General features: G+C 34.1%; 3 protein-coding genes and 1 pseudogene across 6 annotated transcripts; all 4 read right to left on the bottom strand.

Moving 5' to 3' along the window:
- Nucleotides 1-6,902: 6,902 nt before the first annotated feature.
- On the bottom strand, nucleotides 6,903-15,810 carry LOC138349030 (uncharacterized; annotated as a pseudogene).
- A 20,476-nt stretch (nucleotides 15,811-36,286) lies between these two features.
- On the bottom strand, nucleotides 36,287-38,082 carry LOC104647830 (uncharacterized). The gene is made up of 4 exons (XM_010323658.4): nucleotides 37,839-38,082; nucleotides 37,045-37,748; nucleotides 36,847-36,965; nucleotides 36,287-36,766 (listed from the first exon to the last, which is right to left on the bottom strand). The coding sequence occupies exons 2-4, from the start codon at nucleotides 37,103-37,105 to the stop codon at nucleotides 36,287-36,289; spliced, it is 660 nt and encodes a 219-aa protein (XP_010321960.1). The 5' UTR covers nucleotides 37,106-37,748; nucleotides 37,839-38,082.
- Nucleotides 37,283-38,367, bottom strand: LOC138349241 (uncharacterized). The gene is made up of 2 exons (XM_069299558.1): nucleotides 37,839-38,367; nucleotides 37,283-37,458 (listed from the first exon to the last, which is right to left on the bottom strand). The coding sequence occupies exons 1-2, from the start codon at nucleotides 38,365-38,367 to the stop codon at nucleotides 37,283-37,285; spliced, it is 705 nt and encodes a 234-aa protein (XP_069155659.1).
- A 13,395-nt stretch (nucleotides 38,368-51,762) lies between these two features.
- Nucleotides 51,763-65,712, bottom strand: LOC101265135 (uncharacterized). 4 transcript variants are annotated; one of them, XR_011221680.1, is made up of 4 exons: nucleotides 64,402-65,712; nucleotides 60,596-63,402; nucleotides 52,242-52,283; nucleotides 51,763-52,143 (listed from the first exon to the last, which is right to left on the bottom strand). XR_011221680.1 is itself a non-coding variant. In XM_004240629.5 (4 exons), the coding sequence occupies exons 1-4, from the start codon at nucleotides 65,533-65,535 to the stop codon at nucleotides 52,076-52,078; spliced, it is 1,329 nt and encodes a 442-aa protein (XP_004240677.2). In that variant the 5' UTR covers nucleotides 65,536-65,712; the 3' UTR covers nucleotides 51,763-52,075. The 4 variants fall into 4 exon arrangements, 3 of the variants coding, with proteins under 3 accessions (XP_004240677.2, XP_010321946.2, XP_025887205.2); XM_004240629.5 differs by having other exon boundaries at nucleotides 60,596-60,680; XM_010323644.4 differs by lacking the exon at nucleotides 60,596-63,402.
- Nucleotides 65,713-72,089: the final 6,377 nt, after the last annotated feature.

Here is a 72,089-nt window from a genome sequence, read left to right on the forward strand (position 1 = left end):
TGGCTACTTGATTGAAAGAATAGTCAAAGATTAAACAACATACCTATATTGAAGATAATCTATGAAATTTATGAAGAATCAAAGGAGGCATCAAGATCCTAGCTTCAATGGATTCTAGAGAGTTCTATTTTTTATTATGGGTTTTGATTTTGAATAATGAATTCTAATCTACATTTTAGGCTTATAAAGTAACTTCAAATACCTAAAAACACCTATATTAACTTCCCACGAATGAATTTGGAAGCTAGTTTAATTTCCCAAAATTCCCTCAACTTAGCCGAGGGACTTGCAGAAGATTGCAAGTGTAAATCGACGTTCCACTCGATGAACCGTCAACTGACCAACAGACTGTCTTGCTGGTCCATGGTTTTGGACAGAGACTGGTATTTAGGGGTTTAAGCTCCCACACCTATGTATGTATCAATGCCCCCCATCGATGGGGCATACTTAGTACGATAGGGTGTCATTTAGGCTCATGGTTACGGAGTGACTTTTGGCAGTTTCATGCAAAAGTTTCGATCTTCATCAAGGAACCTTAGTGGTCCTTGGGGAGTCGTGTGTAACACCCTAAAATGAAATAAGGTAAACAAGAGATTCATGATTTTTTATTGAGTTAATTTTGTAATAAAATAAGTTATATTAGTGTCCTTAGGTAGTGTGTGATGTTTAGTTAAGTTTGGAATTCAAACGTCCAAGAACGTCCATTACGTTCGGAAGATATGCCTTAGATAGTACTTGTGTGTCTTGATGTGTTTGAGTGAGTTCTACATGTTCATATTGCTTGAAATTGGTGTGAGACAATACTAATACCTAGACGACTATGTTTAGGGGTTAAACATCCGGATATGACCCCACCTAAGATCCACAAGGGCCCCTAGAGAAAGACCAAAAACTGCCTTGGCGGAGTCCACCATCGAGGCAAACAACTGCCTGTCGACTTGCCCCGTTGATTGGAACTGAAAGTTATACAATCCAAGACTCAAATGAATCTAAGTTTCCACCATCTAAACCCCACCAACGGACCATTGATGGACAGATAGTTTGTCGATAGATCCGTCGTTTGAAGCCTGCGAAAAAGTTGTTCTCTCCTGTAATTACTTGGGGCATTTGGTAAATTCACCCCAAGTCTTTTATGAAACTAGGAAGAGTCATTTTTAGGTTTATTTAGGTATATTAATGTGTTTTAAACCTTTATACCTAATTTTAGACCTCAATTCCTAAAACCCAAAACCCCTCCCTCTTAAAAGACTCTCTCAAATATCCTTGGAAGCTAGAACTCAAGAAAGGGTTGTTGGTGGTCAAGTTCTTCATAAAAATCAGTGGTTTTTATTCAATGTGAGTTATGGTATCCATCCTTGAACTCTCTTTGATTCAAGGATTCCCTTCTAATGAATTTTTAAAAAAGGTTTTCGACCCTAACTTCTTCTATCTTTAACTCTAAATGTCTTGCATGAAAACGTTTTGAATGATTTACAAATGACTTTTATAAGGTAATTTGATGGTTTTAATACTAAAAAATCAATCAAATCATGTTAAATATTTTTATCAAATTGTGGCTTAAGAAATGGGTTAAAGGAGCATCAACTATTAGTCTGTGAGATTTGGTTTCTTATAGTTGATATTGTTGTTTAGCTACTGTCCTAAGGTCTATATTATTATAAAATGTTAAGGAAAATTTTATGGGTGATGGAAGCTTGGAGTAAAGGGTAAATTGGTTATGTTGTTTAGTTTTAATTATGAAATGCTCTTGAGTGGTATGGTCCACCTTCTTGGTGGCGGTGTTTACTTGAATTGTATGAATATGTAGTTACTTGCGTATTGTGAATGAATTCATGAAGACATATTGTGTGAAGAAAGATGGAAATGAAGATATTCTTGTTAATGTGTTTTATGAAGCTTGTTATGAAAAGTATGATAAGGATTATGTCTAAATGACTTACATAATGATGTGAAGCATGTTACATTGCGTGTTGTGATGAAAGAAAGTCTAAGCATGTATAGAATGAAATTTAAATGAAATGATGATTATTTGCAAGGTGTGTTCATATGCACAGACACACTCACACTTTGATTGAATGAATAAATGAAGTTAAGGAATGTGAATGAAAAGGGAAGTTTTTGGGGTGACACTCATTGTGACTTGAGATGAAGTATTTAGTAGAAACCTCACTACCTCTCAAAAGATTTTTAATATAGGTTGGAGGATAGATATCCTTCGTCAGTTTATATGTGGTGTCCAAAAAATATCCTTGACCTTTAGTAGTGAATGTTGAGAATCTGTTAGGAGTTATTCCTAGCACCGAGAGGATATGAAGAAGAGGTGGTTAAACTTCGTGATTTGAGTTGTTGTATTCCAATGTACCTCTTGAGATGAGTACTCCTTGTTAGTAGAGAATGATTTACTTGTAGCAATCTCCTTATCCATTAACTATTCGCCCGCATAGGTGTAGCCATTCTAAACGCCATGAAAACCTAAAAACAAAAGTAAGACCTCACCTTAGGCAAGTGAGGGGACCCTTCTCCGATAAGGGAAGTATCATGATTCCATATTTAGCTCTCATGGTCTATGTCGATTAAGCTAACACCCACAAAAGTAATGAAAATTCTAAGTCTTCTAAAAGAGTGTACTACTTAGGGTAGGTAGTGGAATGGACGCTATTTATCCATTGCACTAGGTAGGCATTCCGAAAGGTGAGTCTTTGTGAAACTTATATGAATTGAATAAATTGTCTCCTATAAGAACGTACTACTTATGGGTAGGTTGTGGAATGGGACGCTATCTATTCCTTCACTAAGTAGACCTTCCAAAATGGAGTCTTGGTGCTAAGCCTACTAAAAGAGTGTACTACTTTGGGTAGGTGGTTGTGTGGGATGCTATATACTCATTACACTAAGTAGGCGTTCCGAAAGGGAAGTCCTTATGTGTTGCTTGAGTGTTTTTTTAATGTCTTGTCGTTGAGTGGGGGCTCGATCTTCCGAGGTGAGTAAGCCAAAAAGGGGTAGTCTTGAGGATCACTTTTGTGTGTACTGAAGGAGGTATATGTGCACCTCCTTCATGTCTTACCTTGGTGAGTTTTAGGATAACCTTATTTAGGGAAACTCCTACGGAAATGAGTTCACTTCCTCTTTTCTTGGCCTTTGGAGTTCACTCTTTTAGAATAGGGTAGTGCCTTGTAAAAGTAAAAAAAAATGAATTCACTGCAATTTGAAAAGCATACTGTAAATATCTTCTTTGTGGTAAAATTATGAAAATTCTTCTCTTAGTGCTAAATAATGATTCTTATGCTATTTGCTTCTAAATTTATGAATGTTTTACTTATTTGGCATGAAAGATTATTTTACTAAAATGTCCCATTTTATATGTTTTTGCATATGTAATACTTAGTATATTATTTGAACGAACCCCTTTCTATTCTATACTCTATAAGTATAGGTTTTGGAAGCAAGGTTGAAGTCTAGAATGCAAAGCTTGGGAAAGTTCCTCTCAAGACAAAGTATGTCCTCATATATCCGAGGGCATAATTCCTATCTTCTTAGTTTTTTATGTTAAGACTTATTATATATTTCTTCCAAATGTAAACGGTCGTGTCCCAAAGATTTTTAGTGTTGTATCTTTATGTTTGGCTTGTGACGATGAGTTTTTCTTAGTTTTTATGAAAGACTTTATTTTTATATTACATGTCGTGAAAAGTTTTAATTCCACACCACTTTTCATGTCTTATGTAATAAACGATAATTAAAGGGCTTGTACAAGACCCCAAAGGGTCACGTACGCCCAGTCATGACCCAAGGGTTCTCCCTAACTTCCAGGGGGTTGTTGTGGGTCGTGACAAACTTTGTAACAGAGCATAAGGTTATGGGAAATAGTTTATGGTCTAAAATTCTCAAAAGTCATATCTAGTAGAGTCTATCCATGGACAAGAGGCTAGATGACGATAGAGTTTCACTTTCTACATTAATCTTAAATCGTGCCATAGAACTTAACTCTATAAGGTCTCTCTCTCTCTCTCTCTCTCTTATGTTCCCTTGTCCGGTGGTCTTCTAGGTATGATTGTTTGGAAAGGGAGATGTGTCTAATTTTGAGGGAGATAAAGGTGAGTTTTGATGTTAGGTTAGTTTTGTGGCTAGAGGAGTAGATATGAAGGTTAGTTTTGAGAATTGTGATGTGATGTCGTTTATGTCTAGGTGCGATTTATGAGATTGGAAGTGTTATGATGAGAAACTTTATGGTGATGTAGTTATAAGCATGGTAAGAGTTAAAATGATTGAATGAAGTGCCTCTGAGAGGAAATGAGTTACCTTGTGATTATGTTCAATGGTGGTAGAAAGCTTTAAGGTGTAAATTTGAGTATTGAGATAATGTGAAGATTTTGTAGAAGTAGAGGGCAACCCTCTTGTGTGGTTAATTTTTACTAGTTGTTCTTATGATTTGGTTGAGATTCTTGTGTAGGTTTACTCTAAGGAGGAAATTTGGTATGAATACCTAGTATAGGAGTTTTGTCCCATGAGATTGATTTAAGTGGTGCCTAAGAGTTGAATAAGGTGATGTTTCAGAATGTTTGTCTTGGCTTGATTACTGAGATGAAAGTGTTATGCTTAACTTGTAAAGTTGATGTTTAAGGGTATATGAGTTCCTATGTTGTAATAGGTGTAATGGTACTTTGAGGTATAAGACCTTGAAGATGGATTTACCCTAAGTGGGGGAAAATGAGTTTAGTAGAAAGGTAGTAGTTAACTTCATCTTTCCTATTTGTTCTTATTCAAGCTTGAGACCAAATCCTTAGTAGTTTGAAATTGATTAAAGTCTTGCATATTAGTATGAATTTTCTTTTGTTGTATATGAAGTTAGATGACTTAAGGTCTAATGTAAAAGAAGCAAGCTAAAGCTAAGTTTTGCATAATGGATGTTAAGTAGAATGGCATGTAGTGTACTTAGTCCAAGAGAATCCTCAAGGGTCACTAAGTGGGAGTGGTAGTATGGTATACTACTCTCACATTGCACTTAGTGTAACTTACCAAGTTTCTTTGGAGTAAGTTAGTATGGTCTTGTCTTTCATATTGTCATGCCTTCTTGTTAAAGTTGCTTGAAAGGTGCATTATTGAAATTTTTAAGCATGTGACAAAGTGAAGTTTTGAGTTCACTATAAGAAAGTCTAAATTTTGAGAAAATTTCAATTTTCATGAACCATGGTTTCAATGTGTGTAGAAATGATGTTTATAAGCATGTTTAATGTTGGAGAAGGAAGTTCCTCCATAAGTAAAAAAATGAAAGTGAGATTGAATTTGTGAAGTTTTGCAAATTTGCTTATGCTATAGTGATGCTCAGTGTGAAAATCTTCATTTTTTTTAAAAAAAATTCTTTCTCTTGAATTTTAGTGAAAATGTGTGTAAAAGTGTTGTATATGAGCATGTTTAATGTTGGAGAAGGTATTTCCTCCATAAGTGAAGGATAAGAGAAGATTTTGAAATGCGAAAGTTTTCCTAAAGTGCTTCTGTTGCAAATTGTTTGAAAGTGTGAAATTGTTCTCCTTGTTAGGTGGTTACTTGAAATTGATGTTTGAGCCTTGATTTTAATGTGTTATGTGATGCTAAGTGATTCCTTGATGTTCTTAAAGTGTTTAGTGTCATTCGATGACGAACGTTGTTCCAAGTGGGGTAGAATGTAACACCCTTAAACGAAATAAGGTGAACTAGAGATTTGTGATTGTTTCTAGAGTTAATGTTGTTATAAAATGAGCTATATTAGTTTATTTAGGTAGTGTGTGAAGTTTTGTTAATTTTGTAGATCAAACGTCCAAGAACATCCATGACGTTCGGAAGATATGCTTTAGATAGTGCTTGTGTGTCTTGATGTGTTTGAGTCGTGTTTGTTTTGCTTGCAATTGGTGTGAGATGTTCCTAATATATAGAAGAATATTTTTAGGGTTTTAACGTCCGGGTAATACTCCACCTAGGACCCACAAGGAGCCCTAGAGAAAGGCCCAAGAGAAGGACCCATAACTGCCTTGGCAGTGTCCACCAACGAGGGCAAATGATGGCCAGTGGTTCAACCAAGGGCCTGTCAAATTGCCCCATTGATTGGACCTGAAAGGTAGGCAATCCAGGACCCAAATGAAGCTAAGTGTCCACCAATGAAGCCCCACCAACGGACCGTTGATGGACAGATGGTCTGTTGGTTGATCCGTCGTTTGAAGCCTGCCATAAAGTTGTCCTTTCCTGTAATGACTTGGGGTGTGTGGTAAGTTCACCCCAAGTCTTTAATGAACCTACAAAGTAATTTTTAGGGTCATTTATGTATATTAAACTGTTTTAAACCGTAGTACCTAATTCTAGACCTCATTAACTAAAACCCAAAAACCCTTCCCTCTTAAAAGACTCTCTCAAGTCTCCTTGGAAGATAGAACTCAAGAAGGGGCTTTTGGTAGCCAATTTATTCATCAAAGTCAGTGATGTTTCTTCAATGTGAGGTATGGTATCCATACTTGAACCCTCTTCCATTCAAGGAGTCCCTTCTAACGAATTTTCAAAAAGGGTTTTCAACCCTAACTTCTTTTATCTTTAACTCTAAATATAGTTCTTTTATAAAAATGTTTTGAATGACTTAAAATGATTTTCTAAGGTTAATTGATGATTTAAATGCTGAAACTTCAATAAAATCATGTTAAACATTTTTATCAAACTTTTTCTTAAGAAATGGGTTAAAAGAGCATTCATTGTTAGTATTTGAAGTTTGGTTTCTTATGAATTATATTGTTCTTTAGATACTTCCCTAAGGCTGTATTATAATAAAATGTTGAGGAAAATTTTATAGGTGATGGAATCTTGGAATAAAGGGTAAGTTGGTTATGTTGTTTAGTTTTAATTATGAAATGCTCTTGAGTGGTATGATCCACCTTCTTGGATGCAGTGTTTACCTGAATTGTATGAATGTGTAGTTACTTGTGTATTGTGAATGAGTCCATGAAGACATATTGTGTGAATAAAGATGGAAATCAAGATATTTTTGTCAATGTATTTTATAAAGCTTGTTATGAAAGGTATGCTAAGGATTATGTCTAAATAACTTATATGATTATGTGAAGAATATCAAAGTGCATCATGTGATGAAAGAAAGTCTAAGCATGTATAGAATGAAACGTAAATGAAATGAGGATTATTTGCCAGGTGTGTTCATATGCACACACACACTCACACTTTGATTGAATGAATGAATGAAGTTAACGAATGTGAATGAAAAGGGGAGTTTTGGGGTGACACTTATTGTGACTTGATATGAAGTGTTTAGTAGCAACCTCACTACCTCCCGAGAGCTTCTTGATGTAGGTTGGAGGATGGATACCCTTCGTCAGTTGAGATGTGGTGTCCAAAAGTTATCCTTGACCTGTAGTAGTGAATGTTGAGAATCCGCTGGGAGTTATGCCTAGCACATACACTTGGCCTTTTTACATTTGGCCGACGCTAAAAAAAAACTTAGTGGCCTATCTTTATTATTGGCCGACACACTTACTATTTACTTTACGACTTTTATAATTGGCTTTTTACAGCCGACACAACACGACAAAAATAAAAGACTATTACTTTGTACATATTGCTGATAACCAGCCGACACAAAAAACAAGATACACTTTTTTTTATTCTAAAAGTACCTCACGGATTATGTCATCCCCTTGGTTACATTTTGAACAAATATGGTCTGGGTATTTGTGCCCAACTAGCTTGCAATATCTTGTCATCAGTTCTTTGGATATGAATCCTTGCTTTATTGCTCTAGTTGTTGGCGTAGCTTCTGGTTTTAACAGGAACAAAATCCATTTTCGGACTTCTTCCATATCTGCTTGTCTTATTTCTCGCGAATTGGCATATATCATTAAGTGATCTCTCGAATAGTAGCTCCATATGGCGTTGCCTTGTAGATAGTTATTTGCTAGCTCTTGTATAATAGTTGATAATCCAATTATCCTTTTATTGGCATAGAAACTGGGTATCTCAACTCTTGTTATCTCTGGCTGTTGGCCTATATCTTCTGGGATTATCATTTCCCGCGTTAAGCCAATTTGACTATCTGGATCATTGTCTTTATTTCATCATAGAGTATCTCCGCTGGTGCTGTGTAGAATCTTATGAAAAATAAATTTCCTTTTGTTATCTTTTTATATATTAAAAATGCTTTGTGGACCTCTGGGATTCCACTTATTTCTTCACCTATATATGTATAGACTGTATTTAATAATCCATAGTTATAACAAGTTTTTACTAGGTTTGGATTAGTTTTTGGTTGTGCAATTAACTTGTTATAACCTTGTAATTTTTGGGTTAGGTAGTCTTGGGTTTTTTCTAATGTCGTGGTAGATTTGGGTTTTTGATTCAAAAAGTTTTGTATCTTGTATAGGTTTTCAATATATGTTCGGGATATATAGTTATATGTTTTCTTCTCTTTATGCAGACTAGCTGCATACGTAGATGTTTGTGGTGCTGAAGTATCTATTATCTGTACCTTTGGATTAAATGATTTGGTAAATACGCTATTTAAGTTTGTGTTTTTTGGTGTAGGTTTCTCCATAGCTCCTTTGCTTGTACCTGCAACATCAGTAATGTCATGGGTTTTAAGGAGTTTCCCAACGTCTCCTTTTAGTTCTGGCTGTTTTTCGTCTGCCGAACAACGTAGTTCCGCATTTTTAGAGTCATGCTGCTGACTATTAGCTTTCAGATTTTGTACATCTATCTCTATTTTTTCTATTTTCTGGCATAGGTTAGTCATCATTGCCAATAGATCTTTAATTGTATTTTTTTCTTGAGAGGTAGTCTGCAATAAGATTTTCATCAGTTTTAGTAATCTCAATTGTAAATGTAAAATTCAATATGTTTAATATCAATCTTCTTATTTCTTTTGTTGTAACTGAATCATCTATCTTTTTTGTTATCCACCACTTTACCTGTGTGTTATCTGTTCTTACAATAAATTTATTGTTAACTATATATGGTTCAAATGCTAACAAACATTTATATAATGCAAATAATTCTTTTCTATTTATTTCCCATTTTGCTTGTGCTTCAGTATATGATCCTGAGCAATACCTGCAATGGTGTTCTATTTTTTCTTTGTTATATTTATATTTTAGTACTCCTCCATAACTGTGGTCACTTGAATCTGTTTCAATTATATATGTAAATGTTTTACTTTCATCGGAAAAATATAGTTTTGGTAATTTTTTGCATAATTTTTTGATATTTTTTATGTGTTCTTTGTCTTTGTTGTCAAAATGATATTCAACATCTTTTTTGAGTTTTTTGTCTAGTGGTTTTAAATGCTCTGCCAGTTTTGGTATATATTCTCTTACTTGGTTTACTAATCCTAGAAATGATTGTAATTTCTTTTTTGTATCTATATTTTCATCAATAGTAATTATTTTTTGTACTATATGAGTTTGCATTTTTATCCCATTTTTATCTATTTGTATTCCTAGAAATTCTATCTGTGGTTTCATAATTTCTGCTTTACTTTTACTTAAACTTATACCTGAATGTTTAATTATATGTACATATTTTTCTAATAATCTTATATGTTAATCTTGTGTTTTAGAATATAGTAATATATCATCTATATATACAACACAATTTTCTAACTGGTTAAAACAGTTATCCATAAAATGTTGGTATTTACTTGGTGCATTTTTATATCCAAATGGTAATACATTCCATTCATAGAATCCTTGCGGTACTGTGAATGCTGTTAATTGTTTAGATTTTTCTTCTAATTTTATGTGGTAAAATCCTGATTTACAGTCAAATTTACTAAAATAATTATATCCTTGTATTTGCCTTATTTTTAGTATTTTGTTTGGTATTGGATAATTGTATGTTTTAGTTTTAGCATTTAGATTACAATAATCTATGACCATTCTACTTTTACCTCTTTTTTGTTCACTATGTTTTATAACTATAAATGCTGGACTTGTATGTTTACTATTGCTTTCTTGTATGTAATTATTTTTTAATAATTCATCTATATGCATTTTAAATTCTTTTAAATCATCAAAGTTATATTTTAATGGTTTCTGTGTTATTATACTATTTTCATCTATTAATTCAATTTTTACTTTTGTCTTATGTTTTTCCCATCCTTGTAATGGATTTTCACTGTATAATTGTTCTAGTTGTTCATTAATTATTTTAACTTTGTCTATTGTAAATATAATTATTTCTAATTGTGATATTTGTTTCTTATTTATATTTTCCATTTCTTGGTTTATTTTTTCACTTCCTTTTATCCATTCCATAGGTTTTCGTTGTTTATTATTTACTCTTTTTGCTCCTATTTTATTTTCGCATGGTGTGGTAAACCACCAATGTGTCTTTGTTATTATATGTGGATAAAATTTATCTAAAAATGGCATTCCTAACAACATATCTTTTGTGGTAAATTCAAAATTATACATTTCTTCTATTGTTAGTATTTTATCCCATATTTGTATTTTTATATTTTTTGCTTTATATTTAATCATACTTCCTTCGTTATTAAATCATGTTACTACCATAGGTGTTTTTAATTTTTCCCATTTATCTTCTGGTAAGCAATTATACTTACATATATTCGCTTCTGCTCCTTTATCTATCATAGGAGTATAATATCTGTTGTGATATCCTTCTACAATAATTTTTGCAAGTATAAATATTTTCATTAATCATTTTGTTCTTTTTATAATTATTTTCTTATTTTGACAAGTTATTGTTAATTGTTCATTTTCTATGTTGTACGGTTTAACTTTTTCTAGCCATTTTATTCCTAATGTAATATTATGGTTTCCTTGGTATATTTTAAATGGTATTACTAAGGGTATTCCTCCTATAATTATTTGTTTTTCCGTTGTTTCTTCATTTGTGTTTACTATCTCACTAGGTAATCCAGTGCATATGTGTCCTGTTTTTGTAATTTCTTCTTCTAATACTAACTCTCTTGTTATGTAATTTTCTTCTTGTCCTGTATTTATTAAGATTTTATATTTTCTTTGGTCTATTATTCCTGTTATGTAATAATGATATGGTGTTATTTCTTCCTTATCTAATAAGTTTTGTGGGATTTCATAATTCCTTTTAGATGTACTCATTCTTGATGAGGTAGCTCTTGTTAACGTATTTGGTACGCTTGAAGTGCTTAATCTTTCTTTTTTTGGCTTCTCTAAAACAAGCTTTTATTAATATTTCTGTTCCTCCTAAATGTACATATTTTATTGATGTTTTAGCTTTTATATCTTGTATTTCTTTGTTTATTGTTCGTTTATTTAGTATAGGTATATATGCTTTTCCTCTTGTATATTTGCAATCTATGATATGTTCTTTCTGACTAACTACATAGTATTCTTCTTTTTGTCTTTTAAACCAATTTCATAAAGTAGGTATTTCAAGTACTTTTTCAACACTTAATTCTAATTCTTTTTCTTTTATTTGTTCAAATATTGTATTATCAAATATAATTTTTTGTTCTGATAATTCTTCATTTTGATAATCTTCCTTGGATATTATTTTTATTTCATCTTCAATCATTATATTTCTTCATCTATTTCGTTATTATCTATATTATTATTTTCTTTTTCATTGTCAGTTTATATATCTGATACCTCATATATACTATCGTTTTCACTTAATTCATAGTCTATGTATTCTATTTGCATATATTCGTCATCATCTATAACTATTTCTGCAATTTGTTTTCTTTTTGGATTTTTAGGTAATTTACTCTCTCTAGCTATGTGTCCTATCTTTCCGCAATTATAACATGTACATTGGGATATTTTTCTTTTAGGTCTATATGGTCTTTTCATTTTATAGTTTTTTACATAATATCTTCGTCTTGGTTGTTTATATTTATACTTAGTTTTATTTTTTCTATAATTTTTATATCTTTTGAATTTTTGTTTTTTTATTTGTACACCCAAACTGTGGTGCCATTTTATTTTTACAACATGATAAATTTTTATTTAGTACTTTTACCATTTTTAATTTTTCTTTTTGGTTCTCACATAATTGTGTAAACCATTGAGATAGAAATTTTATTCTAGCTCCTAAAGTATCTACCATTCCTTTATTATTTTTGTACTAAATGGTTCTGGTAATTTTTTTAAAATATTGTCTTCTTATTTCTTTTGCTTCGTCTAAATTGTATTTAGCTTTGTAATAATATTCTTTGAATGCACAAGTATATTCTTCTATATAACACATTTTATATATAGCTAATTTTGTCATAAGTTGTCTATTTATTATTTTTTCCGTATTTTGTTCGCTTATATCCGTGGTCATACCTCCAAATTCACTTCTTATTGCTGATTCATATTTGTCTAGTATATCTATATTTGTTGCTGATGAGGATCCATCCATTTTCTTATCATTTCTAAGTACTTCTAAACTTTCTGAGGGTAGATTTTCTATCCATAATTTTGTTGTTCCTACGAATGTTCTTTTTATGTATCTTGGTGTTTTTGTTGTTTCTATTTTGTTATCTATTAACTGTTTAGATATATTTCCTGTCCATAGTAATATTGCTTTATTTATGTCAAAAAAAAAGTATCTTGTTTTTTGTGTCGGCTGGATATCAGCCATATGTACAAAGTAATAGTCTTTTATTTTTGTCGTGTTGTGTCGGCTATAAAAAGCCAATTATAAAAGTCGTAAAGTAAATAGTAAGTGTGTCGGCCAATAATAAAGATAGAATTTATTGTAAGAACAGATAACACACAGGTAAAGTGGTGGATAACCAAAAATATAGATGATTCAGTTACAACAAAAGAAATAAGAAGATTGATATAAAACCTATTGAATTTTACATTTAAAATTGAGATTACTAGAACTGATGAAAATCTTATTGCAGAAAAAATAAAACTAAGTATAAATATAAACAACCAAGACGAAGGTATTATGTAAAAAATAATAAAATGAAAAGACCATATAGACCTAAAAGAAAAATATCCCAATGTACATGTTATAATTGCGGAAAGATAGGACACATAGCTAGAGACTGTAAATTACCTAAAAATCACAAACTTAAATAGCGTATTTACCAAACCATTTACTCCAAAGGTACAGATAATAGATAATTCAACACCACAAACATCTACGTATGCAGCTAGCCTGCATAAAGAGAAGAAAATATATAACCATCTATCCCGAACATATATTGAAAACCTATACAAGATACAAAACTTTTTGAATCAAAAACCTAAATCTACCACGACATTAGAAAAAACCCAAGACTACCTAACCCAAAAACTACAAGGTTATAACAAGTTAATTGCACAACCAAAAACTAATCCAAACCTAGTAAAAACTTGTTATAACTATGGATTATTAAATACAGTCTATACATATACAGGTGAAGAAATAAGTGGAATCCCAGAGGTCCACAAAGCATTTTTAATATATAAAAAGATAACAAAAGGAAATTTATTTTTCATATGATTCTACACAGCACCAGCGGAGATACTCTATGATGAAATAAAGCCAATGATCCAGATAGTCAAAATTGGGCTAACGCAGGAAATGATAATCCCAGAAGATATAGGTCAACAGTCTTCCATCATCTTCTCCTCTCTGTAATATTTTTTCTTTCTTTACAAATCCGCTTCCACCCCCAAAATTGGTATCAGAACTAGCTAACTAATTATGTTATTAACTATGGAAAAAACTGGAGCTACGAATCTACAAAATCAGGTATACACTCTCAAATTTATGAGTAGCTAAATAAATTTATTCCTGAAAATCTCTTGTTGATTATAATTATTTATCATGACTTAATAATGTTATAATAAGCATCTTTAGAAGGTTTACTATAGAAATAAATCCCACTTATGCGTATTTTTATTTCAAGTTCAGCTTAGACCTTATATTTGCGCTATGTTTATATTGGTGCACCCAAAGCCTTCAAAAGTTTAGCTTAAACATTATATTTGAGTTATGTTTATATTGGTTCACCTTAAGCCTTCAAATCATGGGTTCACCTCTGGATAATATGATACTAATCTATTTAGCAAATTTATTGTAATAAACTAATATTTTATACAGTACCTAGTATGCCCTTGAATATCTTTTAAAAGTATATTTTATATATATATATATCCAATGTGACACTAGACAAAACTCGATTATGGAAGAATATAATAATTCATGAGATTAAATTTCAAAAATATTGGGAAAATTTGTAAGAGTGATAACTGTCAAACCCCTTTATTTTTAATTTTTCGATTAACATGCAAAATTGGACAAAGTAAATGTGTCATTAAACTACTTTACCTAAAATTTATAAAACAAAACTTGTGTTATATTACATCAATATAAAAATTTAAAAATATATAGTGATTAATAGTTGTGATTGCTAGGTATAGTGCTAGTGGATTTAAATTAAGGAAGATGCATTAAATTATTCTTATGTTGTGGATAGTAGCAACTGGTGGTGGTGGTGGTAGAAGTTGGTGGTAGTAGTTTGGTTGTGATTGATAGTTGGACAATATATAGTCATAACTAATAGTTGTGGTGCTTGATGATGTTGGTTGACAATATTTAGTTATGACTTAGGATTGTGACTATGAATATTGTAAGATGATTCTTTTTATAATAATGATTTACATATGCAAATAATAATTTTTGAATTGTGGGTGGTGGTGGTTTGTTGAATTACTGTCACAAAAATGGTAATTGTGGGTAGTTTATTTTGGTAGTTAATTTTGATTGATAATGATGAAAGTAATTGACAATAAAGAGAAATTGTGATAGCAGTGAATAAATATAATTTGTGAATTGCTTTCTTTTAAGAAATCTTTGCACATACTTGTAAATGGTATTAGTCTTTGATAAAGATATTAATCATCATTGCTATTCCATAACCATTTAATAATTGTATTGTCAAGAATGTACATTATGGTGAAGCAAAAAAATACATTCTTATTTGTTCAGAGTTGATTCATTAATGTTAAATCTTAATTAAGTGTGAATATATGATGCCTACTTTCCTATCTTCACTAGTATATATCACCTATATTAATTTTTTTTATTATGTATGATATCTTTAGTTAAGTTTGAATTTATGCTACAGAATAGCATGTCCTTTGAGTAATCTTTCTTCCATACAATACTTAACACCTTCACTTTGCATGACTTTACATGGTTAAACTAATAGATCTATAAAATAACAAAACGACATGAACAAATTATATTAAATGATCTTCTCTTATATCAGTTATACTAATATTAACAAGATTGAATTTTTCACATACTAGTGCAATGAACAGCATGGTGATTTCAATGTTTTAAAACTTATTACAAGTACTGGTCAGATGGATTTAAGATTTTCATGATTTTTTTTCTTCTCTTTATCTAATCATTTGCTTTTATTCTTCTATTTGAAAGAGGAGATCAATCATCTCACGTTTTGCCAATTTATTTATTTTTTTTTAATTTTTGTTAAGGTAAATATTAATTTAATTAGTGATAGACCTGAACATTGGGCCTTATTTCAATAGCTTCTTAGATAAAGAAGCTTTTAAAATTTGTCCTCCCAAAAAGTATTACTTGTTTAGAAAGACATTTATGCTTAGGAAAAACTTTATATCATACATACAATAGATTTAATGTAATTAAGAGATGCATGACCACAATCATCACTGATATTTGTTAAAGGAATGAAAATGATTGATGGATATTCATCTTCTTCTTTTTAAAAAAACATATTCTAGATTAAAAACATTTGTCATACAGATAAAAATAAGTTAAATATATACTCCTTCCTTTTCAATTTGTGTCATTTTTTTACTAGATAATGTTTAATTAAACATAGATATTTTTCTTGGGACTGATTAAAAACAAAAGTGTTTCCTATAAACTAGAACATAGTACTTTTAAAAGTTACCTAATATGTCTAAATTCAATTCTTCAATTGTGCCATATTGTTAGAGAATTCCTATATTCATTTAAAAGTGAACCACACGTGATTTAGAATATTACTAAGATATCACCTAGGTACAATATCGAATGAGGTCATTCTACAGTCATATACGTAAATATAAAAGTAAAATAATAATTTCAATAAAAAGTTTTAAGGCATCTTTATTTTTATGATTATATTATAAGATGTGTATGAATCATTGAATAGACATCTCAACACTAAGATTTTACATTAACATTTGAATACTGAATAATAAAACTACTTATTACTGTACATCTTAATATATAAAAAGGATTTATATATTAAAAATATTAATAATTGTAAAATTTATGAAAAATAGCTTAAATGAAATTTCAACTATGCTCAAATTTTGTGTAACAAATCATACACTTTATGGGACCTACTATACCTGAATACAATATGAATGAGAAAAATTTATTTTTATAAATGAGAAACCAACTTATTTTCTTGGAAAATATTTTTATGGAAAATATTTTCCTTCGTACCAAATTCACTCAAGTAAAATTTAGGAATAATGCAAGTGCATACTAATGTTTTGACTTTTGACATATACAATATAAGGTTTATCATATAATGGTATTTTTTTGTAATAGACATGTATTTTATATACCAAATGGATAATATATAAATCATAAAATAAAATAAAAAAGAATTGAATTTAGATAGAGTCTCAAGATCTAACAACATCAAACAATCAAATTTCATTCTACTAGTACAATAAAAACAAAATCCATAGGAATAAAAATTCAACTTAGTAATTATCATAGCAAGTCCTGACTTCAAAAAAATTACAACAACTGACTCGTGGAAAATCAAAATAGTGCTTATTGTTGAAGTTCTACTATTTTATGAGATTACTGTATTTTTCCTCTCCAATCAAATCATATGCACATGATCAACAAGCAAAACCGAAACATTTAAGAAGAGGCATCTTTCTACTTTTTATTTGATATCATATATATTATCTTTCCAAATCAAGATAATATATATTGAGAATAGAAGTGTTTCTCACACTTTTATTGAGAAGAGGCTCTCCTTGAATTATTTTGTCAGGATAGAAGTGTTTCTCACACTTTTATTGAGAATGAACATAAGCAACAAAATAGTTTAAATGTGTGATAATGATTGAACTACTTTAATTTTTTTTACAATTAATCAACAAGCATTTATATACAACATAAAAAAAGTTTTGGTTTTCTTTTGCTAATCTCCCAATAATTTCAAAAGAAAATGTTTCAAACAAAAATATCCAGAGGGGTCATAGGAACCTCAAAAAGTATGAGTTTGTTACAATAATTCCAACAATAATGTAGGTGTTATTTAAGGCATTCTTGGTAAAACATAATGAAAGAAAATTAATATAATACTACATAAATAAAATATTTTTACAAAATTATGTGGTTATTGGTAATTGTGATGGCTAGTGATGGTCGTAATGAATGTTAGTTAAGGATTGTATATTGACTAATGATAGCGTTATGGATAATAGATATATCTGTAACGATTGTAGTAGAAGCTAGTCTGGCGGTGATTAATAGTTGGATGATACTTCTAATAAGTTTTTACGGTGAACGATGACGATGATTGACAATAAATAGTGATAATTTATGATGGTGATTCTCAATATTGTTAAATAGTTTTATTACACATGTGATTGATGTCAATAATAATTGTAGATAGTAGCTCGTGTTACTATTTACTTGTTGTAGCATTGATTGTGTTGGTGGTTGAGGATGATAGTTGTGAGTGGTTGATGATGATTTTTAATAATGGTGGACTATAATGATGGTAATTCATAATAATGGAGTAGGGTGATAAAGGTGAATGGATGAAATTGATGAACTATTGTAATTTTAGAACTTTTGACTATACATGTTAATGGTATTAAAATTTATTCAAGATAGGAAATTATAAATCTTCTGATATAAAGTTATCCGATATGATATTTAACACCTCTACTTACGATAGTCTCACAAAAAATGAACTGATTCAACTATGTATAAAATAAATTTTCTATTATTTTGACTAGTCAGATAGATCTAAGCTTTTTATGATTCTTTCCTCTTTTTATCTAATATTATTTTATTACTTTCCGATTGTTAGGATGCAAGTTCTAGTAAATCAAGATCAGAATAGAGGAAATGCAGCAAGATATAACATTGCTATGGTGGAAATAAATTGAATTTGTGAAAAATATTGAGGTTGAGATCACTTTTAACAATTTCATTAGAAAGAGAAGTTCTGATTAAGGATTAAACTTTTCATCTCATAGATGATTAGTTAGTCAGTCTTAAAATATGTCTAACCATAACAATCACTGATCTTATAACAAAGTCAATAAGGTTGATGGACAAATATGTAAATTACTAGAAATTGAGAAATTTTGAATACCTAGAGTGATACCACAAAATGGAGTCTAGAAAAAGTAAACAGTTTTTACCATTTAAATTAACCATACAAATATGTCAAAAATAGTTATAGGCCTAACGGAATAATCAAGGTAGAAGTAGAAGTTAGTTTTTTAGTTTTTCCACAAAATACAAGAAACCAAAATGGCGATAGTAAAAACAATAAATAACAACATCATCTAATCTTATTTAGAAGCAATAAACTTCTTATTATGTTGGTCAGACAATGATCCTTTAGAGTACAAAACATTGATGCTCCAATATCTTGATGAACAAAATGTTCATACTCCCATTACATTTAGATAATTACCTTTTGGTGAATGAATTTTTGATAATTTTTAATTATGTAATACAAATTCTATGGTTGCAGAACGAGATGATACATAAAAATATGCATTACCTGCATAATTATACATTTGAGCACAGAAGACAAAACTGGACCATCAAGAATACTTCTCATCCAGCTAGTTCAATAAGAGATCATGTAAGTTCTTTTTGAATAATATATTTGTTTTCATGACAATAAAAGTGATTAACTAACTTTTCATTGGCTAGATTGTGAATACATAAATATTTAATAATTGTTGAAAAACAGATCTACCATTATTTGGATACAAACAAAAAATCGATCTTTGGTTGAGGTTTACAATTTCGCTTTACATGGGAAAGTTCATGAAACAAAGAATAAATTAAGAAAAAAATGAAGAAACAATGTAGGTTAGCTCGAGAAAATAATATTAGAATACACAATGATATTTATTCTAAGTACGCATGGTCATAAAATGGTTTAATTTGCAAGTGAAACCGAGATGTAAACAACATATTTGAGGTAACAAGCTAATCAAACATTATGTAGTTGGAACATGTACTGAGTCTTCCAAGGGGGTTTACACAAAAAACTAGGGAGAAGTTAACTACCTATCTGAACGTAACATCCCTTCTAAGAATTGGGGTTTTAGCTAGGAATGGTAAAGAGATAGAAATCAATACCGAAAAATGTTTTGATCGATTGGGTACTATACAAAATGTCTTTACACACGTCAAAAATTAAGATTTTTCAATACCCACTTCCAATTTCGTGGAGTTGGAAACCTTCAAATCTTCAAAGCTTAAGACAATGTCTCCCAGAACTCTAAGAACTAAGTCTAGATAAATGAAAAATCTATCTGAATACTCAAAGTCTAGATAGTAAACTAAGATTTTAAAAACGTATTTATAGTTGTCAAAAATTGTACTATGAAGAATCAACGACACTTTTAGTCAGGATTGTCGGTCAACTCGGCGATGTGCCCTTAGGTATATTACATCATTGTTTTGCTTAAGTCTTTAGTAACTTCATGTTTTGAATTGTTGGGTGATATAGTACTGCTTTACGAAATTGTTCGGTGACACGCGGGATACTTTTTTTCACCCTACTTGATACTCTTTATATGGGCTCAGCACACTGGTACATTAGGCTAGAATAAGGCTATTAGGAAACTCGCCTAATGGATTAAGCGATCCTCAAGATGTCTTTTCTTCGTTCTTTTAGCTGCCTTGCTCTTTTTTGCTCTGTTGTATCCATGCTTTATCTCCAAGTATAAATTCCTTAAACTTAAGATTTTTCATCTGTTATTCATACAAAATATGCTTTTGAAGTCACTAAATCTATCCAAATATATCCCTAAAAGTGGACTCGAATCATCAACACCCCAATTTAAGCTTTTGTTTGTCCTTAAGTAAAAAACTCAACTCTTGTAGTTCAAAAAGGATGTCTGAAACAGTGTTACACAAGACTTAATAATGAATGTACACAACAAGACTCAACTTACTCATGCAAGGATCAAATGTGTATTCTAAGACTCAAGTTATGACACACCATTATTAATGATTCTCAAGCTCACTATACATGTTTCATATGTAAGTTATGCTCAACAACAGTGTTCAAATGCCCTCACACAAAGAATGATTCCATTTCCACACACAATGGTTCAAGCATTTAAGTTTTAGAATCAAATTCAGTGCTCACACTCAAAAAGGTGAACACAATGCATGATTTCACGTGTAGATTCGCCCATATTTTCCAATCAACATTTGTTTCAACTCATTCAAGATCGAAAAGTTCTTTTCAAGGCTTGTAACAAAGATGTGTGCAAAGGTATGGTCATTTAGGCTCAATTACTTTTATCCTCATGAAATGTGGTGTTCACAACACTTCATTTCCTTTTCTTTCATCATTTTATTTATTGCTTATAAGTCAACCCATTATTCACTTTCAATGGATTGTTAAGAAATCCTATTTATTTTTGAATTTTCGTAACTTTATGCCCTGACTTTTTCTTATTCATTCTTTTCTTCTCTTGTTCTCTTTATTTCTTTTGTATGGTGGGGTTCCATTTTTCTATACACCATGCGTGAAAGGAGACTTTTCTTTCACTTGTTGACTAGCCCTCTCTTTTTACCACCCCTCAACTAAGGTTTTTGGACTAAGTTGTCTATCCCATCAACCGTAAATAAAGAGGATTTTAGGTAATGGATTAAGAAAGATCATGTTTTTATCAAGTTTTTTCCAAAGAAAGGTAAGGCTCAACGGGTGTTCGAAAGAAGTTCACACACTCACAAGGGAGGCCACAAAAAGGTATGTGTCAAATTGTTTCACACTCTTAAAATTTGCCTAAGATCATATAATGAGATAATATCACATAGACAACCGGACCAACAGGGAAAACTCTAGGTGTCATAATGCATGTTTCACAGTAAGTGCACACAAGGCATTGACACCAATGTAAAATAAGACTCCACACTTTTTCTAGTGTGCAATGTTCATCGCAAGAAACTCAATTTTATACTTGGGTAATCATAAAAAGATTTTAAAAGTTCACATAGTATCAATTCAAATTCATTTGACCTCATCATAGCCGCACATTCATGTTCGTTCGATTATGAGCACTATCTAAGTTATCAGTATTGATCAAAACCGAGACTGGAATTTGTCAAAGAACAGCCACATTCAAGTACATAAAAGAGATGGCAAAGAAAACTTTTTTGAGCGGGTCATTTACAATTAAAGGATAAGGAGGCACAACCTCAAATATCGAAAGAAAGCAGTATTAAACACAATTTTAATCTAACGACCCAAAAATATATACACAAAACATCACACATCAATATTCACGTACAAGATGGGCCTCACCCCACCACAAATAATGATCATTTGTCTTCAAATGCAAATGAAAGAAAAATATCCAAAAAGTTAAATACAGTAAGACAAAGAGGGAGCTAAACAGAAGATCCTGTCAACGTAGTTGCTTAATCCTTCTGGGAATCCGTACCCAGTGCATCAACCTACACTTGGGTATCCGTGCTTAGAGTCAACTTAGGAATACTAGATACAACATATTCTGTATTTTCTAGGGAAACCTGCACAAAAGCATCTACCATGATCTCCTCCGTCTTAACAAGATCTCCATATATAGGTCCCTCATCCTCCTTATGGTCCTACAAGTATCCATATATGTTCTCCTCCCATATCTCTATCTGCTATTCGTCAGGTTTTAATATCCGACCCATCAGCTGCATCCTCTTCCTTATATCTCTCCAGTGATAGCCGGAAGAATATCTAAAGTCTCGGGTCCATCTAAATCATTTGCAACCTCAAGTAATGAACTGAAGTCGGCAGATTTCAGATAGTCTACATCCTTCCTCAAGTTTGCTACCTTGTATTTCAAATCCAAAACCTCAAAGGTGTCCCCATGCCGGCTCTCACAAGTTGTGACTCTAGCGGTAAGATCATCAATAGAAACACTGAAGGGAGTCAACGCAGCTACTATGGTAGCTTCAATTATCAAGGGACTTTTCTCTCTAGTCTTGTGGCTCTCATGTTATTTGACCGAGCAAGATGCCCCATCTTCAGGATCACCACCTCATTAACCTTGGAATGTTCGGAGGAAGTAGATGTGCCTGAAGCATTTGAAGAAGTAGTGTAAGAAGTACCTAAAGTCCTAGAGTTGGACTAGGCAAAGATGCCTTAGCATGTATCGATTCGATATCCACCTCCGAGGATGTGTCCATTGGGGTTGTCCTCCTCCTATCAGCCTCTTCTTTAGTATACTCAGTCTCAATAGGCCGAATGTCAGTTGAGGATAAAGGGTTAACCTCAAAATTTGTACCATCATCTCGGGGTACCTCGGCATGTTGGCAAAGTTGTGTGATTAGTATCGGGAATGGCAGTGAGGTCTAACTCTAATTGACCCTCATGACCATCTCTTGCTCAATAATAAGCCTCATATTAAGCTTCTTAGAAATGATCAACCTTAGACAAACTTCCTTGGAAGGTGGAGAACGATCTCATTCTGGTAGGGCATGAGACAGATGCTGAAAATCAAAACCAATAATGTGCAGCTACACTCTAAGTCCCTTTTCGTAATTGAGACTCCCACCTTGATCCACCTCGGGGTGATTTCTAAAATGAGTGATGACATCCATTCCTTTAGTTCATCCAATGAATTTGTAGTGGTAGTTAGGTTGGGGTAGTCAAAGTTATGCCTTCTTTCAAGTAAGGAGTTGATGCACTCGGTATTGCATTGAACTTCCTTACCTCGATCCGTGACCAACTTAACTGGTCTGAACTTACTCACCTTTTTTTTCTCTTTGGACCAACTGACCATATGTCGTACAGAATTCGCGGACCCATGAAGGAATATAAGGCCCTCGTGGCCTGGTGAACTACCTAAATAAATGGAAATTAAAGGTGTCTCTTACATTTGAATACTTGCCTAAAAGGCCTTCTCTCAATAACAACTTCTCTTCAAGAATAGTTTGTAGCCCATCACCCTTCAACTGGTTAACGAACCTAGATAGAGGAACAATTGGTGGAAAATGAGCTACGGGAGGAGCATGGGCTGGTACTTAGTGCAGTTCTGTGAGAGCTAGAGAGGCTCTAATCGATGTGGAGTCATATCTATCCCGAAGTTTAGAATGTCGGGGTCGTTAGCAGTTGGTTGTCGTCCAGCTCAGATAAATTATCCTGGGGGTTAGCAGCAACCCTATCAGTCACGGGCCTATTTCCCTTTCCATTGTCACCTGGTGGTGGTTCTTATCTTCCTCTGCTTGGAGGATTTTATCCTCATTTTATTGTGATACCCCGTACTTCTTACGGGGTGGATCATCTATGTTTTTCCTTACCATACTTGTAATGTAGTAAAGAAACATTTATGTAAGTCAAATACATTGAAATAAACTGTAGAAGGACTCGTCAAGCTAATCGGTGAGTCGCCAAATCACTTTGGCAAGATGAATCGGGCTTGTTGAAAGGATTGGCTCAAATACTACGGCAAGTTGGAAAAATAAAGGTCTATTTGGCAGATCGCCGACACCTTTCGACGAGCAAGGATTAGACCGCCTAAAGTAACAGTGCAAAAATGGTTCACGGTGCATATGAAAGGCGATCAAGAAGACTTTAGGCAAATTTTTGAGTGCCTTTGGAAACATCAGGTTTGTGACCGGAAGGTACAGAGGCAAATAACACATACAACATAAAACGAAAGGCGAGATGGGCACAATAAGCGCACCGCCCAGTGGTTCAGCGAGCTCGGGCCAACTCGTGAAACAACCCAACATGCCTATTTTCAACCCATCTTTGCGAATTCAATCTCACAACCCCAGAAAAAATTAAACCATATACTAGTCAAATTCACACAAGACCCATAACGTAGTACCCAAAATTCTAAGACTTCTCCTGGTTTCGCAAATTTTGCCATAAATGGCTTTTTCCCTTAAGAATGATGCCATCCTTTATATCATCGAGAAAATTACATCGTTTGGCACAAATATGGGCTACCCAAACATCACCCAACTACGCTACATAAAAAGCAAGCACAACCCATAAAATCTATCAAAATTTAAAATATGATAAGACATGATTTAACACATTTAACGCATTATAACAAAATTCAAAAGATATAGTAGGTAATCAAGCATTCTAATTAAATAGAGGACTAAAAATTACAACATGATACAATCATTTTGCAAATAAGTTCCAAATTCATAAGAATAATCTCAAGGTTCAGAAAACTAGCCTTTGATGTTGAAAACAAAACACAGAAATGCTAGGTGCAATGTAATCTACTGCTAACACAACTTCTACAATTAAAATACTTAGATAATGCAAGAAATATGGAGAATACTACGTGAATGTGAGCTTGAGAGGTTAAAGGGCAAGGAAAAGCGAAAGAGGTGGAAGTTTAAGCCATTGGGTTTTATATAAATCATCCAGTTTTTATCCATTCAAAGACGTTAGTTTAGATTGCCGACACACTTGGTGATCCATCGAATAATTACCTACCTCGCCCAGTTTTATAGGATTTCCAATTATATTAAGGCCCAAAACGGCAGATTATGTTGGGGTCACCAACCCTTTCAGCGATATACCAATTGGATCTTAGCTCGCCAACCAGCACTTTTCAGTAGTTTCCACCTTTTAACTTGCACAATCATCACACCACTATTCTAACATAACAATAGAAAGTCATAAAATATGGGTTTCCTCCCAATAAGCAGATTAGTGAATGTTGTGGCACGACGCATGTCCTCATTCACGTTCCATTTTATGGGTCGATCTTAGTACCACTAGGCAATCCCTCTTTCTTAGTTGGGTAGAGATGAGGCAACACGTGACCCATGAGTGTTTCAATAAGTTTGATGGATCTTGAGTTATAGTCAACCATCTCATTTCCCACTTCAACATTCTCATTCATATCTTCTAGAACTCTATCTTGCTCATTGAGCTTTTAGAGAATGACCAATATCATATTCTTGAAACGTCTACGCTCATTATCCATATATTTTTTCCGCTCATGAGGGGGTATTTACCTCCCTTTTATTTTTCACTGGACATCTACCTCTAGTATTTTCTTGGCCAATTCGTCCAGCTCTATTAATAGTGGGACCAAAGAGGGGTCACTTTCCATTTTCTGGTTAGTCTTAGTCAATTTTCCATATTTCCATCAGCAATGTTAGAAATATCTGCTTAAAAATAGCAGCACGAAAAAAAACTAAAAATAAGGTAAGTATAACTATAACTAACAAGAACACAATTCAACTTGACTAAAAGTTCTCAAATAGCATAACTCCCCAGCAGTGGCGCCATTTTGACTTGATGTATTAGGACACCACTTCTAGTTTGAGTGCCAATAATCGTCAGTCAGTATATCACCCAACCTAATGGGTTGGAGCTGTTATGAAAAGGAGTTTTACGTATTTGAGAATCAAATAACCAAATGTGAATGTTTTTAATCAATCATAGCTATAAATATTTACAAATGAATGCATAATAAATTCAAGGAGTGATAGAAGTGTCAATTATCAAAGGGGGAGGGGGTTATAGCTATGATTCAAATAAAATGGCAAGAACAAAAATATGAATATGGGATAAAGTAATAAGTTGCAAATCGATTCCTCTCGAACACCGATAAGTTGCAATTACACCCAGCCTTCGCCTTAGCCCATACACTCTCTCGAGATGAATTTGTGGGAGACGGTTTAAGATTCAGTCTCTCAAGCTGAACCCATGACAACCCAATAACGAAGGCTATTGATTCAGTAGTCTTGATTATACAACCACTCTCGCGAGCAAGCCAAAAATACTAAGATGAAATTATATTTGTAACTAAAATCCCATCAAGTTCCTACACAACTACTAAACAAAATCACATTCAAACAACAGAATAACTATTAACTAGAAAGATCCAACAGTAAATTCATCCCATATTTACATAATCACACCCCAATAATTGGGGTTTTAGATAGGCATGATAAAGAGATAGAAATTGGTACAATTGGGTATTATAGAAAATGTCTTTGCACACATCAAAGATGAAGCTTTTTCAATACCCACTTCCAAAAACTCTAAGAAATCTTAGAAATCTTCAAATGTAAAGGAAAATGTCTCCCAAAAACTCTAAGAACTAAACACTAGAAAAATGAAAAAACTATCTGAATAGTCAAATTCTAGATATTAAACTAAGAATTTACAAACATATTTATAGTTGTCAAAAATTGTGTAATGAAGGATCAGTTGGCGCAGTTAGTCGAGATAGCCTCTCAACTCGGCGATCTGCCCTTGGGTATATTCCATCTTCATTTTGCATAAGCCATTAACATCTTCGCGTTCTGAATCATTGGGTGATATAGAGCTACTTTGCAGAACAGTTCTGTGACATGTTGACTGCTTTTTTTCACCGCCGACTTGATCCTCCTTTTCAAGGCTCAGCACACTATAATATTAGACGAGATTAAGGCGATCTGGTGACTTGCCTAACGGATAAGACGATCCTTATATCATCTTTTCTTCGTTCTTTCACTGCCTGTCTCTTCTTTTTTTTCAATTGTGTCCGTAGTTTGTCTCAATTCTAAATACATGAACTTAAGGTTTTCATCAATAGTTGAGACAAAATATGCATTTGAGGACACTAAATCTATCAAAATATAGTCCTAAATAAGTCCAAATTGTGGACTCATCAGAAGGCTGAGATAAGTTGGTCGAGGACACAAATGACGATTAAAGAGTCAGGAGCATGGGATTAAATAAAATCTTACCTAGATGTAGGATATGGAGAAAATCATTTTTCAAATAATCCTGGAGAGATCCCTCTGGGAGACATCAGAGGTTTGTCGTATTGGATGACAGTGCTCCATTGACCTAGCCTGCTAGGTGACCCTTTTATCTCAACCTCTAGTACTTTTTTTGATTTACTGCATTGAGGACATTACTTTTTTATTATTATGGTGTGAGCGTCTTCGATCCAGTAGACCCTTCTTGACTATATATTGTTATTTTTAGTTTTTGATTATTCTATTACTTTATTTTAGTTATATTATACTATTTTCTTTTGTTGAGTGCGTCTCTAGTATGTGTTTTGTTCTCTCTTAATTTTTCAACCCCCATATGATTTCAAAATCATGAAATGCTTGAAGTTTCATTGATAATGATTTGAGAATTGATTGTGTTGAGTATTGATGTCTTGAATAGAACATATGAGCACGATGTAGAGTGTTGGTGTTGTGAAAATGAACTCTATATGTTGAATTTTTCAGCGGTCTCTTTGAGACTTTTGTTGACTAGTTGTATTTTGATGTGAGTCTTTTAATGAACATCGAAGATATACTTTTTCCCTTTTTGGGATATACTAAACTAGAGTATTTCAAAGTTCCATGTGTGGTGAGGTCTTAGTTTAAAACATGTGTCTCGAGTTCTAGAATTTGTCTTATTAGTCCAATTAGTTGAATTTTGGTGATTGTGAGGCGTGATCTTGGCAATAGTTCAAATAGGAAAACAAACGTCCAAAGCCTATGTTTTGGTCAAAAAGGAAGAAGGAGTGAAAGCTTAATGAAAGGCAAAGAAATAGGACATGACCATCTACTTTGAAGTTTATTACAAAAAGAAGGAAATCCTACATATGAAAAAAAAGGAGTCCTTGTAATGAAAATGTTTTATACAAATAAAAATGAAAAAGGGAAGTGATGAAATAAAGGGGATTCCAAATAAATAGAGTGAAGATGATTGCAACAATGTTGTAAAAAGGTAATGTCACCAAACCAACTTGACAGTACCTTAACTCTCGGATATATTAGAAGTCTAAATAATCTTGAGATCCTGCATGAACCTTTTTGTATGACTTGATTTGAAAATATGGGCAAACTTATGAAACAAAGCTTGCATTTGTTTTGTCTTTGGAGAGAGCGAGAGTTTCTTTGATTCTATATATCGTTGTTGATTTGTTTATGAGAGCATGAAATTGTTCTTGATGTGAGGGCACTTGAATGCATTTATTAAAACTTGTTCTTACATTAGAAAAGAAGCTAATGTGAGCTTGAGTTTGTGTTGAGACAAACTACAAATCATTTGCAGTTTTTCTAATAATGATTAAGCATAGTATGTCGTGGATAGTAGTCTTGCTATAACACATTCATGTTATTTCTCATTGAATACTATTTTAGAAACCCTTATTAAACTTCATGGATTATCTATGTACTTGAGGAAAAGAAAAAATTTTAGTAGGGGGTGTTGATGAGTTGTAGAGTTGCACTAATTTGAGGTCATGTTAGCTCAATAATTAATACACTCAATGCCTTATTTTGTCCTATTATGATAAAATTGTAACGACCCAACCCACCGAGCAGTATGGTCACCCACTCTAACACCTAAGTAGGTGAATCCTCGTACCCCAAAGGTTTATACATGTAGAAAATTAACGAAACACAGATATAATAGCGATAAAAATCTTTATAAACAAACTCTTTTTACAAACTAGTTAAGACTTGTAAAGTAATTAACAACCTCAAGGATCTAGTCTAACAGGTACAAGAGCTACTAAGAGTAAAATCTGGAATAAATAACGAGAGATACAACACCCACAATGCAGAAAGAGAAAAAAAGGTGCTAGAAATTTTCTCCGCCATCACCTTGTGAAACATCACAAATCCTGCATCCAAACTATGTCAAAAGACATAGCAAGAGTAGTATCAGTACAACCACACGTACTGGTAGGATTAATCTACCAACCCAATGCCCACCTCATAATATCATAAATAAACAATAAGATCATGTATTAAAACCACTCTCTTCTCCACTTTTTTTCTCTCTTAACACCTTCAATCTACCTATGTGTTCGGAATACCACCCACCTTCCCAACACCTAGCACTTCTAGTTTATTAGATCATAGTCTAAACATACTAATTCCACCTAATATTCTCAAGTACTACCACCTTACTTTCCTACCAATCGATCGTGTCATACCCTTAGTTGCTCGTCACCTTGACAAACAAAGGCCATATAATTCGTTACTTACACTCTAACCTTATCCCACTCTCTTTTGGTACTTACCCAAAAGAACACCCCTCGTTATTCACCACTCATTCTATAACATCTTGACCTTTCGTTATTTCCCAACAAGTATACACAATAGAACATAACACGTCACCACCTATTCGCATGCATACAGATAATTCCACCTATACCCGATTGCCAAGGATTTCACACACGTCTAATATGTAATGTACCATGCTTCACAACACGCATTTATTAAAATTAGTTGGTCCTCTCATAGAACCCAATCTAATGGTCCTCTAATAGAACCCAAACCCAAATAGTTAGCTCGTTAGAACTTGGTAGTATGATCCCAAATATGTTGGAATGTGGTAATTTGATATAATGTGTGCCATAACATGGAAACCCGATCAAAAGTTATGTCTGAACGTAGCAATATTTCCTAGTTAGCTTGCCAAAACATAAAAATTCGATCCCCATTCACACATCACAATCACAAGTATATCATCAAGATCATACATTTGCATCATGATTTCTTTGTTACATAATTATATCTCATTTACAACAAGTGTGATCAATATTGCGATATCGCATATACACAAACATTATAAAGAAGCAATTGCAAACATATGTCACACGAGCATGAAATCACAACCATCACCTACGGATCTCTCATACATTCCTAACATAAAATTAGACCATGTTCAGCCGTAATTCTTATTTATGTTCATTATTAGGGTTTAATCCTAATTTACTAACCTTCCAAAATTTCACGACTTCACTAGTGAGAACATAGCATATACAATAATCATGTTCCACTATACTGGATATCCTTATTTTTTATGAAATTCTATTGAAGGAAAAATTCTGGAAACCTTGACAGGTTATCAAAGACTCTACTTAAGTACTAACCCAATTGCGTAGAATGAAAACAATTTCTCCATGGAACTCACTTGGTGAATGAAGGTCTACATACAGTTCATATTATTGATTTCATATATTTCATGGTAAACATGGACTTACAACTACTCAATGCATAGAACCTAACCTACTTGATGCCAAGAAGTTGCACGGGGTTTTTGATTTCGTTCCTACCTTTTCCAGACCCTCTACAATGAATTTGGTCAAGAAATCATAAGATTCCTCCATTCCCATGCTAGAAAACTCCCTCTCCTTCTTTTACAAGATTAGAAAGGCTTTTCTGAGGTTTATAGAGTAATTTACAACTTTTCTAGGTAACTTAGGAAGATGGAGAAAATAGGATTTCTCACTATTATGTTATGTCTCACCTATCTGCATTAAAGCCACTTATCACATTGTTGCATCGTTGTGCCAACGGCATCTAGCCCGCTGTAGAGGGACAAGGTCCAGATTTATCGTTGATTTTTGTCCTTCCTAAATAACTATGGTTCGGGTTGTTACAATAGATACCAATTTACCCATCGTTCATCCTCGAACAACTAGTGCTTGGTTATCATATGTTCTAGTTTAGGGAAACTCTCAACTACCAAAATGGACTACCTCGTAATTTACAAAGAATCGGGACCTCCTAATTAATTCAAATCCATGGGAAGGTAAAATATGCTCCAGGTTAGGAGAGGTCAACATGGAAACAACAAAATAGGAACTATGCTTCAAGGATAGGGGATGGTAATTAACTATTAACACATGCAGGTTGAATCAAGCCCACAAGATTTATAGGCCTTGCTAGCTAGAGCGGAAACCCTCCCACTGTAGCGGGAGATCGGGGACAATAAAGGGGAAATGGGAAATTATTTTCCTCATTTCCTCCTTTACCCCTCAATCAAACTCTCTCAATCTCTCTTCCCTGAATCAGAAATTTTCATTTAATTCCTCGTTCTCCTTCACTCCCCACTTTGTTACTTCATTTATTGTGATTTCATGCTAACAAACTGATAAAAATTGAAACAGTTTACCGGTAGTTATTCAATTTTTTAACTAGGTTGCTAAATGTTTTTAGTAAACATAGCATGTTCACTTTTCTTACATCCACAATGTTTACACAACGTCATGGGCATAAAGATTCAATAAAAATACGGACAACTTATAACAAAAATGGGTGGGGAAAGTTGAAGAGTCGCACTGACAAAACTCAAGATTGCACATTATTTAGGGGTTAATTTGTCAAAATAATGGTCTATTTATGTTCAACAATAGTTAATATACTCCAATATGCTGAAAATCACAAAAGCAGAATAATTTTTTATGAAGTGATGTCATTTTCACGCCTGGTATTCATCCAGATTAAGGTCGTTATAGAGGTTTGCATCATCCCACTGTAGCGGAATTCTGACCAATATAGCGGGATGTCGTGGACCAGTTGTAACACTGTAGAGGTCTTTGACTTATTCTAGAGCCTCACTTGCTTAACTAAGACTTAGAACAGTGTTTCTAAGCTTAAACAAGGGTAATTAACTTGATTAGGAAGTGTTAGAATCAAAACATCAAGAAACGACTGTGACGACCGGAGATTTATGAAAGATGAGCTAGTGTGCATTGGTGTGTTTTAAGGGGCTTAAAGGGTTGGATTGAATTAAAATTTGGTGAAAAGGTTGGGAATACGTATTATAGTGGGTTTAGGGTCGAAACATGCGGGTACAAATCCCTGAGGACCACTCCAAGGGTCCTTGAGGAGGACCCAACATTTGGCCCCAAAACTATCCATATGGCAGTGTGCGACCATGTGGACAAACGACGAGCCGTCATTTGAAAGGCGCTCCATCCTTTGGTGTAATTGGTTGAAACTTACCCATATTCCAAAATTTCCCAGAAAAAACAAGTCTCTGACCAGAACCACGGACTACCAGTACGGTTTGTGGTCTGGTTGATGGGTCGTCGAGTGGAGCCTTGTTCACTTTCTAATTTTGGTCAAGGTTAGGGAAATTATTTAATTAGTTAGTTAACTAATTAATAATTTAGGGGTGGTTAATTAAGTTAGTTTCTTACTATAAAAGAGTTAGACTTCATTATACTAACCTAACACCTCATTATTTCCCAAACCCAATTCACTCCCATTTCTCTCTACTTTCTCTCACAACCCAAAGAACCCCATTGAAGACCAAGGTTCAAGATTCATCAAGACTCCAGTTTTCATCCACCATTCTTCAACAATTGTTAAGGCATGGAATCTATTCACTCTGGAAATCCTTTTCCCCAAGAGGCTCTTCAAAATTGGTTTCCAAAGATGTCTTAAACTATGGTTTTCATCAAATTTCGTGGGTTTCAAATTGATTTAATGTGATGTTGAATTGGATTACATTGATAAGATATTATTTTTTTATTGATGGATTGTTTTATTTTCTTAGTCTTTGACCTATTTTCTCTATAAGATCCACGAATGAACTTTTTTCCCTAACCCTAACTATAAAATAGGTTGATAAATGATTAAGAATGTTGGAATTGAACATTTTATTGCTTAATATACTATTATATGACGATGGTGATTGGATTATTGGATTAATATGGTGAAATTGAAGGTAGGATCTTGAAGGAGATTTTTGGGAGCCATTGGTAAAACTTTTGAGATTATGATTTCTCTACTTCAATTATGTTGGTATATTTTGATGATGAAGTCCAATTGAAGTATGATTATGTGAATAAAATAGGAAGACGATGTTATGATGAATATAATGGCATGTTATGAATATGTTGAATGTGAGATCATGATAAGTGTATGATCATGCGAGGTTGAAAGTGATTTTTGTGTGCCTTTTTACTATGACTATGATGTGATGATCTCACTTATGTTGAGTTGTGATGACACGAAGTTCTCATTCTAAACCTAAAGAGATATTATCATGATTATACAAGGGGATAGTCTCATATGGCCTATATTAAGAATTAAGAAAGGAATAAATACATTTCAAAAAGGGACTTTAGCTTAGCACCGAGCAAACTAAATATAAGAGGTGTCCCTTCCCAGGAGGGAATGTAGGTTCACTAATGTTCTCATGATATGGAGACTACCATACAAATGTGCATACATATTTTTGTATTAAATCTCCTAGTTCCTCAACTATGTGCCCCCAATGGAAAACTAGCTAATGAATCCACCTAGAATACTTTGTTCATGTTATGGTTCTACCTTGGCAAGTAGATCACCTTCTTTCGATGTAGGGTTTCATGATACTGATTCCATGTTTAGATCACATGGTCTATTTTTGGTTAAGAAGATTCTTCCCGAAAGTAAAATGAATGAATGTAAGTAATAAAGATGGAAACTAACTAGGGTGACTTAAGGAGTACTACTTATTATAGGTAAGGGTATATGACTTTACCTATACATTGCACAAGTAGACTTTGAGGGGAGTCCTAGGAGGTTGTTCTTGTGCACTTATATTATGAATTAAATGCGTATATGTTGGTTGTGTATAATGTTTCTCTTATATGATGTTTGTTTCATTTGATGAACATGATATTTTTCAAAATTGCTATTTATGATAATGACCATACATAATGTTACGTTATATAAGATAAAGGCATTACTTATGGTCTCTTCTAGTTTACTTGATTATGAAGGGTTATGGGGTTTCACATGAGCATTGCACTTGTAGGCTTGGGATGAAATTGTTGGTAAGGGTCTTGTATGGTTTGAATTATGAACTCTACAACATGAAATGTTGATGTGAATTTATGATGATGCTATTCTTGTATATGAATATGAGCTTGCCTTGATATTGTTGTGATCATTGACTTGTATATGCTCTTGTATGTGCATAAAGGCTTTCAAAATGACTTAGTATGCTTTTAAAAAAAGGCCCATTTTGTATATGATTTCATAGGTTTTGATTGGATATGTTTTCTTACTTACTACATGAGGTTTGTACTAACCATGTTCTTTAATATTCCTAAATATGTAGATTCGGTCCATTGAAGAGCATTCAAGAAAACTTTCAAGGAATACTTGGATATATTTCCCAAGTTGTTGTCGAGTCCTCAAGTCCGAGGATGATGCCACTTTTCTACCTTCATTAGTATTGACTATATCTAAGACAATTGTTCTTTCCTTATATTTCAGACTTTGTTGTAAGTCTGTATGTGGCATATTGTACTAGTGTTAGGGCTATGCCCAAACTTTGTAATTCTATATTAGATGGTTAAATGTGAGATAATATTAGACTACTTATATTAATTGACTATCTTAAATGAGATGTCTATGTAAACTTCATATATGATAAAGAGAAGTCTAAGTATACTTCATGTGTAAAAGTTTTAAATTTTCCGCATTTTTATTACTTATGATATGCCATGATGTATGCTAAGGGTTAGTTTAAGGCCTGTTCGAGGACGAAGACGCCTGTTACATCTAGGGGGTTCTCCCTGGTCGTGACAAACTTGATATCAAAGCATGAGGTTGAGTAATCTTAGGATTGATGTCTCACTAAACTACGTCTACATAGAGTCTTTTCATATTTGTGAAGTCTGCCGCACTTATGAATGAGAGTCTATGTGATGCTTAGGAAATTCTCATCTTCTTTGTATTCCTATGTCGTGTCTCAAGAGTCTTAACTCTATTTGTCCTTTTCATCTAACCCTTTTATTATGGTTATATGATATGACTACTAGAGGGGTAGACGCAAGAAGATTTGAAGAAGAGATTGCTAATATGGGAGCTCCTCCCCAAGGCAACCAAGCTCCTCCATAAGGAAATCAAGCTCCTCCTCAATAGCAAGTTTATTTGGGTTCCCAAGTTCCAGTCAATCCTCCAACTATGACGGATGGAGAGATAAGGTCGGCTTTCCTAAGTTTGGCTCAAGCTATGAATACTCAAGATCAAGCCGTAACTACTCAATTTCAAGCTATGATGTCTCAAACAAACCGGGAAGGCTGAACCAAGGTGCACCAAAATGCTAGCATTGGGCTTCTCTCTTGAGGGATTGATGAAGCCTTCTATGTTCTTTGGATCTAAGGTGAATGAAGACTCCCAAGGCTTTCTTGATGATGTCTACAAGATATTGTATGTTATGGGTGGGTTCAAATGAGAAGGTTGAGCTAACCGCTTATCAACTCAAGGATGTGGCTCAAAGTTGGTATACTCAATGGAGGGACAATAGGGCTTTCAGAGTGGGTTCCATAAGTTGGGAAGTTTTTGGAAGGGATTTTTGTGATAGGTTCTTCTCAAGAGATAAAAGAGAGTCAAAAGTAAAAGAGTTCATCAACCTCTATCAAGGAGGTATGAGTGTGCTAGAGTAATCTTTGAAATTCACTAAATTGTCCAAATATGCATCTTATTTGGTGTCAAACCCAGAGATGAAATTAACACTTTTATGACGGGTGTGTCTGATGATCTTGTGGAAGAGTGTCATTTGGCGATGCTTCATGACAACATGGAACTTTCTCGTTTGATGGTGCATGCTTAACAATTTGAGGAAAGTAGGCTTAAGAGAAAGATTAAGGATGCTAGGAAGACAAGGTCTTACGAAGGAGGTACTTCCTAGGGTAGGTTGGAAATTCAAGACAAACCTAAGTTCAAGAAGAGGTTCTCCATCCAAGTTCCTTATAATATACTCAAGGCTCATAACGATACGGTGTCTAAACCTAGATCCTAAAGGGAAAGGGGTGGTGATTCACCATGTGAGAAACCTACTTGTGGAAAATGTAGTAAGAAACATGTGGGTGAATGTCTAGTTGGGACAGTTAATTGTTTTGATTGTGGAAAGAGTGGTCACAAAGTGAGGGATTTTCCAATTCTTAAGGCTAAAGGGAGGGAGAGTAATCAATCACAAGCAAGTTAATCTACTTTCCATGTTCCTAAGAAGAATCGATTCTATGCTTTCCAATCTAAGGGTGATCAAAAGGATTCTCCCAATGTTGTCACCGGTATGTTACAAGTCTTTTCCATTAATGTCTATGCTTTACTAGATCTCAGTGTCACCAGTGTTGTGGACGGCGAGAGGCGACAAAAGGCGACAAGGGCCTGCCTCCCCACACGGCGAGGCGAGCGGCGAGGCGCTTGCCTTTTTGAATAAAGGCGCCAATTAATACCAAAAATTAAAAATATTTAATTGCATATTTTATCCAAAGTCTTAATAGTAATAACACATATTAGCAAATATTCAATTCAAAAACCAATAGAATGTCTAAAACTTTAAAGACCAAACAATTCAAAATACAATAAACCAAAACTTTAAAAGTCTATTCTTCTTCAAAATTACCAACTCTTGAAGATCAAAATCCTCTACATCATTATATTGCTCTTCATCTTCTTCCTCCTCGTATTCTTCATCAATTAGTGTCCGAGTCCTACTTGAAGATGAACTTGTAGATGTACTTTCTACTCCTTTGCCCTTGTCAAGTACTGTTGATCTTGAAGAAAGTCCCCTAAGATGATAGATACTCTCATTCGCTCCAATTGTCGTAGCAACACTACCCCAAGTAAGATCATCATCCTCATATACTAGTTCATCATCTTGATCTTCGGGGCATACAACTAACCATTCATTGGAATCATCTATGTTATCCAAGCGAATTGGATCAATAAGATCACGAGCATCATAACGACGTTTCAATGTTCTATTGTACTTAATGTACACTAGATCATTGAGACGTGATAGTGTAAGCCTATTCCTCTTTTTGGAATGAATCTGTGCATAAGTTATTGATGTTAACTGGTTGATATTGATAATAATATAATATGAAAAATAGGATATAAATTTTTACTTACGTGTTCAAACACACTCCAATTTCGCTCACATCCAGATGAGCTACAAGTTAGGCTTAATACTTTCATGGCAAACTTTTGCAAGTTTGGTGTTTCACTACCAAATAGTGACCACCATTCAACTATAATAAAATAAATTTAAAGGTTAGTGACTATAAGTAAGTCAAATAATTTAAGTAAGATCTAAATCAACCCACTTACCCGGTGACCTTGTGTCTCTAGCTCTTTTAGCCGGACCACAACCAAATAGTCCATCCGCCATTTTGTACTTAGGAAGCTCAGCAATTAGTGCATCTTGTATTGTTGTATCACGGACCAACTTCTCAACACATGCGTAATACTCGGTCCACAAACTCTGTAATAAAGTTCCCTCTTCTTCAGCTTTATAATATAATCCTGGGTTTAAAACATGGCCTGCAGCATGCAAAGGCCGATGGAGTTATTCTGACCACCTTGCATCAATAATTTGAAACACTTTCTCATAATGCTTCTGAACTCCACGAAAACCATGTGCAATAGCTTCTTTGGCTCTATCCATTGCCTCATAAATATAACCCATTGATGGTTTTTTCTCCCCATCCACCAAACAAAGCACTTTTGTCAAAGGTCTACAAACTGTAAGTGCCCAAACAACATCATTCCAAAAGTGGATAGAAATAAGAAGATTGGCAACTTCTTTCCCCGAAGTTTCCTTTGCAAATTTACTTGAATTCCATTCGGTTGAGAGGACTAAAGTTTTCAAGTTTTTTCTTTGAATGTACATAGCTCTCAAAGTTAAGAATGCCGTTGCAAATCTTGTCTTGGCCGGTTCACCAAATTTCTTTCTTTGGTGAATTTTCTCATCAAGTTTAACAACAATGGCCTTTGACTAATGTAAGAATGGATTCTGATGGCCTTCTTAAAAACTGTTATAGAAAGATTAAAATTAGTAGCTAATGAATTATTGAGTATTGACTATAAAGAAACTTAAGAAAGTTAAAGGATAGGTTGATTACCGGAAGCATATGGCTTAACCTTGAATATGTCACCAAATATCAAATTGATGCAATGAGCGGCACATGGAGTCCAATAAATGTGTGGATACGCACCCATCATCATACTTCCCGCTTTGACATTCTCACTAGCATTATCGGTGACAATTTGTACCACATTTTCCGGTCCCATTCTTTCAATAGTGCTTTCAAATAACTTGTACATTTTGGTGGAATCGGTAGATTCATTGCTAGCATCAACCGAACGAAGAAATACACTACCAATTGGAGAATTCACCAAAATATTGATGGTCATTTTGTCATTTCGTGCCGTCCATTTGTCCATCATAATGGAACAACCAAACTTTGTCCATTGCACTTTATGATCCTCAACAATTTTTTCTACTTTATCCACCTCTTTTTTAAGGTGAGTGACTCTAACTTCATGGAATGTAGGAGGCTTCATTCCGGGGCCATGTTGTCCAACTGCCTCAATAAATTTATCGAATGATTTGTGATTGACGCAATTAAAAGGGAGCCCGGCATCATACATCCAAATTGCAAAAGCACTTACCGCACGCTCTCTTAGAATTTTCTTTGTTTCTTTGATTCCTCCTCTTTTTTCTGAGCATCCTTTTTGTGTTGATTTTTGTGAAAATAGAGGTTCAAAGGTCCTTTCGTCACACTCCGTGCGGTGGATGAACCTCCACTAGAAGATATCTTTTGAGTTTTGGAGGGAGGCCTCATTTTCGCATAATCATCCATTTCATCAAGATCATCAATATCAACAAATTCTTCCGGTTGCCTCATTTGAAATTTGGGATTATTAGCTATTTTGTTTTGCATATAAACTCTTATTTCTTCTCTAATTTCCGACGGACAAGCGACACATTGTTTAACATTTTTGAAACCACCCACTAAATGTTGTTTGTGTCGAGTTATTCCACCATTGAAAGTACTCCCACAAAAGTTACAAGTGACCGAATCTTTCGTCGCTCCTTAAGTGCCATAATTCCATCCAATGTCCCTATTTTTGCTAGCATCCGCCATTGATTATTAAATTCAATTAATTCGCTGTTTAGAAATATTGGAATAAATAATTAGGAAAAGAATTTTAAAAAAAATTTAACACTTGTTACACTTACACAAAGCAGTAAGCAGTAAGCACTGCCTGACTGCTGCTTACCAAAATAAAAAAAATGAAGAAGAAGAACAGAAAAAATAAGAACAGAAGAAGAAGAAGAACAGAAAAAATAAGAACAGAAGAAGAAGAGAGAAAACATTACCTGAAAACGTGAAAACAGAGAGTGAGAGTCGCGAGGTCGTCGGCGAGGGAGAAGAGAAGCGACAGCGAGGGAGAGCGAGGGAGCAGAGACGCGACAGCGAGGGAGTAGAGACGCAACAGCGAGGGAGCAGCGACGCGATGGAGGAGAAGAGAAGAGTCAATCGATCGAGAGAGAGAGAGAGAGAGTCGCGATGTGGAGGATTTCAGAAATTTTCAAAAGAAAAAAAAACTAATTTTGACTAATATTATTTAGTCAAAAAAATTTTAATCAAAAAGGCGGCGCCTTTCACTCGCCATTTCAGCGCCATATATCGCCAGGGGCTCGCCTTTTTCTCCTCGCCTCGCCTCGCCAGAGAATGGCGAAACACCCTCGCCTCGCCTCGCCTCTCGCCTTTGGCGACGAGGCGAGCGCCTTTCATAACACTGGGTGTCACTTTATCTTTTGTACCCCTTTAGGGGCCATGAAGTTTTATGTGTTGCCCAATGTCTTAATCGAACCTTTTTCGGTTACTCCCCTGGTGGGTAACTCCGTTGTTGCTAAAAGATTCTTTAGGAGTTGTCCCATATTACTATCCAATAGAGTTACTCTGGTCAACTTGGTAGAACATGATATATTGGACTTTGATGTCATATTGCGGATGGATTACTTACATGTTTGCTTTGCTTCTATTGATTGTAGAACAAGGGTAGTTAAGTTCAAATTTCCTAGTGAACCCGTCTTAGAATGTAAGGGGAAAACTCAATCCCTATAGATTGAATTATTTCATGTTTAAAAGCTTTTCAGATAATTTCTAAGGGATGTATCTACCATATTGTAAGGGTGAAGGACCTAGAATCCGAAGCTCCTCCTTTAGATTCGGTCTCTGTAGTGAAGGATTTTATGGAAGTCTTTCCCAATGACTAACCCGGAATTTATCCAAAACGCGAAATAGACTTTGTCATAGATTTTTTGCTGGGTATGAAACCCATATAAATTCCTCCTTATGGGATGGCCCTGACCGAGTTGAAAAAGTTGAAGTCTCAACTCAAGGATTTTCTTTACAAGGGTTTTATACAACTAAGCATTTCTCCATAGGGCACTCCTGTATTATTTGTGAAAAAGAAATATGGGTCTCCTAGAATGTGTATTGACTACCGACAATTGAAAAAGGTCACAATAAAGAATAGGTATCCTCTCCCTAGGATTAATGATTTGATTGATAAACACCAAGGTGCGAGTTACTTTTCTAAAATTGATTTGAGGTCTGGATATCACCAACTTAGGGTGAGAGGTGAAGATATTCCTAAAATGGTTTTCTGAACTAGGTATGGCCATTATGAGTTTCTAGTCATGTTTTTTGGGTTAACTAATTCCCCAACGGCTTTTATGAACCTTATGAATAGAGTGTTTCGGAATTACCTTTATTATTTTGTAATTGTCTTCATTTAGTGATATCTTGGTATATTTTAAGAGTAAGGATGAGCATATGGACCATTTGAGGGTTGTATTGCAAGTCCTCAAGGAACATCAACTCTTTGCTAAGTATAGTAAGTGTGATTTTTTGTTGAGATCGATGGCTTTAACTCGTCACATTATCTCAAGTGAGCGTATAGAGGTTGATACGAAGAAAATGGAAGTGGTTAAGAATTGGACTAGACCTTTGACTCCAACTGATATTAGAAGTTTCTTGGGTGTAGTCAGGTATTATACAAATTTTATTAATGGGTTTGCATATATTTCTTCTCCTTTGAAAACACTAATCCAAAATAAGGTTAAGTTTGAGTGGTCGGAGGCTTGTGAAAGAAGCTTCCAAGAGTTAAAAGATAAGCTTACCTCGCTCTGGTGTTGACCTTATCAGAGGGTACCAATGGGTTTGTGGTGTATTGTGATGCTTCTCGAGTAGGTTTGAGTTGTATCCTCATGCAACATGGTAAGGTGATAGCTTATGCCTCTAGGAAACTCAAGGTGCATGAGAAGAACTATCCAACTCATGATCTTGGATTAGCGGTCGTAGTGTTTGCTTTGAAAATATAGAGGCATTACCTATATGGGTACAAGGGGATGTATTTACCAACCACAAGAGTCTTCAATATGTGTTCACACAAAAGGAGTTGAAACTCCAACAAAGGAGGTGGTTGGAACTTTTGAAGGACTATGACATGAGTGTCCTTTACCACCCCGGGAAAGCAAATGTTGTGGAGGATTCTTTAGGTTGAATGACCACGGGTAATGTGGATCATGCTGAAAAATGTAAGGAAGAGCTAGTGAAAGATGTTTATAGATTGGCCCGGTTGGGTGTTCAGTCAGAAGATTCTTCAATAGGTGGTTTTATGGTTCATCATAACTTCGAGTCATCATTAGTGGTAAGCTTAAGTCTAAGCAACATATTGATCCTCTATTGATGGAGTTGATGGAATCGGTACTTAATAACCTTAATGAGCTATTCTCCCAAGGCGATGGAGTGCTTATGTACCAAGTTAAATTGTGTGTACCGGATGTTGATGATTTTGAAAAGACAATTTTTATAAGTTAATGGTTCTTGATATTTAATTCATATGGGTGCCACAGAAATGTATCGTGATCTTCAATAGGTCTATTGGTGGACGGTTTAAAGTATATAGCGGAGTTTGTGGCTAAATGTCCTAATTGTCAACAAGTTAAGGCCGAACATCAAACGACATAAGGTTTAACTCAAATTATGGTTGTCCATACTTGGAATTGGGAAGATATCAATATTGATTTTGTAGTGGGTTTGCCTCAGACACGAATGATCCATATGGATTATTGTTGATACATTGACAAAATCTTCCCATTTTATCCCCGTCAAATATACTTATTAAGTGAAGGAGTATGCTAGATTGTACCTTAATGATATTGTGAGATTGTATGGGATCCCTTTGTCCATCATCTTGGATAGAGGCCCAATTCACTTCTCGTTTTTGGAGACTTTCCGAAAGGGGTTAGATACTCAAGTGAAACTTAGTATTTCTTTTCATCCTCAAATGGATGTTCAAGCAGAGTGTACCATCCAAACCCTTGAGGATATGTTAAATCTTGTGTTATTGACTTCAAGGTTAATTGGGACGATCACCTACCATTGATAGAGTTCTCATACAATAATAGCTACCATTCAGTATCTCTATGGCACCTTTTGAAGCACTCTGTGGTAGGAGATGTAGGTCTCCGGTAGGGTAGTTTGAGGTAGGAGATTTTTCACCTCTTGGTCCCGAGATAGTCGATAAGGCTATGCAAAAAGTTTGAACGATAAGAGATAGGTTGAAAATAGTCTAAACTCGGCAAAAACCTTATGCAGACAATAGAAGAAGAGACCTTTAGATTGAAGTAGGTGATTGGGTCTACTTGAAAATTTCACCCATGAAAAGGCTGATGAGATTTATTAAAAAGGGGAAACTTAGTCCCCGATATGTATGTCCTTATGAGATAGTGAAACGATCCGGGAAAGTTGCTTATGAGTTGAAATTACCAAGTGAATTAGCTCCGGTTCACTTGGTATTTCATGTCTCCATGCTCATGAAAAGTATAGGCGACCCAGTGTCTATTCTCCCTATTGAAGGATTAGGGGTGAATGATAACCTATTTTATGAAGAGGTCTCGGTCGAGATCATAGATCGTCAAGTCAAAAAGTTGAGGAACAAAGTGGTTGCCTCTACAAAAGTTCTATAAATAAACCATCTTGTTGACGGTGCAACATGGGAGACCGAGGTTGACATGAAGTCCCGTTATCCTCATCTTTTTCCTCTTAATCCTAGTCAAAGTTGAGATTATTAGTTCCTTTTAAAATAAAATTATGAATAATGTGAACTTGACTTGCTTTTCAACATATGTGCATATTTTTGTAAAGGTTCGTGCTAAACTAAGTTTTCATGAAAAATGCTCTTATGTTCTACTTTAACTTATATGAAATGTGTATATTTGCCTCCTAGAGATTGTAGTGAGCATGAGCATGTTTTGTATTATCCTAAGATGAATAATTGCATGTAACTCTTGATGTTCATGTTGATATTATGTTGAAATTGAGAAGGTAGTTCCTCATTATGTAATATGAAATGTTAAGCTCTTATATGTGATAAATTGTAAATTGAGTTGCAATGTGTAGTGCTTTGAATTTTGTGTTGAATAGAGTTGTGAAGTAGTACTATGAGCTATGACGCGTGATAATTTTAAGTTTTTGTTGTTGTATGGGCTGCTAGTATTGGGTATATTTCTCTCTCTATAAAAGGATTTAGGTGTCATTCAGGGATAAATGTTCCTAAGGGTGAGATAATGTAACACTCCGGAATTCCATGATTAGTCTAGAGCCTCACTTGATGAACTAAGCCTTAAAACAGTGTTTCTAATCTTAAACAATGGTAATTAACTTGATTAGGAAGTGTTAGAATCAAACCGTCAAGAAACGACCATGACGTTTGAAAATTTGTGAAAGATGAGTTAGTATGCCTTGGTGTGTTTCAATGGGTTTAAAGGGTTGAATTGAAGTCAAATTTGGTGAAAATTTTAGGAATACGTATTAGAGTGTATTTAGGGTCGAAAAGTCTGAGTACAACTCCCAAGGACCACCCTAAGGGTTCTTGAAGAGGACCCAACATTTGTCCCCAAAATTGTCCATTTGGCAGTGTGCAACCACGAGGACAAATGATGAGTCAGCGTTTGAACGACGCTCCGCCATTTGGTGCCATTGTTTGACACTTATACATATTCCAAAATGTCCCAAAAACCAAGTCTCTGACCAAAACCACGAACTACCAGTACAGTCTGTGGTCTAGTTGACGGGTCATCGACGTGGACTCGTCGATTGGACCCTAGTTCACTATCTAATTTATGTCAACTTTAGGGAAATTATTTAGTAAGTTAGTTAATTAATCAATGATTCAGGGGTGGTTAATCAAGTTAGAGTTAGACTTCATTAAACGCACCTCATTATTCCCAAACCCAATTCACTCCCATGTCTCTCTACTTTCTATCACTACCCAAAGACCCCCATTGAAGACCAAGGTTCAAGCTTCTTCAAGACTCAAGTTTTATTCTACCATTCTTCAAGGATTATTAAGGTATGGAATCTATTCACTCTTGGATCCTTTTCCCCAATAAGCTCGTCAAAATTGGTTTCTAAAGATGTCTAAAACTATGCTTTTCATCTAATTTTGTGGGTTATCTTTCAGATTGATTCAATGTGATATTGAATTGCATTATATTTATAAGTTATGATTGTTTATTGATGGATTGTTGTAGTTTCTTAGTCTTTGACCTATTTTCTCTAAAAGATCCATGAATGAACCCTTTTCCCTAACCCTAACTATGAATTAGGTTGATAGATGATTAGGGATGTTGGAATTGAATATGTTATTGCTTAATCTAAAATTATATGATGATGGTGATTAGGTTATTGGATGAATGTGGTTAAATTGAGAGTAAGATCTTGAAGGAGATTCTTGGGAGCCATTGGTAAGACTTTTGAGATTATGATTTCTCTACTTCAATTATGTTGGTCTATTCTTGATGATGATGTTCAGTTGAAGTGTGATTATGTGAATACAATAGGAAGATGATGATATGATGAATATTATGGAATGTTAAGAATATGTTGAATGTAAGATCTTGATATGGGTATGATCATGAAATGTTGAAAGTAATTCTTGTGTGCTTTATTACTATGATTATGATGTGATGATCTCACCAATGTTGGGTTGTTATGAAAGGAAGTTCTCATTCTATACTATATGATCATGATTATACAAGGGGTTAGTCTCATATCACCTATATTAAGAATTGATGATTGAGAAAGGCTTAAAGACATTTCAAAAAAGGACTTCAGCTTAGAACAGAGTGAACTAGATAAGACAGGTATACCTTCCCAAGAGGGAAGGTAGGTTCACTAATGTTTTAATGGGATGGAGACTATCATCGAAATGTGCATACATGAGTTTCTGTTAAATCTCTTAGTTCCCCATAGGAACACTAGCTAATGGATCAACTTAGAATGATTTGTTCATGTTATGCTTCTACCTTGGCAAGTAGATCATTTTCTTTTGGTGTAGGGTCTCATGACACCGGATTCCATGTTTAGCTTACATGGTCTATTATCGATTAAGGCGATTGTCCCCGAAAATAAAATGAATGAATGGAAGTAATAATATGGACACTAACTAGAGTGACTTAAGGGGTACTAGTTAGTATAGGTAAGGGTATGGGACTTTACCTATACATTGCACAAGTTGACCTTGAGGGGAGTCCTATGAGGTTATTCTTATGCACTTATGTTATGAATGAAATGCATATATGTTGGTTCTATATAATGTTTCTCTTATATGATGTTCGTTTCGTTTGATGAATTTGATATTGGTCAAAATTGATATTTATGATAATGACTACACATTATGTTATGTTATATGAGGTAAAGGAATTACTTAAGGTCTATTTTCTAGTTACTTGATTATGTGGGGTTATGGGCCTTCACGTGAGCATTGCACTTGTAGGCTTGGGATGGTATTGTTGGTAAGGGTCTTGTATGCTTTGAATATATGAACTCTAGAACATGAAATGTTGATGTGAATTTATGATGATGCTATACATGTATATGAATATGAACTTGTCTTGATATTGTTGTCATCCTTGACTTGTATATGCTCTTGTATGTGCATAACGGCTTTCAAAATGACTTAGCATGCTTTTAAATAAAAGGTCCCTTTTGTGCATGATTTCAAAGGTTTTAGTTGCATATGTTTTCATACTTAGTGCATGTGGTTTGTACTAACCATATTCTTTATATTTGTACAAATATGTAGGTTCAGGCCATTGAAGAGATTTCAAGGCCATTTGGAAGAAAGACTTGGATATATTTCCCAAGTTGTTAGTGAGTCCTCAAGTCCGAGAATGATGCCACTTTTCTACCTTTTCCTTATTTTTGAGACTTTGTTGTAAGCCTATTTGTGGCATATCGTATTAGTGTAAGGGCTATGCCCAAACTTTGTAATTATCTATTAGATGGTTATATGTGAGACAATATTAGACTACTTAAATGAATTGACTATGTTAAATGAGAATTCTATGTAAACTTCACATATGATAACGAGAATTCTAAGTATACTTCATATGTAAAAGTTTTAAATTTTATGCATTTTCTCTATCTATGATATGTCATGATCTATGCTAAGTCCTAGTCTAAGGCCTCTTCGAGGACGAAGACGCTGGTTACGTTTAGGGGGTGCTCCCCGATCATGACACCAGTAGGCCACCACTTTTAGACAAAAATTTATTTCTCTTTGTCCAGCCTTCCCTAACTAGTTTATATTGTCCAGGAATCCCTACAGGCTCTCTAAATGGCTGAACACAATGACGAGAACTTACCATTTTCCCGTTTTCCTGATGCTGCTAGTCGAGAGAGACACCACGACTATCGCACCATAGGGTTCTACTGTGAGATATCATTCATGCTACATAAGGTGGAGGAGAAGGCTCCTAGATTTTAGGCTTGTCTAGCCGAGTTTGGGTGGCTTTCGTTGATTGAGGCTTCCCCGAGTGCATGCTCTACCTGGGTGAGGGAGTTTTATGACATTCTTTTTGCTATGTTCTGGGAGGATCCTCATCCTTCCTTCCGTGTCTGGACAGTCTACATTCCCTTAAAATCCTATGCTATCAACAAGGCACTCAAGGTGCAAGAGGTCCCAAACCATGCATATGAGAACCGACTTAGGGAGATGGATTTGGAGTGCCTAAGGGACACCCTAGTGGATCCTACGGAGCAGGAGCAAGTCTGTTGGGCCACTTCCGAGGGCATTACTATTGTGGGCTGGTCACCACATGCAAAATGGTGGCTTCACATGGTGTCTAGGAGGAACCGCCCATCGGGGCAATCATACCGACGTTACATTTACTCGAGCTCTGGTGGTTATGTGTTCTATACAGGGAATATACATGAATATGGGAGCATAGATCATCTCAGATTGGAAGATGTTCTATCAGGGCAACAAAAAGGCAGCAGTAGGGTCAAACCCAAACCCAAACAGTTAGCTTTCTGGAACGTGGCAATCCGATCCCAAAGTTATGTCGAAACATGGAAATCTGATCCAATGTTGCTTCTGAATATGGAAACCCAATCCAAATTTATGCCAAAGCGTAGCAACTGATCCTAGTTAGATTTATGGAATGTGGCAATGGGATCCCCATTCATACACCACAATCACAAGTATATCACCAAGATTATACATTTACATTATGATTTCATGGCTACATCATTCAACTATGTAATTTACAACAATTGTGATCAATATTGCAAAATTCACATATAAACACGCATTATAATAGAGCAATTACAAACATATATCACACCAACATGAAATCACAACCATCACATACGAATTCTTACATTTCTAACATATAATTGGAACAAGTTCAGCCCTATTCTTCATTAGGGTTCATTTTTAGGGTTTAATCCTAATTTACTAACCTTCCTAAGTTTCACTACTTCACTAGATCGAACATAGCGTACACCATAATCTTGTTCTACTTTACTGGATACCCTATTTTTTAAGCAACTGTATTCAAGAAAATATTCTAAAAACCTTGACATGTAACGATCCTTAAAATGAACTGGGTTGGACTAGAGCTTCACTTGTGCTTTAAGGGCTTTGAAATAACTTAATTAATGTGTATATGAGTTTGTAGTCAGTCTGGTTGAGTTTGAAGTCAAAAATTAAGGAATGACCAAGACGTTCGACGACTACTACCTTACGTACTTTCATGTGTTCGAGTATGCTTTTGCATGTTTCGTGAGTTGTTTGGTGTTGAAATTGATGGGAGAGGACCCTAATACCTATATGAGCATTTTTAGGGGTTTAACCTACGTGTAAGAATTCACCTAGGAACCACGAGGGTCTCTAGATAATGACCCCAACTCAAAGGCTAGAAGCTGCCAGGCAGCCTCCTTACAGTGTCAAATGATGACCCTAAATGACTGCCAGTTATTCAAATGACAGCTTGTCGACTTGGGGAGTGGATTGAACCTGAAAGCCTGCACATTTTGAGCTTCAAACCAAAACAACAAAGCCCCACTGACGGGAAGTTGTCCAAACGACGGTCCGTCGTTGGTGGGCTGGTTTGGGCACCTGCAACTCGGCCAAGCTTGGGGTGTTTTGGTAAATTCACCCCAAGTCTTTTAAATTATGATTATTTTTTTTAGGTATATTGGGTATTTTAAGAGTATTAAAGTGATTGAACTCTCCCAAGTTTTCTCCAAAAACCTCCATGAAAGCTCAATGTCAAGATGCAGCTAGGATGATGGATTTCAATGTACTTCAATTCTCTTTGGGTTTCTCCTAATAAGGTATGGAATTTCTTTATATAAGACTAGCTACCACCTTAGAGACAATTTCAAAGTGATTTCAAAGATTTTAAAGTTTAAGAAAAAGTCCAAGTTCTACTCTAAGTCATGGGTTCTTGCATGAAACGTTTTCAAACAATGAGATATGATGTTATTTATGTATAATTTATGTTTTCCAATGAAAATGTCCATGAACCCTTGATCTTCTCAAATCTCTAAATTTGGCTATAAAGTGGGTTAATTTCTTATGATCTAATGATGATAGAAATTTAGATTATGATGTAATGTTTATTTGTATGATCAATTATGCTATTACATTGTGAATTGTTGGAGATGTTAAGAAATGGTGATCTTCGCTATTGTAAGAAGGAAATGACATAATTCCCTTAGTTATTGTAGAATTGATATAGAATTGTTATTTATTGGTATGGTCCACTTATGATGGCGGTGCTTATGTGTTGATTATGTGATGATCATGGCCTTGTCGGCATTATTATGTGATTTATAGTAGTATCATGTTAGGTATTATACGAAGGTATAATGTGAAGATGTTTATGTGAAGTAATGTTATCGTGTAAAAGATGTTATGGCTTATATGAATATGTAAAGTGAAGTTATAATGTGAAGATATGAAGTGAAGTACTTATGTGATGACTATGTGAGCTTGTATGAATGTTAATGTTATGATTCTTCTTTAAGTGAGGGTATATGGTGATGGAGGACTAAGAAGAGCCTTATATGATAATGTTCTATATGTATGTGTGAGGTTAAAATATGATTTATTTTAAATGATTATATGTGACTATGGTAGACTATGATGAGTTTCTATATGTGTTTGATGTTTTTTCTTGTGTGGTAGACTTAGTGTCCCTACTTGGTACTTGAATGATATTGTATAAGTGATATGATGAATGTTGTGTCTTGATTTGGTAAACCTAGTCCCTCTTCTTCATACATGAAAGATATGTGGATATGTGATCTCTTGACTTGGTAGGGTTACGCACCCTTGTCATGTATGTGTATGAATGATTGATGAATGAAAGTTAGGATCAGTAGACTTATGGTAGTGCCAGGGATGACTAATGTATGACCTTGAATATGAAAAGAAGGTCAAGAACGTGGAACCTTGAACATAGAAAAGAAGGTTAATAGAAGTCTTGAAGTGAAAGATCGTAATGGTAATCCTTCTTGAGTGGAATGATGGACTCACGGATAGGTTGGCTAGAATGGCATGAAACCATCTCTAAGGAAGTCATAAGAGCTATCCTTATAGATCTTGAGTGGCAGCCCTTGTGGACCCACCCTTGGTAAGGGTATTATGATTTGGTAAGAATAAGAAATGGTACCTTCTCATACACCTTTATGTGAATGAACTTACTCTATGAGAAACAAGGCAAAGAAACGAATGAATATGCTTGTGGTAGTGGCTTTACTTAAGATGAGACTAGAGTACAAAGAAACCCTTGATATTCCTTAACCATGTGCCAACATGGTATGTGTCCTAGTTCTACCCTTGGCAAGTAGAACACCCTTCACGGGGTAGGGTAGACTCATGATTTTGTACCTAGCTAATATATACTACGTTGGTTAATGCATATTCTCATCATGTGGGATGTATTCTAGTATTGGAGAAGTTCTACAACGTGTAGGTAGTGGAATGGAACGCTATCTATACATGGCGCGAGTAGGCTTTGAAGATACTAGGATGAGGTTTCCTAGGTCTTCCAAGACCATAGTGTGAAGCCCTCCAATTGATGAATGTCTCTTAAAGGTCTAAATGAGTATTGTTGACTTAGCTAATATATGATCAATAGAAAGGTTCTTATTTAGGGTAGCTTTGAGGATTTCTTAGGTAGGCTTGAAAGAGAGTGTATGGGCAGCCTCTTCATGTTTTACTTAGGTGAGTGTTAGAGTAACAATAGGTAGAGAGGCTAAATGATGTAAAGGCTTACATTATTGAATATTATTATTGTGATATGTGATGAAAAGGAAATATCTTTACTGTAGGTATTGTTGAGGATCACATAGGTGTGTGTGAAGGGGTTGTATGGGCGGCTGCTTCATATCTTACTTAGGTGGGTCTTAGGATAACCTTAGTAGGGGATCTAAATGTTTAAATGGATTCTAAGTGATTATGTTCATATATTGTTATATGTGGATATTGTATTATGTGTGATTATTGACTTGTTTTATGTCTCTCAAACTCTTATTATGAAGGTTTTTATCAAAATGTCATGAAAGCATGTTTCTATACAAACGTCTCTTTTTCATGATATTGAAAGGGTTGCATTCAATGTGCTAACCCCTTCTTTTCCCTTTTTGACTAAAGTGTAGGAAATTGGAAGTCTTGATGTGTCATGATTCATGGATGATGGATAGGTTTTTAAGGGTTGAAGTTGAAGCATTGGTGAGTCCTCATAGATTTGAGGACAAGACCCACATGTTCCTTTTATGTCTTCTTTGTTTTAAGTCTTGTATGGGCTTAGTCCCTATGTTGTACACTCAAAGTATTAGATGGTTTAATGAGACATTGTAAAGGTAGATGTTTTTTAAAATCTTTTGCTTGCGTATTAATGAAAGTATTCTTCGTGTATGAAGAAAACTTTAAATTCTTGCTTATTTCGAGAGTATATTATGCATTGATTGCTACGAGAGACTTGTGTGGGACTTCTGAGTCTCATATGTTGGTAACATCCAGTGGATACCTTTGGGTCGTTACATGACAAGTCATCAAACTCTCTACTTATGTACTAACCCAATTATGTAGAACTATAACCATTTTTCCACTGAATTCACTCAGTGCACGAAGGTCTACACACAATCCAAATTATTAATTTCATACATTACATAGTAAGCACAAATGTACAACTACTCAATGCATAAAACCTAAGCTACCTGGCGCAAAGCGGTTGCAAAAGGTTTATGTATTCGTTCCCAGTTTTTCTGGACTTGCTACAGTAAATTTGGCCCTGGATTTGCAAGATTATGTCATCTCCATGCTAGAAACTCGTTCTCCTTTTTTGTTAGTATGGTAGATTTAAATAGTTCATTAATCATTTTTCAACGACTTTTGTCAAATCATTTTGTTAGAATGAAAGATGGTTCATACATAAGTTTTAAAGTTTCGTCAATGATTATTAACCCTAACTACTTAACATTTTATTCACTTTAAAACTAATAAGCACGTAAAAATCCAATATGATTAACTAGTAAATTAATGTAACTGAAAAAGGAATTACCGATTAATCTTGAAAAAAAAATTGTGGGAAAGTCATGGTTGTACATTAAAAATTAGGGCCTGGGATTTGAACTTGGAACCTTCAACTAATCAACGATACACAATACCTGATCGAAACTTGTAAGCATCTATCGTTTAAGTCAACCTAAATGTTCAAGACTTCAGAGAGAATACATTTTTATTTACAGGAAATTAAATTGATCAGAACACAAGTGCATTCACACCCCTAAACCCCAGTTTTTTAACACTCTTCCCCTAGCCTTTTCTCATTAGATATATCACGTACTTGATACCAACAGTCATCAAATGAAGCAAATCGGAAACTATGTCACTGCCCTTAATAGCTAGCTACTGAAGCAAGTGGTTGTCTACGAACAACAAAAAATTAATTGTACAAGGCATGAACTCCGGATCACCATGATCATGTCTCCGCAGACTTGGGGATTTCAGCCAAAGCATCTTCAGCTCTTACTTTCTGGGGAATAAAATCTGCACACATAGATAGCATCATAGAAATCAGCGGAAAAGATAAGAATACTTCTTATTAGAGCCACATCATTGGTTATTGGACAAATCGTAATTGATACCTGACAGAAAGTCAAATCTGGGTCGTTTGGAAACAACTGAAGCTGAAACAACCAAAAACATGTCGAAGTTATTATGCTAAATAAAGTGACTTCTCATAAACAAATTGGTTGTACTTATAACTACAGCAATCAAGTTTACTAAATAAGATGTTACAACATGTTTCATGGATTATATCTGAGCTGCTCGTAGTTCTCTCCTTAAATTGACACGACAATCAGGACCCCAAAACATTATAGTAGTTTAGGAAACAGAATTCCAGAGAATTGATGGTTCAAAATTCAGCTGAATTGAAACACTATAATGACAGAGTTCAAGTAATATACACCGTCAATGTTTTAATATTTACACCATCAGATCAACTTTACCTGCTACAACAAGTAACATATTTTTTGCCTAATACATATCCTATGACCTGATAGTGTAAAATATTATTTACATTGACAGAACGTGCATAAAACTTAAAAATCACAATAACAAACAGTGTTCCAATCACAACCTGGGTCTAATTTGAACTCTTTGAACTGAATTGCCAAACAAATCAAAAGGTAATAGGAATAGCGAACAACAACATAATAGCCAGTGAGATCCCACAAGTGGGGTTAGGCGAGGGTGGGGTGTCGCAGACCTTAGTCCTACCTTGTGTGAGGTAGACAGGTATAATAGGAACAGTGTAGGACGGCAAAATTGCAAATTCAGGATCATTATATCCACCAATCCTATTTCTGTTCCATTGTATATTTTCTTCCTCCAAAATTTTCATTAAAATGTGTTGCACGGGTAGCAATTTGAGAAATGACATTTGAACTCAACATGAACAATTATATAATAAGTGGATTATTTTTCTCTTATTTTACTTTTTTTTTTAAAAAAAAATTAGGGATGAGTTAGCCCATGAATAGTGGTAGAGAACAAGAAAAAAGAGGCAGGCCTTAACTGTATTGAAGCCATGCACTTGAATTAACAGAATAACAATAAGATCTCGATCCAAAACTAGTTGGGACCAACTATATAATCTTATAGATATTTAGAACCATATGTATGTATTGAGACGATATAAATACTGATGAAACCAAAGAACAATTAAAAACCAGTGTAAACTATTCGTCATTATTATCTTTATAAAATATTCTTCATAATTATGTGTTGGTTCTTTTAAAAGTTGGTGCAATAAAAAGGGTTTGAAAACATTTTATTGAAAATGTGTCTCGATATTTTTAGAGATAATTATATACTCTAGTGCAGCCCATAATGTTCCTTTACATAATTTATCCAAGATTTTCACTCCTTACCTAAATTGGCTCAAAGGAGGAGCTAAAGTGCCCTAGAGGACTGCCATGGGGCCACCGCCCTCTCCCAATCTCCGAAAATCCAAACTTAGAACCAAATGGTAGATCTTGATGAGAGGAATATATTTGTATAATAGTGTATAAAATATGTTTACTATTGCATATTGGTGCATAAATACCTCTTATAATTTAGAATAATATTATATATTGGTGTATAGTACTGTATATCAAGTTCTAAATCATTTTTTGTAGAAAGAAAAGAAATATGAATATTTTGAATATTGTTATATATGGGACACATAATTGCATATCGAATGGTGTTTTGGGCTAAAGATTCGAAATGTGAGCTTTAAGCTATATTTTTGCGATGCAAGTTAAGGTGATTGTAAGCACGGGTTGAAAATGATTGAAACTAGTTTCTTGGAAGAACTCGAATCATGTAAGATCAATGAGGCACTGGTACCATTAATGGATTTTTAAAAAGATGAGGCAACAAAGAGGGTTCAAAATATTAATTGAAATGTCTCTCAGGTCTCAATATTTTTATGAAGCATAGGAAGACTTCAATAGCCATCTTAAAACAAAAAACCAAAAATATCTAAACAAAACCTAGCAGCACTTTAAAATTCAAATTCGTCCTAAAGCTATGCAACTTATTATGCTAAAAATTACAACAGTAACTAAGTAAAATTTCAACATTCAAGTCATAGTTGAGAACTCAAAGTTATAACATCTTCAATGCAATGATTCCAAACTAGTTAGGACCAGATAGATGATCTATATCTATACCTCTCCATGCGGTAAGACTGAAAGTAAATATTGTTTGGACATCAAACATAATCGAAGAATACCGTATTGAATATTCTTCAGTGTTATGTCGCAATTAAGAATCCCAAATTAAGATATTTTCTTGTTTTATGTTAACTCAAATTCGCATATGTAATAAACCCTTATTTTTTTAAAAAAAATGGCAGTGTTGTATTCCTTAGCATTAATGACGTGTTGAATACCTACAAAAAGAGACACCGTAGCAAGAGTTATTACAAAGAGCCTAAAAGATCAACTATTTGTTCTACTTCCTCTTTATACCAACAAAGATGCTATACATTTCCATTTAACTTTTGGTATAGAATAAAATTTATCCTCAAAACATCTCTCATTCTTTTCTTTACAAACTGTCCAACGTATGCATGCTGGGATTCTCTAAGCTCTTGCCCCCCCCCCCCCCAAACTTCTGATCCAGAAACAAAAAGATCAGCATATGTTTTAAAAACAGATGGCTATTGGTCTCCTATGCCTCATTGCATAAAAATTAGATACTATTTGGAACCCTTTCCTTTTTACACTTCCCGTACAAGACAAGTTCTTCTGACCACCAACAATTAAGAAAAACACTTGACCTCAAGCTCTTTACACCTACTTCCATGGTCCTATTCCACAGCCTGATTGTTCTCACGTCTTTTGTAGCTTGCTCACTGAGAATCTCAGTGTGTTTCTATTTTAATTGTGATGGGACCTGGAGAGATCCCTTTCAAACCATCGACCTACAACAAAAGTTGTGCAACTCTACTTAATTCCCTGTCATTCAGATGTCTCCTTAATGAGATACCCATCCATTGAACCAACATTCAACTATTGTGGCCTCCAGTTTGCTACAAAGTGAAAATAAATCAGGGAAGGAATTCATCAAGGCCTCCACAGTCCATTCCATGCTTCTTTTCAGAAAAGAATTCTGTCGCCATTACCCACCTTGTACGTGATATTACCTGATAGTTAAGGCCAGAGAGCCCTTATTGCCTTCCATGCTAAAATTCCATCTTAAGGGTTTGTAACAACATTAGTACTCCATTAGTTACTCTGGTCATACATGTTTTGTATGACTTCCTACTATAGAGTTTGATCCTCCTCCACATACCTCCACAACCATTTGATCAGAAGACAGTCATTCTGTATTTTTAGACTCCTAACACCAAGGACACATGATGTCTTGGAAAGTTGAGCAATTTTCCGAGTTAACTAAATGAAACCCCCTCCTCTCCTTGTTTCCAGATCATAAAAAAATCACTTATCAGTTTATTTAGCCTCTCCAACATTTTTGGTGGGATGGGAAGTAAGGACATAACATAAGTTGGTTAGAATCTAGCACTAAATAAATGTGTCTTCCCCCTGAGGGAAGATTTTGAGATTTTCACCTGGCTAGCTTCTTCTCTGTATTTTTATCATCCCATTCCACATTTCCAAGTCGTTGTATTTGGTGCCCAAAGGCATGCCCAGATTAACAATTGGAGTTGTTGACCTACTGTGCACCCCAGGATGTTAGCCAGTCCCCGCATCTGAGCCACTTGATAGGTAGGTAGAAGGCTGCTTTTCCTCAAATTTACGATAAAATTGAGACTTGTTTCCAAAGTTAAACAACACCCTGATGAAGCTAATTTACTCTGTTTTGTCCTCGCAAAAGATTATGATACACACTTTCATAAAGCAAATGACATGTTTCCAGTCCTGCCGTAATATTCAAATTGAATCCCTTCAACCACCTGTTTTGAATTGTCAGCCTCATCATATTGTTAAAACCTTCCATGGCTATTATGAATAAAAATGGTGAGAGAGGATTACCCTGTCTGAGACCCCGCCCCAGATGGAAAAAGGAAAACTACAGGTTCTCTATTTACCATAATTAAGAACTTGACAGTTATAATTCAAAAACAATCCATTTCAGCCACCTTCATCCAAACCCTATTGTTTGAGCATACTTAGAAGAAAATCCCAGTTGACATGCTCAGAAGCCTTAACCCACCTTTCTCAAAACCCCAATTGTTTGAGTATACTTGGAAGAAGATCCCAGTTGACATGATCATAAGCCTTCTCTAAATCTAACTTGCACATGATGCCCAGTTCTTTTCCTCTCAATCTGAAATCCACATACTCAAGGGGAGCAGCATCCATAATCTCTTCTCTTTATGAAAGTTATCTGGCGTTTACTTACCAACTTATTTATCCCACCGTAAGGCTTATCGGCCTCTTGGGGATGAGAGCAACGTACATGGCATTGAGGCACTTTTCAAAGACTTGATATTCATGAAAATGTTGCATAGAGTTCATGATATCCTTCTTCAGAATATCCGAAGGGACTTAATAAAAACACATTGAAAATCCATCAGGCCCTTGTGCTTTGTCACTAGCACAAATTCTAATGCACCCAAAAACTTCTTCAAACTGTATTTGTAGCCACTTTTGTTCCTCAATGTTGATGCTTGTGAGCCCATGTAGGTTGATATAGGTCTCTATCCTCTTCTTTCCTAGAAATTTTTTCTCTTTTCCATCCTATTGTAGAAGTAGGAACTCCCAAACACCTCCACAAGTAACTACTTATGAACCCTCTAGAAATTAAATTACTAAAATGTCTATCAAAGTTGAAAAACCTTTTTACTCTTCCCTTAAACATTACCCTATTATATTATTGTACATAATAAATGCATATATATATTCTAATAAATGGAATTTTAGATATAATTAGTGTATACTTGTACATCTTGTAAAAGTTCCATTTGCATTCAATGCATTGAGTGGCTTCATTTAATTGTCATAAGTCGGTTAGTATAAACTTTTAAATTATATCTTAAGTGTGACTGTTATTAATTTAATGAGTTTATACATATATAATCTTGTTATAGGAGGCACCAAGTAGGAAGTGAAGCTTTAAAAAAATGAGTATGTAAGGGACTTACCGTCTATCTTGGACAACCATCAAAAGAGTGTTTTGTGACAAATTAATAAACTTTGGGAAAGTATATAAATCTGAAAAGTTCAACTAGTTAATCAGCATCAGGGCATCATTATCGTCATTTGGTAACATGTTACATTGGGTCTTGCCAAGGCGTTGCAGAGGTGGCTTCTTTACATTGGTTCTAAGTTTAGATTGCTAAATTAATGACAAGGTCTTGCCAATAAATTTATGTACAAATATGGCTTACACAGGATAAAGCAGGGGGTCCAAGGGGAGAAATTAGATTATTTTATTTGTTCATGCGATTAAATTACATCTCTTTAGACATGAAATTTGAGGGAAGAGCACACCACAAGTTAGTTTTGACGACGACGACATTTAAGGGTCTTGTTTATGACCTTATAAGGTGGGCTCTGGACTTTTCTAGGATCTACTTTGAAGATATAAAGTATAAACACAGCGCCTCTGGTACGCAGTAGCAGCAAGCTTCCAATAGAAATTAAGAGGGTTTGTTTCAGACGCTACTGCAGAAATATACACCTTTAACCCCTTTTTGAGATAAGCCCCGAGTTCTCTTCGTGATCTCAACTACCTTTTTGATGTGGGTATACATATTTAAGGGTTACTGATAAATTATTCAGTGCTGAAGAAGAGACTATGCTATAGGTTGGATTTAATCTGAAGAATTTGAACTTAGAAATTCAGTTTCAAATTTGAACTTGGAAATTGAGAGTTTGTTGATCCCTAAGCCCTAGATTGGGGAGGAAATTGAAAAGTTGAAGGATTAAACCACCAGTGGATTCCAACTGAGAAATTGACTGATAAAATTGGACTCTACAGCTTAAGGATAATGTGACGACCAATTTCTGATCTCAGATAGTTGACCGACGGCACATTTAAGTTGACACAAGAAATGATTTTAACCCCGAGGTTTCCTAAATTAATTTTTCTACATCAATTTGAAATCATTTTTTATATTTTTGCTTAGATTGATTTGCTATGAGGCCTGTGAGCACAAATTTGGATTTTGTGAGCTTACTTGTAACGTGAATCTAGGTAAGAGAAGATCTTAACTTCTGAGTACCGTTCTTCACTTCTTCTAAGCTTGGTCTTTGCCTATATATATGTTTTTGACTATCTGGAACCTGTTTGGAGTGAGTGTGTGCTCGGCAGACTTGTTAATTGTGATTTCTTTACACTTTTTGAGATTTGGTGATATCTTCAAGATACATTGTGATTTGAATATTAATCATACTGTATGGTAGTGTGGCTATTTAGCCTTAGGATTGATGTATTTACTTGATTTTACATGTCCTCGGATGTATATAAAGCTAGTTAAGGTAGAGTCACCCTCCACATCTCGAACAGACTCTGCGTAAGGCGTTGGGCCAAAGCCACCATTCACAGCCGAAATGGAAGAGTGCCAGAGTTACCTTTAGGGGTTAAGAAAGTTTGTTATTGTGTATGGTAAGACAGTTGGACCAGAGTTACAGATCTGAGGTTTTGTTGTTGTGTAGTAAGACGGTTGGGCCAGAGTTCCCCTCCGCAATCCGAGAATTTGTAGTTCTGCATGGTAAGACAGTTGGGCTAGAGTTACCCTCCGCAATTCTAAGGTTTTATTGGTGTGTATTGTTGTACTACGTTAGCTTGCATCTCATCATCTCATTCTTCTTGACATGACTGGTATCTCTCTTCTACACTTTGTATACTATTTTCCTTAGCATATTGTATCTTCATTCCACACGAGCGAGTGAGCCCGCACACAGAGATATGTGTGTGTGTGTGTGTATTGCTTACTTGCTCTAGGTACGAGATGGAACAGAGCTAGACTTTACTTAGTCTTTGTGACAAACCCTATCCGCTACATATGCAAGTGTGTTAGCTAACGCTTCGGTTGATGAGTGAGTCACCTGACACCAAGTCTTTTACAAGCTTTGAGGTGAACCATGCTCTAGATCCACAGAAGTCACATATCTATCTATCTTTCTATTTCCTTATTTCTAGTGGGGTTTGCATACTCAACATGAGATACTTGTACTGATTCTTATAGATTCTACGGACTTGGGTTATTTTGGCTCTAGTTGGGTTTGTTGAGATATTTCCTTTCATTTACATTGAATTTGTAATCTATGATTTGGTTTTTTTAGACTTCATCATTCTTTTCAGGTTATATTAGCTATTTTTTTATGTTGTTCGGTTCTCCTGGCAAATAATGCGATTGTTGGTTGCCAATCAAAGCTAGGGTAGTTAGGGTGGTGATAATACTCAACACATCTAATCAGATTATTGAAATAGTCAATTTAATATGCACCAAGTCATGCAGTAAAAACGGATTAAAGAAAAAAAAGTGAATGAGATCTCTCTTAACCGTTAGAAAACGTGTAGAAATAGGAGTTTAAAGGACACTTCCTCTATAAGCTCCATCTTGTAAGTCTTTTTCACTACTCATACAAATATATAAAATCCAACATACAAGTACGATATACTGGTTATCCTCTAAAAATTTATGATATCTTTGTGTTCCCAATCAAATTTATGAAATCTTAATTTGGTAAGGATAACTAACAAAGTTTTCATCTCCCAACTTTAAGAACAAGCTGCTGAAATGTTGTTCAACCTACATTTTTTTGGTTATTAATCCTATCAACAATGATCATGCTTGTATACTTTGTTGGTGGCAAATATCTGATATCGTTTTCACTCAGTAGGTTCTCTTTTCATTTATTTTTCATATTTTTCTAAAGACATTCTTTGTTTTAGAAAAGATGTGTGTGAGTATACTCATGGTATGATCTTGGAGTTTGAATGCAACACGTACACGTAAGTCTTCTTTTTCTAACCTTGATTTCATAACATTATTCTCTTTTTAAAGAATTGGTAACTTTCATTACATTATTTTCTCTATCTAGTGCCAACATTATCTAGCAACACTATCTTCACCTTATTAAGATTTTCCCTGAAACTCTTAGCCAAACACGGTTAAATTTGGTTGACATGCCAATGTGTATCTACTATGCACACAATTAGTGTTTTATCTCCACTTTTTCATTAATGTTTACCACCCACAAAAGATGAATGACAGTGTGGGGCATTTTTTTTCTTTATTAAGTTAGTTAAAGCTTGTAGAAAAAATCAATTTTTACTTCATAATTCAAACACATTTGTTGAATATTGGTTATGTAATTTTTTTAAAGGTTTGTTCCCACAGAAATGACATACACGCATGTTGCATGTGCTTAAACACTACCCATGATTAAAATGTAACATCAAAAAGTCTAGCTATTACACTAGGAAGTCGCGTTGATCTAGCTTTACAAGTGATGGATTGAGAGATACTCACACAGATGGTTGTATCCAACATAACTTTTGCGATCCAGAAAAGAACAAGAATAAGCCTCCCTGCAAAATATTTCAAGAAATTTCTCCTGCATGGAAGCAACCAAAATTATGGAAGACATTGTAAACATGTGTAGCAAGTTAACATGCAGACAAAAACTAATGCTACTGATACTTAACTACTCCAGTTACAAAATTAATAACTTCCACAACCTTTGAAATAGTCGATCAGAAAGAGTAGGTAGGGGTCAGGTTTGCGTGCACCCCAGCCTTCCTGGAACCCACTTGTGGGATCACACTTTATGTTGTTGTTGCACAAGCTTTGAAATTAATCAACTCAAAAGCAAATCCTTTATCCTTTTCTTTTCTTATTTGCCTTCATTCTCCTTATAACACAACCCAGAAGACCACCTAAGACAAATAGGCTGAAAGCACAAATCCAAATAGACAGCTTACTTCACTTAAAAAACCCTGGGCTTAGGCTTAATCTTAATCTGAAGTCCTATTCAAACTAATCCCCACCAAGTGAAATGCTTCACTTGGTTAGTCATCAAAAGAGCAGGCTTAACTCAAGAAGTGTTGCAGAAGAAAGGAAAGCAACTAGTCCCTAGTTGTTTCCTATGCAATTTGACTGGGGAAACAAACGAACACCTATTTTTACATTGCAAATTCACCACACAGATTTGGGAGCTGCTTCTCAACATCACAGGCTGCAGCTGGACTACGCCAGAACACACTTCTGATATTTTTAAATGTTGGATCAGAAGGGGGGTATAGCAAGACTCAAAAGAAGTGGTGCAAGCTAATACCATCATGCATATGGTGGTCAGTGCAGAAGGAAAGAAATGGGAGATGTTTTGAAGATAGATCTCATTCCGTTCACAAAGTAAAATAGAATTGTTTTGTATCTTTACTTTTTTGTGTGTAAACAGCTCTGTATGGAAAATGTAGATCAAATTATAAAATTAATAGGGAGCTTGTAAATTTGGTTAAGGCTGTGAATTTTTTAAGCTGGCCAGCATGTGCTTAATGCTAAAGAATACAACTTTACCAATGTTCAAAAAAAAAAAAACAAGATGCTGGAAGGGGCAAAGAAGAACCAATAACATAAAAACAAAAGAAAATTTACAGTGAAACAACCAAGGCTAAAGAAAATATGACAGGAAAAAGGAAGGAACAATGAAATTGTTTCGAAGCAAGCAATTCACCAGAAACGGATCTTACACTTCTGAGCGAAATTCTTATCTTGATCATATAATGATCAACATAATGCTACTACAGTTTCAAAGTAAAGAATCTACACCTCAATGCTCAGTAAAATCATTTCAAATAGTCTCTGCTGATAAAGTAAAATGTTGTAGAGAGAAAATGATATAAACCTGGACTACAATAATTAACTAATTTGGTGCAACTAAATTACCAGAGAAAAGAAAAGCAACACTGACACAACATAAAAAATCAGAAAGCATCATAGATGTTTTCTGGTCCAAAAAAGGACACTAGTAAATTGCCAAATATATGAACTTATGAAGCATCTACCCAATTCAATGGACTTTGAAACAAGGATTTCCATGTTCCACCAGTCTTACTCCTCAATGCATGAGAGACATGAAGATTTCACCAACACAATTAGATGCTAGAGAAAGTAAGGCATGGATTGGTTCAGGCCAGCTAAGCATATGGTATTTCTAAGATCATCTTTAGCTCAAGGATGTGAATAATATTCAAAGCTATGTTCCATATTACTTGTCGTGGCTTCAATAAGTTCCTATTTATACTTATGCTATTATCCCTGTTGAAAAAGAGACTTTCATTACTTTCTCAAAAGAAAAAAAAAAGGAGTTCCATTTGTGATATTAGGCCAAATCATGTATGCCTTTAGCAGCCCAGTCCAAATCTCACACGGGTAAGCAGCTTCTGCAATCTCCAATAATTCAATCAACAGTTATGCCTCAACCTCAAATTGACTGAGGTCAGATTCATGAATCCAAAAAAAATTGTTCTATACTTATATTCAATTTCACTTGATTCCAGTGCCGTCTAAAGGGGCAAATAAGGAGATCTCCCGAACTAGAGGTTCTCTAAACCACACACTTATCAGTAATACGGGCATAAGTCTCTAACACGACAAAAGGACTCCCTATGAAAACCAGACTTATTATAAGTGTAAGACAACTAAGCCTTAATCCCAACTAATTGGCATCACCTATATGAATTGCTTTCATTTTGTCTTTTCTTAGCCAATTCAATATTTAAGCCGAGATATCATAGGTCTAATAAGAGTTTTTTTTTTACAACAGGTCTAATAAGAGTCTATTACCTTCTTCAGTCATCGCATTATCATACCTCTGAGTCGGTGCATACCACTGTTGTGAATGGCAAGCGCCTCATCGCCAAATGCAAGAGGCGAGGCGAGCCCTTCTCGCTATTCCACACTGAGGCGAGACGACATACAAAAAGTGACCCATGGCAACCCATGGCGATCTAATGGCGGAGCCTTTTTGATTTAATTTTTTAAAAAAGATTTGACTTAACAGTATTAGTCAAAATTAGGGTTTTTTTTCTATTTTCAAAATTTGCTGCTGCACGACTCCTCTTCCCCTCGCGATCTCTTCTCCCCGACTCCACTTCCCCTCGACGGTCGCGTCTCTTCGAGACTTCGAGTTGCTGCTGCACTGAGGACCTGAGGTATACCTCTTTTTTGCTGCTCCTCGACTCTTCTTCCTCGTGCAATCTTTTCTGTTCTTCTTCCTCAGTTCTTATTGAGTTTTGTTCTTCTTCAGTTGCTCTGTTTTTTTTCCTTCATCACTGCTGAATCAGCATAAGTAATAAGGGAAAAATGTTTAGTGTGCTGACTGCTCTATGTTTTTTTTCCTCTGTTCTCTTATGAGTTTTTGAATTGAAATATTTTGCTAATATATGTTATTGCTATTGAGATTATGGATATTTATATATGCAATTAAATATATTTAATTTTTGGTATTAACTGGCGCCTTTTTCAAAAAGGCGAGCACCTCGCCGCTCGCCTCGCCGCATGGTGAGGCAGGCCCTTGTCGCCTCTCGCCGTCCAAAACACTAGTGCATACAGAGGCTTATGTAATAGTAAGACATGGTTCATTGTGGTTAACTTAAGACACGATAAAACTACCTAGGTGAAATTCGCGCATCTTATCCTCATTTAAGTAGTAGTAAGACATGGTTCATTGTGGTTAACTTATCACCTCTAATTTTTTGTATCCTACATAACATTCATCTTAATATCCACATTTCTACACCATTCATCTAGCAAATATGGTTGTACTTAACGACACAAGATTCAATGTGTTACAACACTTCTTATCTGCTCTATCACATAGCACACTCAGACTAATTTTCATTTCATCAATGTTCTTTTGATTTTTCTGTGTTAGATCTCCATCTATTATGTCATAATCACCTAAGATTTAACTTATATATCTAAATGTCAGCATTTACACTAAATGATCTTGTCAAAACTTACTTCACCTTTCTGTACTTGAGATATTGTGTATATTATAAATGCCTCCAGCAGCATTCTCATAGTCCACATAACACTAAAATAAGTTTAATGATCTCCAAAATCAGTGAGCACTGGAGGTTTTAGATTGCATTTGTGTTAATTTGTCACTTCTTGAATAGAAGTCCTCGAAGTCAAAGAATGAATTTTGAAAGGATTAATATGAGAAATGCCTTATCAGGAACTCTTTTATAACATCAATATGCATAAGACAATGAAAATTATATGTACAGCATCAAATGTTGAACAACTGAATAAGGATTGTAGAGCCATACCGTAGCTTTGTTAACAAGAAAGGTTGCTTCGTGTAACATCCTAATCTCAGTATTTTCATTTTTTATTATCCGATGAACTCGATTGTGGGGAAATTGGTAAAGCGCACTCTCACTCTTCTCATCTTCCTCCTCTTCATCATCCTCCCTTTTCCTCTTCGCCTTCAATTTCTTCTCCTCATTCTTTTTGGTGGTACCGTTGCTAATTGCTTCATCTTTTACCTTGCCATTGTTTGTTTTACCCTTCTTTTCCTTCTCCCTTTTCATCTTCTCCTTTTTAGCAGGACTTGCAACTCCATTACTATTTGATTTTTTCACTAGATTTTCTTCAGCCTCTTCATCTCCTTCCTTCTTATTTTGTGTCTTCTTCATATTTTTCTCTTCTTTTTTCAACTGACTCGAATCACCATTGATCTTGGCCTTCTTTGCTGATTGTCTTTCTCTTTCTCTTTCTCTTTCTCTTTCTCTTTCTCTTTCATCTGTCCTTTTCTTCTTCTTGTTCTCTTCCTTCTTAATTACACTTCCATGACTAGAACCTCCATTGCTCTTTCCCTTTTTTGCTAGTTTTGTTTCTCCTTCTACTTCCCTCCTCTCATCCTTGTTGTTCCTCTTTTCATTTTTGCCTCCACGACTAGAATCTCCATTGTTCTTTGCCGTTTTACCTTCATTCACTTTATCTTCCTTCTTTGCATTCATATTTTTCTCACTGTAATTGTTTTTGCTTGTAGCTATTTTTGCACCAACATTTCGCTCCTTTTCTTCAACCTCCTTTTCTTTTTCTATCATCTTCTTCTTTCTCGTATATATTTTCAAGTTTTCACTCTCGCTCAGCCCACAACCATCCACTATTTTCTTCCCCTTTCTTCTATAAACCTTCTTCTGTACTTCCAAATCCTCCTCCCTTCCCCGGCTATTAGTATTACCGACTTTGCTGCTCTCGACTTTTTCTTCCTCCTCCTCTTCTTCGTCTTCTTTGTCCGTATCGCTTACATACTCCTTGTGAACATTCTGTACGTCGTCGCTTTCTTCGTCGGTTTCATCGGCATCTTGTGATTCGGCACTGGAAGATGGTATGACGAAATCCTCCGGCTCATCTCTGTCGTGGTTGTCAGAATTTCCGTTACTCTTCTTCGGCATTACTGGAATCTAGTAAGTTAAATGGCTGCCGCCGTTTGCAACGGATGTCCGCGGCGGAGAAGGGCACTTAGTCGCTGATTCAATTATCGCAAGCATTATAATAATAAGGGCTTTTTGCCCAAGTGAAAGAAACTCACACGTGGCTTTCGGACTCGCAGTGGGCTTTGCTTCCTCTCTTTGAAACATGTGAAAAAAAGGGTAAATCCGTGTTAAAAAAATATGGGCAACTTTCACATATAGCAAGCAAAAAATTAATATTTAAATGCTATAGTAAATTTTGCGTAATTGTGCTCCATAGCAAACATAAAACTGTATAATTTGCTATACATATACAATTGTGTAATTCGCTGGCCTAAATTGTATAATTCGATGGTCATTTCACTGCAATTGTATAATTTATTTTGCATACAGTTGAATCAAATTAAAATGTATGTATATTGCATAATTATAAGTGTATAGCAAGAAGATATATGTTTTTCTCGCTTTATACAAAAACAGAAACACAATATATACACTTCTGTTGTATAAAGCTAGAGAAAATTGTATTTCAGTGCAATTGTATAATTCACAATTGTATAATTCGTTGGCCTTTTTCTCTGCAATATTTGAAGTAAAATGTTTGTAAATTGTATAATTAAGTGTATAACACGAAAATATATATTTTTGCATGTGTATATACAATTTTCTCTCGCTTTATACAAAACAGAAACAGAATTATACACTTTTACGTATAAAGCGAGAGAGGCGAGCGAGAATGGAGAGGGGCGAGCGAGATTTTTGGGAGAGAGACGATGGCAAATTTTAGCTAATGTTTGCTATGGAGCACAATTAAATCAAACCCTAGCTATTCCATTTAATTTAGGTTATTAGTTTGATATTATATACAATTTTCCCAAAAAATATTTATCATTTATGTTAATAATAAAAATTTTCTAATTAAATATAATAATTTTTAAGAATCTTGGTCTTCGTTCGCCTCTCTCTTTGTCCTTTTTTCTTTTTCCTCTTCTTTTTATATTTTCTACTTTTTCATCCATCTCTTTCTGCGTCAATCTCTCTTTCTTTTTTTTTTTAAATTTTCATTTAAATAATTATTTTTAAATCAGTTTTTCTCATATTTCACTATTTTAATTCAGAACCACGACAAGAAAAGGATTAGAAAAAACAGAAAATTGTAGAATATCATGTTCTCAAATAGAAATTTCAAATTTTTCAAATTTTTAAAATTATAGAAACAAGAGTTCATCATCGATGGTTACTATAAAGATTCAATTTTATGAATTTGTTATTAGTTTGGATAGATTGTTCCTACAAATAAGTAAAATGTCGTTTGAAGTTCATATCCCAATTTTAAAAGGGTTTGGTTAAGTTTAAAATTGATTTTAGAAGAAAAATAAGATTGAAACTCGAAAAATGTGAAGTTTATGAAAAGATATCATGATTGTATTAAAGTTGTATTAGATATGTATCATAATTGTATTAAAATTATATTAAAATCACTAACAATACATTTATAACACATACTACAAACTTCAATCTTTTTTTAGTGATCTAAACTAAAATAAATTAAGTGACACACTTGTAATATATATTGTAAATATCACTCATGTTCTTAGTGATACAGACTAAAATAATTTATAAGACACATATAATACATGTTTTATTCATGAATAACACAAATTTAGTTCAATCTATAGATTATTGTCTTGTCTTTCGTTAGTTACGTTTTTCAATTGTTATTAATTTTCTCTTCGAATTCAACTTTGTTAATGTGTAATACACTTTTAATGCAAGTTTAATTCATTTTGTAGTTTATTATTTGTTATTGTTAGATTACTTGTTTAATTCATTATTGGTATAAGTTTAATTCACTTTATAAATCATTGTGTGGTGTTTCATTAGTTACATTTTTTTGAGGGAAAAGGGTCAAAATTACCCTTCAACTTTGTTTTATTGGTTGATTATACCCCTGCGTTAAAAGCAAGTTATTTTTACCCATGCCGTCAATAAACTTAACAAATATACCCCTCCTTGGATGGAAAGCTTCAAATCAATCAAAATTATCCGATTTTACTTTAATTATCCAATTTTAATCTGACTCGATCCACCTAATAATATGACCCAATGTTTTACCCAAATCAAGTTTTCTCACCACCACCATAGTCACCACCTCTCCAAGATCTCCTTTTCCACCACCGTCAAAAACACCTAATATCATTCTTCTTATTGTAGAGTTGCACACAATAGCTCTAATGTTACACTGTTTAGTCTTGAAAGAAGAACACCTGTGAATTGTTTCAAAGGACTTTACATTGCTAAGAAGTTATATTGGAGGTTAAAGTCATTGTGGAGGAAACTTCTTTCGGGGCAGAGAAATTCTGTTCAATTCAGCTTCGTTTCAGATCTTGAGATCTGATGTTACAATAAGAAGAATGATATTAGATGTTTTCGACGGTAGTGGGGAAGGAGATTTTGGAGAGGTGGTGGCTTTGGTGGTGCCGAGAAAATTTGATATGTGTAAAATAATGTGTCATATTATTAAGTGGGTCAGGTCGAATTAAAATTGAGTACTTAAAGTAAAATCGGATAATTTTGATTGATTTGGGGCTTTCCATCCAAGGAGGGGTATATTTGCTAAGTTTATTGACGGCGGGTGTAAAAATAATTTGCTTTTAGTAGTAGGGGTATAATCAACCAATAAGACAAAGTTGAGGGGTAATTTTGACCCTTTCCCCCCTTTTTTTTAATCTATGCTTAATTCAACTTTAATATTTGCGTATGCACTTTTAATACAAGTTAATTCATTTTGCAGTTTATTGGTTGATTTGTTATGATTGAATTACGTGTTTAATTCATTATTGATATAAGTTTTTTTCAATTTACAAATATATAATGCTCTTTTGTTTGCTACATTTTGCATATATTTAATTTTCTTCTTATTTAATTGTAATATGTGTGTAATACATTTTTTCAACTTAGATTTATTTGACAATATATTATGTTTCTTCATTAATTACAATTAGATTATTTGTCTAATTAATTAATTATCTTAGTGATAAAAACAAAGATAATCTATAAGATACATATGATATAAGTTTTATTCATGGATAATATGAGTTTAATTCAGCTTATTGATTGTTATCTTGTCTTTTATTAGTTACGTTTTTCATTCATTCTAAATTCTCTTCTTATTCAACTTCAATATTGTGTAATACAATTTAAAGCAATTTAATTTATTTTGTAATTTTTTGATTTATTTACTATTATTGGATTACTTGTTTAATTCATTATTAATACAAGTTTAATTTACTCTGTACATTATTGTGCGTAATACATTTTTAATTTAACTTTAATATACGAGTAATACATTTTTAATTCAAGTTTAATTCATTTTGCAATTTATTATGTCTCTTCATTTGTTATGATTAAATTATTTAATTAATTAATTAATTATTGATACAATTTTTATTCATTTTACGAATCATTGACCACTCTACGAAAGAAAATAAAAAGAGAAACAAAAAAAAAGTAACATAAAGAGAGAGAAAGTGCAACAAAAAGAAAACAAAACAGAAAAAAAAGAGAAGAAAGTAAGAGAGGTAGAGCAAGAAAAAGAAAAGAGCGAGAAAGAGAAAAAAATTAAAAAACTGGGAGAAAAAAAAAGAGAAAGAGGCGAGAGAGAATAAGAAAATATATAATACTATTATTTTATATTGCTATAAATGGTAATAATTAAAGAGTATATCTAAAATAAATAATTATTTTTAAAAAAGAATTCACTCAAGTAATTAATCCGTGAAAAAATGCACTCTTGGCCTTGTTAATAATTGGAAAAACTACCCAAAATGGCAAACTTCATTTCTTATTAAATTAATATAGTTATACTATATTCTATGGTTATATTTAATTAATAAATAACATATTATAAACACGCCTAAAATTATTTTATAAAATTTCACACACCTAAAAAAATTCCCTTCTTTTCACGCTTCTCTCATTCCTTCTCCCACTTTTCAGCTTTCAATTCATTATCGCAAACCAAAGCATTTATCCTCAAATCACCTTCGTTACACCTAAACTCCTGAATCAACTTTACCTCTACAAAGTATCCACAAAATCAGTCTCTTTGACCATCAAATCATTGCAATCAGCAACTTTGCTTGATTTTCTGAGTTTTTTTTATTGTTTAGATCCTACATGTTTCTTCAAATTCTTATTTTTTTTCTGTGAAAGTGTTATATAGTTGTATGTTTATGATTCATTCCTAGTGTTTAAGTTGAAGAAGGCAATGTCGGAAACAAATACTCCAAGGAGAATCACAAGAGGTACATAGTATCACAATAATTGCATAGTGGAAGTACCGTCGTTTGGTTTGTGTATAACTTAAATTCAATTAAAAATTTCAGGCTCCATTGATGTGATGAAAATAGAGAAGAAGTCGAAATTTCTCAATAGCCTTATAACATTATTTGAATGATGAATTAGTAGGGTCTGATTCTTCTAAAAGGAAATAAGGGTCAACAGTGAAAGCGGATGAAACAAAAATTGACAAGAGGAAGAAAGTCAAATATGTTGTCTCGGACATGATTGGAAAATATGTTAATGAAGAACAAGAAGAAGGAAGTGAAGAACTAGAGGTATGTGAATTTTGAAATATTTTTCGGGACTTAGAATAAGTGTATACGTACGTACATAAAGTGTATTGTAATTCGAAAAAGAAAGGTTATGTGGAGAATATACCTTCCAAATTATTATATTATGGCATACCTTTAGTGTGGCATATATTCACACATTGAATACCTTCTCGTGTATTTGGGGTTATGTTGTAACAAATTTCAAAATGAATGTAGTTAAATGGTAGTTAACTGTAGTTAAGCTATATGTGCATACATTATATTTTTCTGCTATTTGTCTAAGTATTAGACGTCGCGTAATGATAACCATTTAGTTTTGCCTGAGAGCGTCTGTGTTAATGTATACGGTGATTTTATGGTATAGTGGGATGAAAAGATCATATTTCAATTACAATTTGAAACTGTCATATCAGGAACTGGAAATTTTAAAGTAGGTGTCATTGTAGTATTTTGTCTTGACTTCTTCACTTATATTAATTTTTTGAGCTTAATGATAATTTTATGTACATACTACCTCTTCAAACCCCACTTGTAGGATTTTAGTGGGGGTGTTGTTATTATAACTTTGTATGAATATGAATGTTGAGGTGTTTCTTTTAACTAAACATGTAATCTTCTTTTGATATGAGCATTAAAAGTTGCAAGTAATCTGGATGTAGAATTGTAGTTAGTGTACAACTTGTAATGTATCCAAATTTTATGCAATTTTTATTGGTGTAACTTTTAAGCAATATTATGATAATGTACAGTAAGTTGAACATGAAAATTAATGTATTTGTAAATGTGATTGTTGTCTACCATTCTATTTAATGGTTTTCCATTGTGTTATAACTTGTAAGCATACAGTAAGTCGAACAACAAAGGTTGTGTGGAGTATATACCTTCCAATGTAATATATTATGGCATACATTCACACGTTGAATACCTTCTAGGGTATTGGGATTATGTTGTCATTCTATTTTTTGAAAATGACTGTAGTTAAATGGTAGTGTACCGAATATGTAGATACTATTCAGATTATTATTATTATTTGTATCAAATTTATTTTGTTGAAATGCATCTTCTATTTGAATGTGTTGTCTTGTATGTATGCATGGAAGCAGATAACTATGAAGTTATTAATGTAAAAAGAGGAAATGCATAATTACACCATCAAATTTGTACCTTTTTTTTGAAGTAGACGCCTAAAGTTTGCGGGGGTCCTATTACCCCATTCAATTATTTTCAACAATTTTAAATACATTTTTACAATATTCGCACTCTCATAATATGTGTGTGTTTCAACCCCCAAATAAAATAATATATTTTTATTTTTCTTGCTTGTTTAATAGCGGGTCAGGTAAAATCCAGACCCGCTCATATTTTAACCCATAATTTTTTTTAGAAAGAATCAGGTTCATCCTTTCCAATTTCTTTTCCTAATTCTTTGGCTTTACTTCACTTCAAAATGTTATTCTTTTTAGATTTCCTTGTAAATATATATTTGTGTAAGTTTTGTGTGCTATTTTTTAGTTTCGAGTTTGATTTTAAATTTTCTCCCAAAAATTAGTTCAATCTTTTTTTTAGCTTTGTGGGTGTTTCGAAATAAAGACTAGATTTGAGTTCTATAAGTGAATTTCACATTTTGAATTTGTACGAGTAGATTCTTTGATACTTTTGTTCTTGAAAAACTATGTGAACGTAAATGGATTCAAATATCTTTGTTGAAAGGTAATTATGTGCTAATTGACCAAGTATCATGTCGTTGTTAAGTAGATTTTTCTAATAAAAGGTCTTAAGATGGATTGTTAGAACTTGATGATAGAGAATATAGTAATGAAATTCACTTGCATAGTAAAGAACCAACTTTTGTTGTTGAGAAAAGCTCTCAACAGCCATTAATGGTGATTTGGGGAAGAAGAAACATGAGTGTATTTTCAC

Source organism: Solanum lycopersicum, chromosome 6 (assembly GCF_036512215.1).
Source record: "Solanum lycopersicum chromosome 6, SLM_r2.1".
Lineage (NCBI taxonomy): Eukaryota > Viridiplantae > Streptophyta > Magnoliopsida > Solanales > Solanaceae > Solanum > Solanum lycopersicum.

What these genes read in the sequence shown, in the direction of transcription:
- LOC104647830 (XM_010323658.4), bottom strand. Translation starts at nt 37,105, where the DNA reads ATGGCGGATGGACTATTTGGTTGTGGTCCGGCTAAAAGAGCTAGAGAC. An exon ending in TAGAGACACAAGGTCACCGG is followed by an intron (nt 36,966 to 37,044) that starts GTAAGTGGGTTG and finishes ATTTTATTATAG; the next exon opens with TTGAATGGTGGTCACTATTT. An exon ending in ATTGGAGTGTGTTTGAACAC is followed by an intron (nt 36,767 to 36,846) that starts GTAAGTAAAAAT and finishes ACTTATGCACAG; the next exon opens with ATTCATTCCAAAAAGAGGAA.
- LOC138349241 (XM_069299558.1), bottom strand. Translation starts at nt 38,367, where the DNA reads ATGTATGATGCCGGGCTCCCTTTTAATTGCGTCAATCACAAATCATTC. An exon ending in GGTTAAGCCATATGCTTCCG is followed by an intron (nt 37,459 to 37,838) that starts GTAATCAACCTA and finishes GGGCACTTACAG; the next exon opens with TTTGTAGACCTTTGACAAAA.
- LOC101265135 (XM_004240629.5), bottom strand. Translation starts at nt 65,535, where the DNA reads ATGCCGAAGAAGAGTAACGGAAATTCTGACAACCACGACAGAGATGAG. An exon ending in TTCTTGTTAACAAAGCTACG is followed by an intron (nt 60,681 to 64,401) that starts GTATGGCTCTAC and finishes GCTTCCATGCAG; the next exon opens with GAGAAATTTCTTGAAATATT. An exon ending in CAGATTTGACTTTCTGTCAG is followed by an intron (nt 52,144 to 52,241) that starts GTATCAATTACG and finishes CTATGTGTGCAG; the next exon opens with ATTTTATTCCCCAGAAAGTA.